Source organism: Lotus japonicus, chromosome 1 (genome assembly GCF_012489685.1).
Source record: "Lotus japonicus ecotype B-129 chromosome 1, LjGifu_v1.2".
Taxonomy (NCBI): Eukaryota; Viridiplantae; Streptophyta; class Magnoliopsida; order Fabales; family Fabaceae; genus Lotus; species Lotus japonicus.
The window spans coordinates 75,841,014-75,897,436 of NC_080041.1; the positions used below are offsets into that span (position 1 = coordinate 75,841,014).

General features: G+C 35.8%; 4 protein-coding genes across 5 annotated transcripts; 2 read left to right on the top strand and 2 right to left on the bottom strand.

Moving 5' to 3' along the window:
* Positions 1 to 22,831: 22,831 nt before the first annotated feature.
* Positions 22,832 to 24,265, top strand: LOC130711654 (uncharacterized). Its single transcript, XM_057561362.1, has 2 exons — positions 22,832 to 23,598; positions 23,826 to 24,265. Exons 1-2 carry the CDS (start codon positions 23,523 to 23,525, stop codon positions 23,990 to 23,992), a joined length of 243 nt encoding a protein of 80 aa, XP_057417345.1. The 5' UTR covers positions 22,832 to 23,522; the 3' UTR covers positions 23,993 to 24,265.
* An 11,062-nt stretch (positions 24,266 to 35,327) lies between these two features.
* Positions 35,328 to 35,981, top strand: LOC130732049 (uncharacterized). The gene is made up of 2 exons (XM_057584175.1): positions 35,328 to 35,530; positions 35,650 to 35,981. Exons 1-2 carry the CDS (start codon positions 35,449 to 35,451, stop codon positions 35,829 to 35,831), a joined length of 264 nt encoding a protein of 87 aa, XP_057440158.1. The 5' UTR covers positions 35,328 to 35,448; the 3' UTR covers positions 35,832 to 35,981.
* Positions 35,982 to 46,983: 11,002 nt separating this feature from the next.
* LOC130732051 (BEACH domain-containing protein C2-like) lies at positions 46,984 to 50,143 on the bottom strand. The gene is made up of 9 exons (XM_057584176.1): positions 49,952 to 50,143; positions 49,728 to 49,833; positions 49,105 to 49,173; positions 48,923 to 49,009; positions 48,719 to 48,835; positions 48,238 to 48,387; positions 47,940 to 48,024; positions 47,716 to 47,836; positions 46,984 to 47,175 (listed from the first exon to the last, which is right to left on the bottom strand). Exons 3-9 carry the CDS (start codon positions 49,150 to 49,152, stop codon positions 47,169 to 47,171), a joined length of 615 nt encoding a protein of 204 aa, XP_057440159.1. The 5' UTR covers positions 49,153 to 49,173; positions 49,728 to 49,833; positions 49,952 to 50,143; the 3' UTR covers positions 46,984 to 47,168.
* A 1,279-nt stretch (positions 50,144 to 51,422) lies between these two features.
* LOC130711707 (ethylene-responsive transcription factor ERF110-like) lies at positions 51,423 to 53,967 on the bottom strand. Of its 2 annotated transcripts, none has more exons than XM_057561433.1 (2): positions 53,090 to 53,967; positions 51,423 to 52,330 (listed from the first exon to the last, which is right to left on the bottom strand). In XM_057561433.1, the coding sequence occupies exons 1-2, from the start codon at positions 53,376 to 53,378 to the stop codon at positions 51,636 to 51,638; spliced, it is 984 nt and encodes a 327-aa protein (XP_057417416.1). In that variant the 5' UTR covers positions 53,379 to 53,967; the 3' UTR covers positions 51,423 to 51,635. The 2 variants fall into 2 exon arrangements, with proteins under 2 accessions (XP_057417416.1, XP_057417409.1); XM_057561426.1 differs by having other exon boundaries at positions 51,423 to 52,348.
* Positions 53,968 to 56,423: the final 2,456 nt, after the last annotated feature.

A 56,423-nucleotide genomic window follows, 5' to 3' on the forward strand; every position in this document is an offset into this window, starting at 1 on the left:
CAGCCCAAACTCGTGATTTTTGCCTATAAATAGGATTTTAGTCATTTTCTTTTGGGATCTTTTGATAGCTATTCCATTTTTACATAAGTTTAGAAGGAAAGGAACATCTAGGAGAGTGAGAGAAGGCTTCCAAGCTTGTAATTCAGGTTCTTAGCCATGCTTGGCTAATCTCTCTTCTTTTACTTTGGTTTTCTTGTAAGACTTTTCCTTTTAAGTTATAATCTTAAGTTCTTTCCCACATGTTCTTCTTCTTTCCTTGAATCCCATATCCATGCTTTATGTTTCAAGTTAGAACATGTGCTAGCTTTATGCTTCTCTATAATAGAACGAAAGTTTGTTATAGATTAGGGACTTGTTATGGGATTACCTCTTCTATACTTGCTACTAGGAATAGAGGAAGGGTTGGGGTTTGTTGGCCTGAACTTTATAATCTTTATGCTTCAAACAAATGTTTAAGTACACAAGGAATTGGGCTTATCTTTTGGTTTGAAAGAATTATCTATGCGAGGCATCGATAGGTAGTTGCTTAGGCTATAACATCAAGGAGAGATTCATGAGAACATGTGCTTAGAATGATGTGCTTGAATTGATTAGTTGAGCAAGAACCCAAAGTAAATCACTCTTTCTTTTCCTTCTCTATTTCATTTCTGAATTTATATTTTCTTTTTCCTTATTACTACTTCGTCATATGTTTGCCTCAATAAAACAAACCTTCAAACTCAAAGCTTGAACCGAATCTATTCACTCACAATCCCTGTGGTTTTAAAACCGGGTGGATTCGTACACTTGCGGATTTACCAACAGCGGTGAGTGATCTAGGGAGTTTAGGCCTTCCCCGAGAAGCCCAACTGGCCCACTAAGGACGATTATGAGCGCTAGGAAAAACCCCAAGCCTATAAATAGGGGGCGGTTACCAATTGTAAGGGGCTCTTAGCTCATTTGAGAAATAACAAACTTGAAATTCAGTTACATTCTCTCTCTAAGCGGTTACACTCTCTCTCTCACTAAATTCTCACATTGCAATCCCTTCACTCTAGGTACCATACCTCACCTCTATGTTCTTGGATAGAACACAAAATAAGATAGACGATGCATTCAGTGTTCTGAACTTAACATAGTTGTTGTACCTTTTCCTTCTAGGCTTTTTCTTCTCCTTGTTCCTCTTCCAACTGTCCCGGTTTCGGGTCTGATCGGTAGATTCTTTCTTCTTTTCGGGGGCTTTTAGCTGATTCATCCGGTTTGGGCCTTAAATTCTTCACATCCTCCATGTTTGTGTACTTCTCCGATCTGGCCTGAAACTCCTCTAGTGTTTTAACTTTCTTCCCGTCTAGGGAAGTGAGGAAAGGTCCCGGTTTAAGGGCAGCTCGTACTAGTACTAGTCAGACTTGAGGGATGAGGCATGGAATGTCTCCAACCTCTTTGTTAAAGCGATTGAGGAACGCCTTCAGAGATTCTTTTTGCCTTGCTTTACTAGGGTCAGGGTCTCTTCTGACTTTGGAATGGTTTTTACCGAGGAGAATTGTGCGTTGAAGACGACCATGACCTCGTCCCAGCTGCGGAGTGAGTCGTGGGGTAAGTTATGGAACCAGTTTATCGGTCATTTTCCCCAGATTCAGCGGAAAGCATCGACAAAATATCGGGTCACATTCCCCCCGCATACTGCATAGCCCCGATGAAGAAGTTAAGGTGTTCTTTTGGATCGGTGTGTCCTTCGTAGAGCTTCATCTTGGGCCTGAACCAGAACGGAGGGAAGGGCACAACACTGTCTCTGGCGCGAGCGGGCCGCTCATTGGTGGGGGGAGCACAACGAGAGTTGTGTTTATCCTTGTCTGTTCACGCGTCGGGGAGGGACTCTTTCGGCGTGTGTGTTCTCGAGTCGGGAGAGAGACTTCTTCGGCGATAGGTGCTCCTTTGGGGGGAAAGATGACGCCGGCGGTGGGTGGGTTGGTTGACTGCTTGTTATGCGGAAGGCTCTCGTAGGCGGGGTTATTGGTAGTACGTCGGAGTCCGGTGATCCCTGTATGTTTCCCTCTCTTTCGATCGTTGGGATTGTGTATCGATCGCTCCTCGCGTTGTTCCAGTTGACGAAGGCGTTCTCAGAGGAAAAGAATGTTGGCCTGAGTGGTGTGGGCCTAGTCCTATTGTTCCTGCCCTTCCTCTGCGGCATGGTCTGGCTCCATGGCCCTTATTCGCTCTTCCAAGCGATATAGGGCCTCGTTGGCGGCTCGAGGAGTAAGAATGTGTTGCTCAGGAGATCGGTTACGTGGCAGAGTTGGAGGAGTCGCTCCCAGAGGTTAGAGGAGGTCTGTTGCTGGGGGTGGCTCTTGTCAATGGTCTCGAGATGGCCTTCCAGAGTGTTGATTCGTCGGAAAGGCTGGCGGGTCTCTACCATGGTGGATTATTCGCCGGCGGTTGAAGACACGTGGTGCTGGGAAAAGTTCTAACGGTCCTCACAGATGGCACCAATTGATCGGGGGAGATCCGACCAAGCCTACCTGTGAACACCCAATTTGTCCTACATTTAATAAAATTAATTTAATATAACTTATATAATATAAAGTGTAAAAAAACAGTACTCAAAATTATAATAATAATAGTTAATTAAAATTTTCAAAATTTTGAATAATTATTATTTAATAAATACGAAAATAAATAATAAATATCAAAAATAAATTAGATTATTCTAGATAAGTTTTTCTTCCTCTCCAAGAATAATGATTCCCAAGAATATTCTAGGAGTGGTGAGCAAAAAATTCTAGACATGCAGCTATAAATAGAGAGGGGGTTTTTGTGGTAGGGGCATGTTCAGAGAGAGTCAGAAACAAAGTGATCATGTTTTGGGTTGTAGTGCCATCTTCGAATTACAACTCTAAAACACAAGAATGTGAGTGTGAGAGTGGGTTTGTAGTAGCAAGATCATCAGGTGGTGATTGAAAAGGTTTGACTCTTAACATGTTATTATCAATACAAGTTATTGATAAAGTTGTCTGTTTAATATGCACTATGATTTCTCTTTGAATTGATATGAAATTATGAATATATATGCTTGTCCTAATTTTAAAAATTCGAGATTTAGATATCACAAATTATGGTCTCCCTTTTATTTCTATCGTGAATTTGACATGATTAAAAGATCTTGTACTATGAATATTAATTTTTGCCATGTTTGGATGCTGCCCTCTTCCATTCCCAAACCTCTTTGTCGCTGGCTCTTATTTTCGTTTTTTCCATTTTCTCCTTTCTTCTCTGTCGGTTCTCATTATTCCTCAGAATACGTTTTTATTTTATTCCCAACCTGGGATTTGTTTCTTAGAAAGAATGATATGATGATTATTACTATCGTGAATTTGACATGATTAAAAGATCTTGTACTATGAATATTAATTTTTGCCATGTTTGGATGCTGCCGTCTTCCATTCCCAAACCTCTTTGTCGCTGGCTCTTATTTTCGTTTTTTCCATTTTCTCCTTTCTTCTCTGTCGGTTCTCATTATTCCTCAGAATACGTTTTTATTTTATTCCCAACCTGGGATTTGTTTCTTAGAAAGAATGATATGATGATTATTACTTAAAATAATATGTTTCTTTCAAATATGTATATATACATATTCCGTGAAAAAGAGAAGTTTTCTTTCAAATATGTACCAAAACTTTCTTTGAAAAAGCGTAGTTTTGTTCATTAATATGCTCCTCATAGGCGAGGGACGTAAGTAAGGGAGTTGGGCTTAGGATAGAGCGGTCCAACAGGCCCATTTATGTTGTGTGTGAAAAAGCCCACCAAACCTTGATAAATAGTGGGCCATCATTGTAAGAGATTTTTTTGCTCATTTTACCATTAAACAAGCTTCTAAGCACATTCCGAGATTCTCTCATTTTCTCTCCCGCTTTGGGTGTTACCCCTCCTTTTAGTGTTCGATTCTAGAATCACGTGCCACGAGGAGCCTCGTCGGAGCTCCGTCCTCTGGTAAGGACTAATACCAAAATGCATGAAAGTTCAGGGAGATATCGCTTAATATTTTACGGGGAGAGACTAAATTCGAAACTCGCTACAAAGACAAGTACCAATTTGACCATTAATCCTATAATAATTTATAATTTTAAATATAAAGTACTTTGGAAAAAATAATATTTTTAATAATATTTTTTAAATTTAATTATATTTTATTCTTTCATAACATTCTTTATCAGTTTAATTATTTCTAATTATAATTTTATATTTTTAGGCGTTGCTGGCTAACATTCCAAGACCGAAAAGGCATGCCCACTTGGATGCGTGGAGATGGAACTTATCACTAGATGGGTGCTATTCTACAGCCTCTGCTTATGCTTGGCTAAACTCTCATTTTAGAAATTCAGTTGCTCATCCTTTGTGGTGTTGTTTGTGGAAGATTAATGTATCATAAAAGTACCAATTCCTGGTCTGGCAGGTGTGGAATGGGGTTGTTCCTTCCAATGCACGTCGTTTTTATTGCAATATTGCGACTAGGTCAGCTTGTACATGTTGTTCCCATCCTTTACAGGACATCCTTCATTGTATGAGGGATTGTCCTCACTCCAAAGAGGTATGGCTCCAATCTGGTTGTGTTTTCTTTCCTAAGTTATTCACTCTCAATATTTCCTCGTTTCAGTTAATTTTAAAACATAGGATCATTTATAAAAATATAAAAAAATATTAATAGAATAATCTTAAAAAAACTAAAAATATTATGTATTTTTTAATTAAAGGAAAAGTTATATATTTTTCACTATTTATATCATATCATATCATTATCTCGTCCACCTCAAACACATGAGAGCATAAGAGTCTACCCCACTCTTATACTATCATGTCTTTATCCAACTTTTTATCTTATCCCGCTTTTATCTATATTGATCACTAAACGAACTTTATATGTATCTCTTGTATATTTAGGTTGTAATATTTTTACATATATAGTATTAAGTTATTAGTCTATATCCAATAAAACGATGTCCTATGGCTGACCAAAAGAACTGATTTCACGCCATTATTGGATTATTATTTGGGTTCATGTTGATCACATAAAGCTATTATATGTTTCAAGTATGTTTATATTATAGGCACGTTTAAATATGATATCAATATTTACATTCTCAAAATTAGGGAGTTATGATATGAATGAGGAAGAAAGTAAAAGATGAGTTTTACTAACTTCCGTTAGAAGTCTCACACTGACTAGAGATATAGCATAGATATTCTTTATAAAGGGTAGAGCATCTCCCAACTCTTGAGCTAGTTTTGGGTTGAGTTAGACCCCTCTAATTTTACTATGGTATCAGAGTCTATCCTATACATTTTTGTGGGTAGAGACTTTCCATATTTGGGACACCCTGTAGATGTCCAATCATATAACTCATGCTCCAGATGTCCAGCCCTTGGTGTGAGGGGGTGCGTTAGAACTCTCATATTTGCTAGAGATATGACATAGATAGCTTTCATAAAGGGTAGAACAACTCTCAACTCTCGAGATACCTTTTGGATTGAGTTAGACCTCCTGAATTCTAATAACTTCATTGATTCAACAATGTGAGCTTTAATGTATAAAGGGATAGATATACATTTAGGGCTCGTTTGGTGGCCAGGACATGATAGGATATGACAGAATAATAATCATATCTTGTTGTTATTTGTTGTTTGTTGCGCCAACAGGATAGGATAACACTATCCTGTCTCCTATCATATCCTGTCAACCATGTGTAAAAGTTATCCTGAGGTGGAGGTAGGATAGAACAGGAATATGATACCAGTTATATATTTTCTTTCAGTATCCTAACTCCAAATTAATTTATTTTAATATTATATAATTTATAATTTATAATAATATTAATTAATAAATATATAAATATTAATTTAACTAAAATAAAAAATAAAAAAATTATTATTCATAAATAGTAAAATAGACTACTCACTTATAGATATTGATTTATTAATAATAATAGACTAATTTAGTATTTTCTTCTCCTATTATTTAAAAATTATTTATCTACTTATATAATAATTTAAATATAAAGTATTTTTGAAATAATAATATTTTTAATTTATTTAATTTTTATTGTTTATCACGTGTCACAACTAAGTGAAAACCATTGATTACAAATATTGATTTTTTAATAGTAATAGATTAATTTTCTATTTTCATCTCCTATTGTTAAAAACTACTTATCTACTTATATAATAATTTATAGTTTAAATATAAAGTACTTTTGAAATAATAATATTTTTAATTTAGTTAACTTTTATTGTTAATTATCACGTGTCACAACTAAGTGAAAACCAATTGGTTAACTACTTAATTTTATTTAAAATATAGGTTATTTTCAAAACAATAAAATAGGTTAATTAATAAAATTTAAATTAATTTTATTTATTTTAAAATATATACTCATTCATAAAATAGGCTAATTAATCGAATGATCAATTTTAAATGTATTTTTTATTAAATATAAATCTGATACATTTTTCCTTATCATATCTTGTCTTTATTATGTGCACCTCAAACACAGGATATGATAAGAGTCTATCCTGCTCTTATCCTATCCTGTTGCTATCATGTTCACATATCATATCCTATCCTGACCACCAAACAGGCCCTTAGCATTCATACTAGTACTTTAGTGGTTACGTTTTAAATTATTGGTGACTCTTGCTTGGTCTTCTAGCGTTCGCTTTGTTAACATGTTTCTTTCTCATATATTTGATATTCTCTCTGTTTCTTATTAATTGTTCACTTAAAAGGAAAAAATTGTTTAATTTATATCTGTCTCAGAATTTTAAGAGAGGGTTAATTGATATTTTTTCAAGTAATGCCTTATGAAAACAACAAATGAGGAAGGATAAAATACATTCTAAATGGTAAAATATGAGAACTAATAATATTTTTTAGAAACTGAACAAAATTAATTGCACTCAATAATAAATTAGTGAGGTAGGAGAAGTCCTTATAATAACTATCAATAACAGTGAATATGGTAATATATCTTAATAACTATCATCATAAACTTACTGAGCTAGGAGAGAACTCCTTATAATAAACAACCCAATCAATAATCTCAAATCGGAAGAAGACTTTCCTTATAAATTACTATCCGTTGACGATTTACTTGTCCTTTTGCATCAATCTCCTTGATAACCTGGGTACTTAAATCAAACAAGGCAAGCTCACCATCTTCTTTTCCAAAGAATATATCGCCATTCTTCCCAACTCCAATGGGAAGCCCAATTTCTGGCAAAGGTCCAACAATGAAAATTTTAGTCCATGATTCCATCACACCGACTTCACCCAAAATTGATATGTGAAAATAAGACGATTAATTCTTCAAATGTTGAGATCACAGCAATGGATTCATTTAGTATGACCAAGCGTTTTTGTACCCATCTAGCTACCACCCATATCTAAGGGCAAGGGTGTTGTGAAGTAAACCTCAGTGCTCAAGTCGAATGATGCTAAATATGCTTCATCACCAAATTCTTCTGTATAACCCAACCAGTAACACACTCCATTCATGTACATATCATAACCTGCGGGACTATCAATATGAATAGGCATACCAGCATCAAGTTTCCTCCAAGAGTTAGTTCTTAGACTATATATCTCCCAAAACGCTTCCGGGCTTCTTGGCACATCATCATCATCCTCATTGCCTTCAAAGTCAGTTAGATATTGAAGAAAACGTACATGTCGAATCACCTTATAGTCATCTCTGCAATGGGATCCCAAACATAGCAAAAGGGAGAATAGGAAAATTGATTCCAATATTCATTCATTATTAAAATTGATAATAGAAAGATACAATGAGTTTGCTATATATAGCAGAATTGCCTAACTAACTATTAACTATCTACAATGTGTTCCTCATACTATCCCTACTCACTAAATGTGATCCTTGTATTTTAATATCCTCCCGCAAGCTGGAAGTAGTATTTAGTAGTACATCCAGCTTGAAAATAGAACTAAACAAAAAAATGTAATGATGAAAATCAAATTGAGTATATAAGCAGTAGCAATCTTCATAGTTCGCAGCTCGCAAGTCTCAATCCATATCATGTACTCATAAACTAGCAGCCTTCTCTTATCCTCTAAACAGAACCCCCATTCAGCATAACAAACATAATGCTTGATCCATCTTGAACCTTGGTTCCAGAGAGGAAAAATTGATTATGGGAAGTTACCATCAGTGGTTCACTCTCATCATTAAGAAACTCTGCAATATTAATACACTGCTGCAGTAGTTGCTGAACTATTTGCTTTATTGCTTCCAAGTACTGATCATGCAAATACTCAAGTAAACACTTGATGAACAATGTGGCAGCAGCAACAGCAAGAAAGTAACCAGTTAGAAGGCTGGAACCTTCTTCACCATCAACAAAAACAAGTGGAATTGAGTTGCCAAACCATAAGAAAACATGAGCAATCACTGCATCAAAAGGCCCTGCCCCAGAAGATCTCTGCCTCCAGATAAGAGCATTTAGCACAAAGAATACTTCAGAGGAAATAGCAAGAAATATGGATGTTGTCTTGAGAGCGATTTCCTTCCATTTTATTCCCTTGAACATCTTATAAAGACATAATGAAAAATATCCAGCACAGAATTCAGCTATCATCAATTCAATCTCCATCTCAGCAGTGTTAGCAATGGAGTAAAATGAATCAGTTCTGAAATAAGGAGACATAGGCACTTCTAATGAAAACTTGACATCTTCAACACATAAAAACTTATCTCCTACATTCACAATCAACAATCTCAAGAGCCCAAGTTCTTCTCTGCAACTGTTACAACAGACAAGCACCAATACAACCTGATATATACTCAAATTTGAAGCACCACCTATTTGTTTATCAAATGACTCAAACTGAACTTGCTCCACACTGCTTAATGAGCATCTATCAATCATTGGTGCATTTACACAAACACCTTGTGTGCAGCTCCTGAATCCACCAGGATCAAGTAAAATTGACTTAAAAGAATCTCCTATCATTGTGTCATTTTCACAAACAGCTTGTGAACAATCCCTAAATCCTCCAGGATCAAATGAAAGTTTCTTAGGGAGATTTACTATCTCAGAGTAATTTCCACAAACACTTGGTGTGCAAATCCAAAGACCATCAATCTTAAGCAATAGGTTCAAATCATTCTTCCAACCAAAAGAAAAATTCCTTAATCCTAGCCAATACAATTGAGATTCTTTGATTGAAAGAAGGATTTGAATTACCTCTGTGATAGAATTCTTCATGTGACTCGAATCTGCTCCAAGATTGATCACACCCTCACTGAAATCTCCAAAAACATAAGCATTGGTGGCTGGTTTCCACGCCGGTAATTGAACATCCCGATCGGCAAAGAACGAAAGATGCAAAACAAAGGAAGATGCTACGGCAGGATCGGTGGTTGGCGAATCTGAAGCAATGGCTTCGAAACACAAGGGAGGCGAAATCTCAGAAACTTCTGGAGAAGACAAATCAAACACAGCTTCTTCCATGACAGAAATTGATGAAGGCGAAGCTTCAAGAATTTCTTCTGGCATGGCGACGGCAACAGGCTGAACAACGATGGCAAAAGTCTGAAGCGCAGGACAAGAATCAGTGTGCAAATGCGACGGTGATAAATCCAGCGTCGATGCAGAAATTGAAGAAGGAATCAAGAAACCCTTGCTGAAAGTGCCAAAAACGAACGGATCAATCGCCGGTTTCCACGCCGGAATCTTAATTTCTCGATCGGCGAAGAAAGAAACAGGAAAATGATCAAGAATCTTCTCAGAAATCGTTTCATCCATGGCAGCATCAAAACACGCAGGGGAAGGAGGAACTGGAGGATGCAAGATAGAATCCTCATCTTCAACCTTCACGAATGATTCTTGCACCAGTAGAGAATCAGAACCCACCATCGAATCAGGGAACGATGAAGGAGAAGATGAAACTGCAGCAATGTCTCCAATATCAGCGATCAAATCAGAGAAATCGAAGGAAGATAATCTCGCAGTGGTGCTGCGGCGGCAGCGCTTGAAGCCACGTCGAGCAGGTCGGAGGAAGCGCTCGTAACTCGGCGACGGCGGCAGCGGAAGAGGCGGTGAGCTCCAATGGAGCTCTGATACCATGTTAGAAATCACATGGATTTCTTCAATGGGATCCCAAACATAGCAAAAGGGAGAATAGGAAAATTGATTCCAATATTCATTCATTATTAAAATTGATAATAGAAAAATACAATGAGTTTGCTATATATAGCAGAATTGCCTAACTAACTATTAACTATCTACAATGTGTTCCTCATACTATCCCTACTCACTAAATGTGATCCTTGTATTTTAATAATCTCTAGCATGGTCATAACCAGATCCATGAGGAGTAATCACAATGTCCATATAAGGTATATACTCTATAGGGCTACGAGGAATGATCTTGAATTCCCCAGTAGCTGGGTTCCACAACAAACCTGGTCTTTTTCTGTATTGATAGAGATAGAGAGTGCCATGAATACCAGAACCCAAAATTTTAATATTTGTGGCCTCACCTTGAAATGGAGGTGGCCAATCCAATTTGACTTTATTCTCAAAATTTTCACCAAAAAGCAAATACATCGCGTAGTGATAACAGAGCATGGGATCCGTTGTCTGCAGTAAGAGGAGAGATGTATCATCATAGTAAGAGTGATGCTTGGATAAGAAACTGCTACGGTACTTGCTCATGAAATGAGGGTTTTCAAATAAAAGAGCCAAAGATTTGTGCACGCCGATGAATCTCTTTAAGAGATTTAAGTGGCAGCTTCGACAAAATCGAGAACACAACCTCATATGGTATATCCTTCGTCAAAGGAGCCATGGAGTTAACTTCACGAGAGAAAAAATTGTAGAAAGAGCAAAGGATGAATGAATACAATCCACAACAACTATAGTGAGTGAGGAATGAAGGAGATTACGAGAGGGTGTGAACCAATTATAAAAGAATGCATTTTTTCTATATTTTGAGATGTTTATTTATTAATAGATTTTTAGATTTCTTTAATATATTTTTATTTTATTTTATTTAAAAAATAAAATATGATATAATATAATAAAATATAATATAATATAAATATAATATATTTTTTCTCCTTAATATGAAAAATATTTCTTTGGTCAAATCAAAATATATATAATATTATATTTTATTATATATTATATTTTTTATTATATATATATAATATATATTATATTATATTTTTATTTTTATCATATATTATTAATTTTATTATATATATATATTTAGATTTGACCAACAGTAAAATAAAATTAGATACATAATAAGTCAAAGCCTACATTCAAGGTCCACGGTCACACTTTTTATCTATATTTTCATATAAATATATATATATATATATATATATATATAACTTATACTATTTACATATTTGAATAGAAATTAAAATAAAACTATTATTATAAGAGGTCATATTAGTCCCTTTGTTTGTAAAAACGTTTGATTTTGGTCCCTCAGTCAAAAAACCGCCAGTAACTGTATTATAAACCGTCAGTAACTGTAAAAAAAAAAAAAACTGCAACTAATCGTCATTTTTTTGCTAAGGGACCAAAAGCAAACACTTTTACAAACACAGGGGCTAATATGACATTTAACCCTTATAAGAATGATAGCTCAAATGGTAAGAATTATGAGACATATGAGTTAGGTATGGAAGGTCCAGAGATCAATCCCTAACCGATACAATTTAGTTTTCCGATGTAAAAAAAAAGCATAAATTAAAAATTCCAAAAACTATTTAAATACTTAACCCGGTGAAATGATTCAATTAAGTATCATTTCTTTTCACCAAAAAAAAGTGAGAATATTGAAATTTGAATTGTAATTTTAGAGTCGTGTTTGGAATTTTGGGATCTAAGACGAAAATGTTAAAGTGGCAGTCTTTTACAATAATCTTAAAGAAGCATAATATATCATATAAATTATAAATTGTTAATATTAATCTTCTAGCGGACTTAACCCCTCCTTCTAACCAAAAAAATATTAATCTTCTAGCTTTTTGAGTTACAAAATCAATTTCTGAGTTTTATAATCAAGTAATTCTATCATTTCGCTTTCAATAGTTAAAATAGCTAAATCTTTCAATTTATCTTGTAATATTGTTGTGATTTAAGTAATTTTCATTTTGAGAAACTTTTATACGCAGTAACAACCGTTACAGTGATTATCAATAAAATTCTATAGACAATAAAAATCTAAAGTTTATTTCATATAACTCAATACTTCTACCAGAGGGTTAATTAATTTCTTTTGTTAACACTTCTCTTATAATACTTTTAATTCTGATTTATCATTATTTCATTATCTCTCTTAAGTCTCATAATATATATTATATATATATGTACTAATTTTTTTTTAAACCTAAGGCAAATTACCTATATGACCTTTTCTAATATACAGCCCCGCCTTCCCCTCTATAAATATAGTTCACTCTACACTTAAAATTTCACTCACAACCGGTACATGCATCAACGTTTCTTATCCAAAAAAGCAATAATGAAAACTCTCATTTGCTATTTTACGTTTCTTATGCTAGTTGTCACCACCTGAGCTTATTATCAGTTTTTTTTTTTATACGCAAAGAATATATTGATTAAGCACAAGGGGTGCTAACCCATATACATAGAGAGAAATAAAAAAGAGAGAAAAGAAAGTAGGAAGCTAGTGTAAAGTTCCCACAAAAGTTGACTAGCCAAACCCCACCCTACAATTAAACAAAGTCTGGGTACTATAAGTAATCAAATTAGCAAAGTTCCCCCCACTACATGACTATACTAGCCAATAATTGCTGCAATGTTGAATCTGGACCTGACATACTCCTTAACACACCTGGCTCACAACAGACATTGGAATTAAACTAGCACAGCAACCTCTCACGGCCCTTGCATGACAGCAGCTCCCCAATTTACCCACACAGCTAAGGAAAAGCATGTCGGCACCACAAATTAGTAGAAACATTGAACTAGACAGCAGCACCATACACTTGACAGCAGCTCCCCATTCATAACAGCAGCACCACCAACAAGATATCTGTCCCCAAGACACTACAGGGAGTGAACACAAGCATCTAGGCAATTTTTCCATTCAAATAACGAGAACCCCACCCCCTTCATCTTATGCCGGATCCAATTCCAAGAGCGAAACTGGATTAGATCTAACAAATAATCCTTATCAAACACTGCATCTCTAAAAATTATATCATTCCTATGGATCCAAACCGACCATACCACAGCCAACCACACAACAATCTCACTCATTCTTTGATTTCTATTCCAGCCATGAATAGCGAAATGAGTTAGATGATCGCACGGTGAATCATAAAGGTTGAGAGTGCCACCCATCCACCTATTGCAAAGAGCCCAAACCTCACGAACCTTTGGACAAGACGACATTAAATGAGCAGCCGTCTCCAACTCCACATGGCAGAAAGCACAACGAGCATCATCAAGAACTTGAAGCACCCCTCTGCGAAGCAATTGTTGTCTAGTTTGAATTCTATCCAACAACAAACGCCATCCAAACGCCTTGACATTAGATGGCACCGGAGCTGCCCACAACAATTGCATAGCTTGATCAGGTTCTTCTTCCCCATAATCCTGCAAAAAAGAGTAAGCGATATTAGTCGTATAAGGCCCCCCTTGATTTGGGGACCACAACCACTTATCACTCTGGTTTTCTGTCAAGCTCACACCTCTCACTGCCTCACACATATTTAGGACCCATCCCTGCTCTCTAACACTCAAACCTCGCCTCCATAGAAAATTCCAAGACCACACCCCCTCCCACCCAAACCCCCACCTCCTTGATAGTAGCATACTTTTGCCGAGACAGATTAAAGAGCCTATGGAAACGATCCTGAAGCTTACCACTTCCCGACCAGTCCTCCGACCAAAACCGAGTGGCATCCCCATTTTTAACAATTTTAGACAGCCCCAATTCAAACCAGTTCCCCCCAAAACCATTGAGACACGTTGTTTAAACATCTCTCCACCAAGGAGACTCTGCTGTCCTCCCTTTGCTTGCAAGCTTAGCTTTAACAACTCGACACCAGAAACTCTGAGGCTCCGATAGATAACGCCACTTCCACTTCCCAAGCAAAGCATTGTTAAACTTAATCAAGTCCTTGAGCCCAAGACCCCCCACCTCCTTAGATTTGCAAACCCGCTTCCAACTTACCCAAGCTATCTTCTGGCCATCCCCCAAACCACCCCATAGAAAATCACGCATTATTCTCCTGCACTCCTTCTCAACACCCACTGGCATTTTGAAGAAAGAGAGAAAGAACAACGGAAGTGCAGACAAGACACTCTGAATCAAGCAAACTCACCCACCAAACGAAATGTGACGGCGACGCCAAGGATTAAGTTTTGCTCGCATTTTCTGAAGGATCGGAGACCAAGTAGAAGACAAATTAGCTCTGCTGCCCACCGGGATACCCAAATAAACAAAAGGAATGGTCATAACCTTACAATGCAACAAAGAGGCCAATCTACTAGTTGTTTTGTCATCCACAGCAATTGTCGCCAACTTACTGATGACCCGAGGTTTATTCTATGTTTATCGAGTCCTTCTTGTTTCTTTCTTTTCCTTTTTGAGTCCTTTATTGAGTTTTAAGTCAAGTTGAGTCCCTTTTTATTTCATAATTGCATCTGCATTAGTTTAGGTGTTTTTAATCAATTTATTTAGTCTTTATATTAGTTTTGTTAGAGAGTAATTCCTATGGTCAGTTTTGAGCTGAAGTCCTTTGAATTCATGAGTGTTGATTGCACATTGGGGGTTTTATTTGCTGAATTGAATGAAAGGATGATGAATTATCATGATTAATGACATGTTCCAATGAGTTACATTGTTGTTTTGATGGTTTCTTGAGATTCTTTTCAGGTTTGATAGGTTTTTGATGGCTAATGATGATGGTTGAAAGCTAAGTTAAGAGCCATGATGATAGGAGAAGTGGGAGTTACAAAATTGAAGAAAAATCAGATGAGCCACGCATGTGCGCCATGTATCCCACGCACATGCGTGGAGCTACTGTTGGAAAACCGGATGCCCACGCATGTGCGCCGTCTGATCCACGCACATGCGTGGTGGCAAAATCTGATGCTGCGAATTGTGCGATTTTGAGCGTTTTGCCCACGCATGTGCGTGGAGGAGGCCACACACATGCGTGGATTACCGCTGGAAACTCTATAAATAGGGATTTTGTTATTTCTTTTAGGTATCTTGTAACTTTTTGAACAAAACTTAGAGGTTTAGGTTCTTGGAGCTTGTGGGAGGCTTCTTGGCCCTCTTCTTTCAGGTTTTTATTCCTTTAGTTTGCATTATGAATTCCCTAGCCATGCTTGGCTAGTTTCTCTTTGTACTTTGGGTGAAGTGAACCTTAGCTTTGATTATGTTTTGAACTTCTGAGTTTCTTATATGAATAAAGTTTCCTTTCCATGTTTCTTTTCTCTGAATCAATATTCTCTTGAGTGCACACAAGTGTTTTGCTTTCTTCTTACACAACGGAAGTTGGTGAGGATTAAGGGACTTGGGATTAGATTGATTTGTTTGCTATCACTTAGGAATAAGGGTAGAAACTTATTGTGTTGGCCTGAACTTATAAACTTCATTCTTCAATTGAATTGACTAGGCACTAAGGAATTAGGTTTGGCAAATGAAATTGAATGTTTTACTTGATTAAGGAATTAACAAGTAGAGGTAGAGGCTACATCACCATGGATAAGGATTCTAAACTTCATATAAGAACTTGATTTGAGAAACATAATTGGACTAAGTTGAGCTTTGCCCAGGGTACTTCTTTTCTGAATTATAATTCTAGCTTTTATTCACAAGTGTTTTTCACACAACCAAACTTCAAACATACATTGCTTTTCCTTTTACAATTCTAAACATTAAAAGTCTTTGAACAATTTGATAAACAACTATCTCTGTGGTTCGACAATCTTTTGTATTACTTCGATCAATCCGTACACTTGCGGAATTGCTATCACTTACTTTTGTGGAAATTAATCTTCAACCCTGACACTAATTCAAAACATCTCAAGACGCATTTCACCACCCTGACATTCTGAATAGAGGCCTCCCCAAAGAAGATAGTATCATCTGCAAACTGAAGAATAGGCACCTCCACTTGCTCTCCTACAAGGTAACCTTTAAATTTACCCAAGCGCACTGCTTGCTTAAGAAGACCATTCAGTCCCTCAGCCACAATCAGAAAGAGAAATGGTGCAAGTGGATCTCCTTGTCTCAAACCCTCGTCATGCTAAACTCTGGTGTAGGGCTCCCATTAAGTAGGACAGAAACTGAGGCAGAATCAAGACAACTCTTCACCCACTTAATCCATTTTGGGCTGAACTGCATTCTCTCCATCATATAAGTGAGGAAGTCCCATTCTACCGAGTCATATGCCTTCTCATAATCGACTTTAAACACCAAAGTTGGTTTTTTTTTTCTGCTTAGCCTCATGGATAACCTCATTGGCAATCACAACACTATCCAGCATGTTCCGCCCTCCGAGGAATACAAATTGACTCTCATCTATTATCTTCCCCATGACCTGCCTAATCCTGTTTGCAAGAAGCTTAGACAATACTTTGTAAATGCAGCCAATCAAGGAGATAGGCCTGAAGTCATTCCATTGTTGCGGACAATCAACCTTTGGCACTAGAGCAATGAATGAAGCGTTACACCCCTTCGGCCAAGTACCGCTACGCCAAAAATCAAGCAACACCTGTACAAAATCAGATTCAAACAAGTGCCAGAACTTCTGGATGAACTTGAAGTTAAACCCATCCGGGCCAGGACTTTTGTCCCCACCACAGTCCCATACAGCCTCTTTAATCTCCGCTTTGTCAAAAACCGTTGTCAATAAGGCATTATCCACTGAGTTCAGCACTCTAAACGGTACACCGTCCAGAGTTGGGCAAGCTCTTTGCCTACTTGAAAATTTAGCTTCAAAGAACTGTTTAGCTTCCACCTTCACCCTTGTTGGGTCCTCTTCCCAACTGTCATCTATCATAATACCCACAATAGAGTTAGTCTTCCGCCTCCAATTAATAGAAGAGTGAAAGAATTTAGAATTTTGATCCCCTTCCTTAACCCACTTTGAGCGAGCTTTCTGACAAAGCAGAGACTCATGATGCTTCAACACCCCACAAAAATCAGAGATTAACTGCTGTCTAGCACCAAGTTCTTCTGTACTCAGGCCCATATCTTCTTCCTTTTTATCTAGCTCGCTGATTTTACAAACCACATCATTCCTCTTAGTCCTCAAATCCCCAAACACCTCGAAATTCCACTTTTTCAATTCAAGTCTCAGCTTCTTCAATTTTTCCTTCAAGACAAGCACAGATGACCACCCCTGCACCTGCAAGTTAGACCACACATTTTCTACAAACAGGGGGAGTCTAGCATCCTCCAACCAGCAATTCAGAACTCGAAATGGTTTTGGACCCCAATCCTGAAAGACCCGCCTCAAAAGTATTGGACAATGATCTGAGATATCACGATTGAGCACCAACTGAGAACAATTAGGCCATCTCTCCATCCATGCATCTGAAACCAGGAACCTATCAAGACGGCTTCTCGCTTGGCCATTTGGCCTTGACCACGTGAATCTTCTGCCATGCAGCGGAATGTCCACCATCTCCATATCCATAATGAACCTGTTGAACTCCTCCATCTCCCTGGCATAAAACACAGAACCTGATAGCACACCCACCCGCTCCTCTACATACCGGACTGCATTGAAATCCCCAGCAAGACACCAACAAGAAATCAAACACCTTGCTTTCCAATCTAGAAGTTCTGCCCATAATTGTCTCTTATCTGCCATCACACATGGTGAGTACACATTCACAATTACACACTCTTGACCACCCCATGAGCCTATCAATCCAATAAAACTTGAACCTTCCACGCATTGAACTAAATTGAAAGCCATAGCATTCCACACACATAACAGACCTCCTCCTCCATTTGTTGCTGCAATTGCTTTCCACTCACAGTTATAGTCACCCCACACTTGAGAGCAAAGCCGTTGGTCAACAACAGATAATTTGGTCTCTTGAAGAAAAACCATATCAACTTTTTCCCTTGCTAACATCTCTCTTATAACTCTCCTCTTACCACTATTTCCCAACCCCCTCAGCTTCTTATCAGTATTTGACATTCGCTCAACAATGGCCACCAGGTGTGTGCCGTTACCGTTCTTGTGTCAGTTCAAAGATTAAAAGATATTTTACTATACATGGACTGTGGCCGTCAAACTTCACAGGGAGCCAGCCGGAAAATTGTGATCCAACCCAACCGTTTAATGAACAACTGGTGAGTTTAGTTTAAATAATAGCCTTAATTATCTATATTCTTTTATTTAAATTTTAATAACATTAATTATCACTTTATTTTTTTTCTCAGATTACTAGTTTGAACCCTAATCTTCAAAAGTATTGGCCAAGTTTATTGGTGGGTGACATACAGTTCTGGCGAGAAGAGTGGCAAAAACATGGAACGTGCTCACTAAACACCTTCTCGCAACTTCAATATTTTAGCAGGGCATTAATTCTTTATAATAAAATAAATATTATTAGTACCCTTATAGCCGGACATATTACACCTGATAAATCTAAGACATATAGTCAAAGCTCCATTGTTAGTGCCTTACAAGCAAGAATTGGTCGTGGGATTAATCCTGAGCTTCATTGTCATAAGTTCTTGACAGGCTACTTAAAGGAAATTAGATTGTGTTTTGATGTCAGGGGAGGCAATTTCATTTCTTGTCCGCCCACTCCTGGTGCAAACTGTAAAAATGATGTTAAAATACTACCATAGTCTATTGTACTATAAATTAAATAAAATAAAATTAGAGATTTTGATTGAGATTTTAGTGTTAGATTATCAAGTGTGTTAATTAATATTTATGCGCGCTCGTGTTAATTTTGTTACAACAACATTTAAAGATGTAGAACATACCATGAAATGTAGCTCAATGGGAAGAAAGGCATGTAAGATTCCGAACTACAAAATCAACCACAAATAGTATTTTTTTTTTAATTCAATCTATACCAAAAACATCTTAATTCTACCATCCGGTGAATTAACTGTTCCCTCCTAAAAATCAAGCACAACATGGTTAATGACAAATTTATCCATGCGATACACAAAACAGATCAAGAGTTTAGAGCTAGATGATGTTTGTTAATAATCTTAATTGTGTTGATTTTGTTATAAATATATCTACAAATGTAAAAAATGGCTCAGTATTAATGATGAAAAGCATGTAACGTTTGAATCTATAAAATCAATAGAATTGTTCTTATATCAAACATGACCTTCCCAAGAACTTATTTTATGGCCATTGCGTGAAGATCATAACTAAAAGCTGATTTTGGACCATTAGTCTTACATATAGCATATTTTCTTATATACATATATATACGAGGTTTGTTAATTAAGTTATTCCCATGGACATTTCATTTGTTCGTAGATCCGGCAACACTGCCGCTGATCTACTTTCTAGTTTGGGGGCCTCTTCTTTTTTAATTTAGATAAAGGAGGAACCACCTGATCTTGATGCTTTTGTTTGTTCTAATGCTTTAGCGTCTACGTCTGCATGTTTTAATAGAATCGTTTTACTTTTAAAAAAAAAGCTACTCACACTAGATTTTATGAATAAGCTAGTTAATAAGGAACACTTTTTCTTTTAGACTAAAACTGTTCTCACTTTTTAAAAAAAATATAGTATTTAAAATGTGGGTTTCCGGTAATTTTTAATACCCAAAATTTCATTAATTTTAAAATTCAAAATTTTCTTTTACCACATTTATCACTTTCTTTATTTTTCTCTCTCTTCAACTTCTATCCTTTTGTTTCTCCCTTTCTTCCAGCTTTGTCTTTCTCTGCTACAAAATCACCATGAACAACGTGCCACCAATCTGGTTTCGTGAATATTTTACCCACCAATCATGCAGGAAATCAAACCCCAAGCCCAAATAATGAAAACACGAAAAAGAAAAAAAAAAAAAGAGAGCGGTAAAGCAACAGGAAACAAGTTGCGGCAAAAATCCTAGTTGACGGAAAAAAAAAATGGGAATGATTCATTATTTTCCAGGATCAAAGGTTGTTCTCCCTCTCTCGTGTTTTTTAGAGCAACCCATTTTAATATTTTAATGACTAAGAAGAAATAGAAGCTTGAAACACAGATGGACGAAATTAAATTATGAGGGAGAAATTAATTTTTTTAATTTAAAATTTTAAAAGTGAATTACATAAATAGCCTTCTTTTAAAGTTGGTTTTTTTTTTGGTCGAAAAAGTTGGGTTTAAGAAGAGGAACCTCGGTCTTTTTTGTCTAAAAGAAAAGGTCTTGGTTCCAAACAAAACCATGTCCATTAGAAAATCTTGACGGGCTCCAGTCCAGTTGTTTTTGGTTTGATTAAGGGACGTGAACCTGTGGGCTGGGCCCTAGCTACTCCAAATAGCTATTGCTCAATTAAGTTAATTGGGGATTTTCCTTCGCTTTCTTAGATTTTCTTGGGTTAGGTAACCACAAGGGGTAGCACAAGTGGTGAATGTGCATTTCCTTAAGGGATTTCACCTAGGCTTCTGGCCCGGGTTCGATCCCCTCTGATGTCATAAATAAAAACCTTTGTGGTCAAGGACATCACTATCGTATCCCGAGCCAGATTAGTCACGTGAGGCTCTTTTCCCCCGTGTGGAGTCTGGTGGCCGAAGGAGAAAAAAAAAAAACATAAGTCTTAGGTTTGTGTGCTGACCACTATTATGTATTATAAATTAAGGGTAGTCTATTTTTCTCCATATGATCCACGATTTTGCAATAACTCCTAAAGAGAATGGAAATGATATTCTTGCACACCATTCTTGAGAATGTGTTGGAATATGTATTTTTCTTCTTTAAGTTTGGTAAGTTAGGTGCCTTGCATAACTTGCTTAACTTTTATTAAAAATAACCAGAGATATAAACCCATGATATCGGTGAGGATTTAAAATTACTAATATAACTTCACAAATAATTTATCTGATTTACAAGGGGTCTTTTACTATCTTCAAGTTTTAAATAACCACATCCTAAATGCATGGATCATGTTAAATAATCACATCCTAATGTCAAATAAAGTATATGGTTGGACATTGTTGGTTTAGCAATTCGTCCCTTACGTAAATGATTGAGAGTTCGATTCTCAACTCTTGTCAATAAATAAAACTCTACCGCTTAGCAGTGATAGATCCAGAAATCTGATGTAGTAAGGGCAATATTTACATATAAATTTGTAACAAAAAAAATTAACACATACTATTAGAAGTGATGACATTTTTTTACCAAATGAGACACAAGTGAGAGCATTTTTTACCAAATGGATCATGAAAAACCACATACTTTTACTACTCAAATGAGAGCATTTGACAATGTGGGACACAAGTGAGGGCATTTAGCATTGTGGGATATAAGTGGGGGCATTTTTTATCAAAGAGACCATAAAATACCACATACTTTTACTACTCAAATTTTTTTCTAATATGTTTTTCCAAAATTAAGTGAGGGCACTTGCCCTCATAGCATTACACTTGCATCCGTCGTTGCCGCTTAGTACGTTGCTAGTGAGTTCTCTTTTAATTTGTGAACCACTTTTCTATGACCCGTTTCTTGGCAATTCCTTGGGTAACATGCAGATTTTTTCTTCATTAAATGATTTACTCCGGCTAACCATTCTTTTTTCATCAGTGTTTTGTCTTCAATACTTGGCATCAATGAGAAAGATAAATTGATGTCTATTTTGTAGGCAACTAAGGGACAAAGCAGCCCCACAATTGGATAGATCAGATCTCCTTCCCACATGGTTTTTCTTACATTGTTAATGAAAGCCATACTTGAAAATGATAGAAGCCCCATCAATGTCGATTATTTATTTTGGTTCATTAATGTGTGGTTTCCTTTCTTGTCAAGTAAAAAACTATGCATGAATTAAGGGTAATGATTTTGCAAAAAGACAGACTAATTAATAAAATAGATTGCAAATCTTCCAAATTGGCTTATCATCTATTTATATGGTGTGTGCAAGAATGCATATCTGCCATTCTATGCATGTGTTAGGAGAAGTTCCATGTGCTTGGGTGAGAGTTCTGCTATGTCAGGGTAAATTATATATGCCTAAGATTAGGTTTTAACTTGAATCATTGAATGCATTATGCATGCCAAAATGCAAAATGGAAAATCAAGACGTTTTATAATATTGCATATATATAGATGCACTTTCACTTGTCAATTATATATATATATATATATTTTTTTTTGGATAAGCAAATTCTATATTTATATATAGTACATATAATTTTACATGTATGTGAAATTTAAATTACACAGTTTCTAATGTTTGTTTGAAGAGGTGCAATTCTACAAGTGTTAATAATTTAATCCATCCCTTTCTAGTCTCTTAAGTACCAATGTGGGAGAAGAGGGAAATAACAGATTCCCTTCTTCCACATCATGGAAGATTTATTTTGGAATTTAAATGCAGATTACTGGTTAATGTTTGGTCGAATCAATGAATATCTTGAGATGCTTCCTAGCAATTTTTATTTACATAGTGGCACGCACAACAATAGAATGTATTTTTATATTTAGATACCAAATGAAAGAAAGATGTGTTTTCATAATCTGCCTCAGCATCTCAGTATACATATGTAGAAAAAATTGAATTTAAACATACCCTTGAAAGATTGGAAAGGGAACAGATTTTGACTTCAAATCTCTTTTCATTATTATATACAAGGCTTTAAAAGTCTCTTGTTAGTAGGGTATTCCAAAAATAAGAAAAAGGGATGGAATCTCCGGACACTCCCCTCCTAAATATCCTACTTTCTTTGTATTTTCTTCCCTTTTTTGGAGTTCTACATGTATTTTAATGGAAGACAATCATATTTAAACTGAAAACATTTTGGGAGGGATTAGCTTTCACAGTTGTAATTTTTCCATACATAAGACTATAACTTGAGACTTTATTTAGGGAGAATCAAACTTGTAACACTAGAACCAACCACTTGTTGGTTTCTTCCTCTTCTTTAGTTACTTCTTTTATTTTATTTACTTTTTTTTAGACACTGGTCCTAAGGCACCATATCTTGGGTTGCAAATCTATGTTAATTCACAATGGTTGAGTGCAAAATGTTTGGGGACAAAAGATGCCAACTAAATCAACATTGATGAATCCATTTCTTCTATTAACTTGGATCCTGTATTCCAAGCAAAGTGTGGTCATTTTCAGCTCAGGCAGGACAGAACAGAGGAGACATTGATTTGAACCTAAATTGTCACAAATTGTTTTTCTTGTCCTGGAAATTAAAGTCCACCCATGCCTTGTATCCCATTGGAAACTACTACTTCTCTCCCTACCTATAAAAAAGAGGGCACCTAGAACATATCTTGAGCAGCTTCAAGGTTTCATATTAATAGTTTTACCATAATTAAATTCAAGTAACATGGCTATGTCACCTAGTAAACACCTTCTTCTGGTTGCTTTTCTCTTGCTTTGCTTCATCTCTATTACAGCAAGAGGTAAGCACACTTTCTTGTATATATGTAGGAGTTGAATATATTTTATACATGTGTGTATAATCTTTCCATCATTTTCTTTTTTCTAACTTCATTATACCATCTGTTTTGCTCAGAAAATTAATTTTGACACCAGAAGCTTCTCTTCGGAATTAATTTTGACTTTAGAATTAATTCAAAAGAATTTCCAAACATGCACTAAATAATCTTTGGTGTGTGCTTCCTTGCAGCCAGAAATTTGCGAGAAGCGAAGGATGGATCAGCTTCAGCTGTAGTATCCGCTGAGAAGGGGCATGGTAATATGTTTAAGCCAAACAAAGAAGGGGACCAAGATACTCATGACTTGGTGACAATGGACTACACTCCTGCAAGCAAAAATCCTCCAATACACAATTAAATCCCCAAAGTTTTTCTTGATTTTCATTTTTGGTTGAAAAAGCACCATCCTCAGTGCTTGTTCTGCAATTCTATATAGATTTTCAATGTATATATAGATGCCGTTAGAACTTTGAGGGCAGGAGGTTCCACACTGAAATCGCCAACTTGTGTTGAGTGCTCACTAGTTGCTGATGCGTAATCACATTTATAGAAGTTAGAAGTTAGAACTAATGTATAAAAAGTTTAAGCTACATGTGAAGGTGGAATAGATATATCCAGAAGAGTTTTCGAAGTTAAGATACTTAAAATTGTTTTGCAGAAGTGCCAGACACACACAAAAAATGCTTAAATTAATATGTTCATCCTGTATCTCCTATCCTTATACAAACATCTAGTATTTCTTTGGTTAAATATCTTTATAGCCCCATAAAATTAAATAAGGGGTGAATTGACTATGGTCCCTTCAAAAACAATTCATAGGTTTTAGTTCCCAACATCATTAAAATAGGTGAAGTATCTCTGTCGTACTTTTTGTGGTAGTTTTTGTGTAATAGTGACCATTTTTAAGTGGCATAAATTTTATTTTTTTATTTTAGTGGGAGTTTAAACCACCACAAAATGAACCCAAGGATTAATTTCACCCGTCTCATTACTGTTTAGGACTAAAAGCTAAAAAATATTTTTGGAGGAATTAAACTCAATTCACTCATACTTTATAAGGACTAAAAATATATTTACCCTTATTTTTTATTCATTTGTTTCATGTGGAGTACATCTCAAGTAACATAAGTTTTTCTTGAACGTATGTGACATAAAAAAGACAACAAAGTTTGTGGCATGATTAGTAGTTGCTAGTGGGAATGAAGTAAATAAGGGAGATAGAAGGAGAAATGAGAACACTCAACAATTTAAGAAACAAATTAACTTGATTTGATTTCTTGACTAGGACATGGGTATGGTAGATTGCTGAGCTAAAGACATTGAAGAGTGAGTAAGTGTAATTTATTGTAAAAGTAATCTAGAAATGAATCCCAGTTATTGAATTCAAAAGACAAAATACAAGCAGTGATTTCTAGAGATTAATGGACTCAAGGTTACGATGTTAATTAATCATGATTCCCTAAATTCTATTCTAGCTATTGAAATTCTGTGATTGTCAATTCTACTTCTCAAATCGCTAATCAGTTTGGTTATGAAAATTAACCATTCTTTCCTATACTTACTATCTATTTGGTTATGTGCAAGTGTTAGCATGAAGTGCGGAAAAGGTGGTTAATAAATTAACCTAATTGAAAATATAGAAATCATAGTTTGGTCATATAGGTTTTTTATGTTCAATTATCTCTTAGATCTGTTAATTAACATGCAATAATCATATAATGCTAATCAACGAATAAAATACTACAAGCGATCAGTTCGAAATATAGAGTTTAAGTAGGGAGATAATCCAAGCAAAGAGAAAACACTTCAACTACATAAAAATGAGGTTCACAACATCAATTAAATTGTAACCTCAAGAAATATGTTTTTTTCGCTCGTCATAAACATGAAAAACACAATCCTAATAACAACAACGACCAACATCCAAAATAACAGGAAAGGGATAAACCAATAATAGAGTCTTCAAGTAGTCTCTTCTTGCTCTCTTCTTTTCTCTGGTTACTCTTCTTCTCTCGGCTGTTTTAGTTCTTGATGAGTTAATTTTACCTTTGCTTTTTTCTTGCAAAGGCCGTTTCTGTATTTTCTTTCATTCTCAATAATCTTCTTTATTCAGTAGCTTGCAAAGCATTCATAAGCTCGACAAATGATATCTCAGGAAAAAAAAAATTATTTTTCTCGAGAGAGAAGGGATATCTTTTACTCAAACCTCTCTAAAAGATAAACCTAGACTTTCTCCAGCACACGTTAATCAGTAAGAACCTCTGATAACTATCTAATTAGGGTCACAATCTTTGAAAGCCATTCTGAAAACTCCTTCACAAATTCATATTCTTTCATTTTGATTGCACCAAATCTCTTCTCAAATTTAAAACATGCATCATTGTTGCTCTTTCGCTATCTTGGAACTCTTCCTTTACAGGGCTTCACATAGGTTGGGTTGGATGGATTTTCAGACTAATCAGGACCCGGACCGATCAAAACTGTTTAGGTTGGGTTGGGTTGGATTTCATGAATTTTCACCTACAAACCCGAACCAACCCAATCTGACAATCTTCAGGTTGGTTTGGATTGATTGATTGATTGGATCGCTATATTAAAATAAAAATAAATATGAAATATTGAAAATATTAATAAATAAGTACTTCAAGTCTCTAACATGCAATTACATCATAAGTTCATAACTATCGTTGACACACATCTATACAACAACACATAACTAAACTAGTACTTCAAGTCTTTAAATATGACAAGTAGTTACAAATAAATTAGTCTCAAAGTCTCCTAAAAATCACTCAAATAGTAGGACTCCAAGTCTCCATAAATTATGTACCCCACTAGTAGGTTAGGTAAAAATTAAAATTATTAAAAATGTATATTAAATAATATATTATTATTATATGATTGGATTTCGGGTTGGGTTTGATGGATTATTATGGAATTCGATATCCGATCCAAAGATGATTGGATCGTAATAAAATTCATCTAATGGACTCGTTTGTCCAATTCAATCTGCATTTTTACCATTGAATCGGATTGGGTTGGATGGATTCATTGGATTGACTCAACCCATGTGCACCCCTTTAACTTGTCCTTGCAAGCCTCTTTTACGGTCTCAAGAATCAAGCTCTTGTTAAAAGGTTGTCATGCACTTAAGCATATATGACAAGTGCTATGTCATCCTTAGCCAATTCTTTATTGTAGAATCCTATTTGAGCCATTGTTGGGTTATTTGGTAAAGGGGCTGATTGTTGTCACTTTCTACCACTTGCCATAAACTGAGTTCTTAAATAAGATCTTATTTGCATTCCATAAATCATAGTTTTCTCCTGAACATATTAGAATTAAGGAGGTCTAACTCAATTCAAAAGTTAGTTCAAGAGTTGAGGATTGCTCTACCCTTTATAAGCACTTGATTTGTCATATGTGTAGCCAATGTGGGACTCTAACACACCCTCACACACACGGTTGGACATCTGGAGCGTAGAATTAACATCAACGGGGGCCCAAATATGGGAGGTCTCCACGACAAATAGATGTAGGACAGACTCTGATACCATATTAGAATTAGGGAGACCTAACTCGACCCAAAAGTTAGTTCAAGAGTTGATGGTTGTTCTACCCTTTATAAGCACTTGATTGATCATAACTCTAGCCAATGTGAGACTCTAACAATAAGAGGTGAGACCAAGGTTATCAGACTCGTGATTCTAAGCAAACTCGTTTTGGGTAGGTAGACTCGACTCGTAGACTCGAGTCTACCAGAAATTAAAAATTACTAAATATAACTCTGTCACATGAAGAACAAATACAAAAAAATTTATAAGAGCATCCAAGATGCATTTAATCAAATAAACTCAAAATCCAACTTCATAATGAAGCAATTAAGCAAAGTTTTTTGAATTTCTTGTACGATAGAAGCACTAGCAGCAGTGTTTTGTGAATTTTCAACCCCCTGACATTCATGCAATCATTGTCTCATACCAGAAAAAATAAATAGAAGGTAAGGATCCTTAACAGAAGCAAATGAAACGAGGAGATGAAAAAAAAAATAAAAGCAAAAGTAACTATACTAAATTACTCATAGCAGAAGCGAAAGAAGGAGAAGAAGCAAACGAACAGGGAGATGAAAAACAATAGAAGCAAAAGAAGGAGAAGAAGCAAACGAAGGTGAGATACAAATGGAGGGATTGGAAGTTGGAAGCTTACCAAAAACAAACGAACAAGGGAGGTGCGATGGACTCCGGCGGCGGCGCGACGAACTTGTACGGCGGAAGCATGCGGCGGTGCGACGACGGAAGCAGCCTAGAGGCACAACAGGTCGAGAGAGAGAGAGAGTCGAGAGGCAGGAATGGAGGCACAGCAGTAACAAGTTCGCGACATTGGGTTTTAAAAAATTAGGGATTTTAATTTTTTTTAAAAGTGACTCGTTGATTCGGTCATTGACTCGCGAGTCCACCGAGTCTACCGAGTTTGAGTGAGTCTGAGCCAGAACGAGTGTGCTGTCGAGCCAAGGCTTTTTCCACACCTAGACTCGCGAGTATACTCGCTGACTCGGTAGACTCGCGATACTGATAACATTGGGTGAGACTATGAATTACTATTGAATGTCACTCGATTTATGGCTTTTGGGTTTGAGGGCCACACCTTTTTTTCCCTCTCTCACACTCCCCTTAAAATCAAATGAGCTCTTCATAATTGAGCTAGCAACAAAATAATAGCAACATTCTATTTCATTCATTGAAAGACATTTATGCAAAATACATGGAGTGAAAGCTTTTCTGCTATATTTGATAGCATAATTGTTTATAAATAAAAAAGAAAAGTTAAACCTCTTAAACAATATCTAATTATATACTGCATTTCATAATTTCTTCTGAATAGTCTTAGTACTCATTTGAGTTCAAATTATAGAGTATTTTTTGAAATTTACAGTGCATTTTCTAGTAAATAAATTTGTTTAATAAGCTCGTATCCAAACGCGCTCTAAGCCTACTGTTAGAACAATAACGCGTACACAGATCAGAGTAGAGAGAAACACACGAAAGCTTTGATCACGCAGTTCAGCTAAATTGCTTATATCTGCAACTATAGAGCAACTATAATTTCGTTTATTGATTCATTCTGAATACAATAATTATGGTTTCAATGATATAAGCATATGATCCAGATTACAATAACACCCCTAAATCGTACCACGGAGGGTTTTGCCCCCCGCACCCCACACCCACCGCTCCCCGGCCCCGCCCCTTGCCCAGTTGATATTGCCTATGAGCCATATATACTCAACACCTACATAATCCAAAGAAAAACTCAATACTATCATATATAGGCTATAGGTTAGCCACATGGTTACTTCTTCATTTTCTGGATCATTACTGCTCTCTCATGGCTTTTATTAGCAAAGTCATGTTCGGTTCATGCTCAATTAGTAAGCGACATGGCAGGCCTACCAAGTTGGTAATCACCAGACTCGTCCCATGTGATACATACGAACACTGTCCATTGTCCTACTCTTACAAAGAAGGAAAAACATTGCCCACTGTCTCATCAGAAAACGATCATAGTCACACCAATGTTGGGCTTTCTGCCTTCCACTCATTAATTTCTTGCATCTTCCATCATTAATTAATGGCTTAATCCAGTTTTTGGTCCCCATCCTTTGTCATAAATATGGCTTTAGTCCCTCGCCGGAGCAAAGGTGGGGCTAGGTCCCCAGTTTTTGGCAAAATAGTTGGCTTGGGTCCTTCCGGCCGGTTGGGTCAACGCCGGAGCTCCGCCAGCTGACGTGGCACCGGCCACGTCAATTAATGAGCCCAGCTGGATTTTTTTTTTCTTTTTTTCATTAAATTTAAATAAAATTAAAACTTACTAATTAACTAATCAAAAGTGGCAGGGACTTATTCCAATTGAGTTTTTCTTTTTTTAATTCATGATGCTCATCTTCCAATTCCAGAAAACCCAATGAATGTTCATCTTCTCCAAAGAAAATTCATTATCATTTTGATAATCTTTCCCACAAAACCCAGTAATCATCAACCCACCCCCACCCCAAACTCATGAACCCCAACCCCTCTCCCTCCCTCTCGTCAACCCACCCTCTCATCTCAGTGAAATCTGGGTTTTTGCAAACTCGAGTGAGGGAAATGGAAAGGGACTGAGCCGATCAATTCCAAATCTAGATTTGGATTTGTTGGTCTCCGAGGTTTCGGATCTGGTGGTGGTTCAACGAAAGCCTTGAACAAAAGGTGTGTTCTTTGAGTTGATTGTTTCTGGGTCCAATTTCATTTGTGGGTTAACATGAAGCAATTTTTCAGTTGGATTTTATGGCAGAAATCACTTGTTCTTTGTGAAATGGAGGGAAAGACGAGATGGGTGTTGGTTGGTTTCGTTTGTGGTGTGGAAAAGGAGCTAAGTTGATTGGAGGTTTCATTGGGTGTCGTGGATTTGGCTGGGGAGATGAATACAACGAGAGAGGGAAAAAGATGGAGATTAGAGAGTGGTTGTAGCAAGAACGAAAACGGGTTTGAGATTTGGCTGGGGAAAGGTAGTGTTGTTCTGCCTACAAGGAAATGGTCTTGTCTTCTGGGTATTTCAATTTTCTGGCCTGCTCACTGAACAATCGATTTCTTCTTTTCTTCTTTTTGTCTCTTACACTGAGATTTCCTTGTCTTGTGGCCTTTTTTAATTTAACCACAGCAATGTTGTTGTACAAATTCACTGTTTCTTGCCTTATTTTGCTATACGGATTTCTATACTTTTTTACTTTCATTACCATTTTTGAATTTTGTTTGCTTGCTGAAGCAATGGTGAAAAGGGCTGGTTGCAGGAAATGCGATATATGTTTTGATGAGACCTAGTTGCACGCCTTGCACTGCAACAAGTTCTTCTGCAAATGGATATTTTGTGGGTTTGAGAATTTTTCTTGAGTTTAGGATTCTTTCTGAGTTGGGTTTGATTGATGATGGGGAAAGGATTTTGTGATTTTGGGTTAAATGTTTTTAATTTATGGGCAGAAGAACAAGAAGAAGATGATGATGAACATGAAGAGGAAGAACAAAGGAGATGATTAAAAAAAAATTATTTAATAAGTTAATTAGTAAGTTTTAATTTTATTTAAATTTAATGAAAAAAAGAAAAAAAATCCAGCTGGGCTCATTAATTGACGTGGCACCGGCCACGTCAGCCGGCGGAACTCCGGCGTTGACCCAACCGGCCGGAAGGACCCAAGCCAACTATTTTACTAAAAACTGGGGACCTAGCTCCACCTTTGCTCTGGTGAGGGACTAAAGCCATATTTATGACAAATGATGGGGACCAAAAACTGGATTAAGCCTTAATTAATCAAATCTCCAACTATTCATATATGCGCGCAATCTAACTCGAGGGGAAGAAAACAAGCATAACAAACAAAACCAGCATTATCCATGAGTGACAAAGCAATAGTGGTACCTTAAAGTAAATCAAAACTTGGCAGCAAGCACCTTCAATACCAAAACAATTGAACATCTAGCTATTATAGTTGTCAGATAATGCATGAATTTGGAAACTTTATTTGTTAACCACCTACTCCCACAGTGAAATATACATATGTAAGAATATATATTCAAAGCTTCTTCTCTATTTATGTGTGATTTTAATCATTATTTGAGCGATTACTCATGATTAATCATGATATTTGAGATGTACCTCAGGCCAATATATTGCAAGGCACGGTGGAGCAAGAGGCGGAGAGCACAATGGTTCAGCAAATGTCTACGGTAGAGAGATACTTACAAATCACATTTCAACGCTCTAGTCAATCAGAGTACTTAAGAAGAATTTTCTAGGCATAGGAGGAAAATGAATGAGCATTAATGAGTAATGCTTAAGTAAATAGACAATCAAACTTATATTTATAGAGCTTGATAAGAACATTGATGGAGTGTTTAACCTTAGTTTAACTATTACAAATAGCTTCTGAGGTTGATTGCTATGCTTAAATGATCTTCAGATTATTAACCTTATCAGCATTACCTTTCTCGAACTAACTATTGTTGGACGGGTTAAGGCTTCATTTTGGTCGCTCTGGCTAACTAATCACGACGTTCACTTGCTGTGATACGTCTCAGCTGTCTAGAACAATATTAAGACATTGTGGTCATTTGGGCCGCCAGAAGAAATCAAATCTCCTCAAGGGTCATTAATTATAGAAAGATTGATTGACAAATAACAGATGTATTATTATAAACCGTCCAATTGATCAATTAAAGAGGGGTGAAATTGTTGCTAAATCAAAGGCAAAAAATGTTGGCAGGTGGTAGCATAACACCATTCACTAAATCTTTTCACATTGGAAAATGCTGGGATTGTCAAGGTGGAAGCAGGTTTCAGGCCTGACATATGGCCCCTCCCCAACATTTCTTGCTTGAAGGTGTTATCATGTCTGCACTTAACATTTTATACATTTTCTCTCAAATTTTAGCAAGCCATCGCCATGAATCATGGATGTCATTATCTAATGGCCAAGATGTGAGTGGCATTTTCAACTGTTATTGGTTAATGAATGTAACTTGAAAGTTGCAAAGACTTGTATAAGTGAGTTTGAGAAATTAGATACTCTGCATCAATACTAACACCGGTTGATTTCATGTAGTATATGTTTCATTCTTCTTTAATAAGATCTCGAGTTTGAGTCTTATGAATGAAAAAATCTACTGAAAGAGCTAGTCCACCATGACGTGGATGTTCCCGCTCAAGCAAGATTGTCCCTGATGAATGATGATAAGTTGATAACCTTAAATTACACAAAAGAAAAAGGCTTAAATAAGTTTTTCGTCCCTAACCTTTCCATAATACCTGGTTTTCGTCCCTCGCCGGAGCAAAGGTGGGGTTTAGTCCCTAACCTTTGCCAAAACGTTTGGTTTTGGTCCCTCCGGAGCTCTGGGTCAACGCCGGAGCTCCGGTGGCCCATGTGGCATGGCCACGTCACTTTAATGAGTCTAGCTGGAATTTATTTTTATTTAAAATATAAAAAAAAACACATAATTAAAACCCTTTTTTCTAAATTAAATCCTAAATTAAATCTTCATCTTATCATCTTCAACATCATATCATCCTCAACCCTAGAAAACAAAATCCCAAACCCAGAAAGGCAGAAACACATTTAGCTTTTCAAATCCCAGAGGCATAAACCCAGGAAACAAAAACCCCACACCTCCATGGATTGATTCAAGTTTGGTTGATTCAACTTTGTTGTTTCCCACACAACTACAAAACAAAACCAAACCCACACCCCCTTTCTCGATCCTTTTTGGGTTTGGGTCATAGATGGAGAGGGGAAAGGGTCATAGATGCACAACAAGGAGAACGATTGGTGTGAACTTGGTTGCAGAGGTCGTGTGACGGTGGAGTAGAGCGGTGCTTCGTGGCTCCAACTTGATGATTCGCCGGATCCAATACATGTCTTCCTCCACCGTCCTTTTCTTCGTTCTCCCTCTATCGATCCTTTTTCACTTAGCTTCTTCGATGGGGCAGCAATTAAGCTGCAGAAGACGGGGATCTGTTGCAGTTTGCTCAAAGGCACCCGCGTGTGCATTTTTTTCTTTTTCTTTTCCTCTTTGCCTTACTGGACATCATGTGCGTGTTTGTGTTTTGTTTGGGTTGCTGCCATCTTGGTTTGTGGGATTGGATTCTAGGCAATGTGAATATTCAAAGGGAATGGGTTTGATTTTGACAGGGAAAGGTAACAACAGAAGTAATGAAGATGGAGGTGGTTTGGATCTGCAAAGATTGTTATGCTTACGAATTTCCCTTTTTAATGTTTTTATTTAATTAAGTTATGAAATTATAAAAATTATAATTTAAATGAAAAATAAAAATAAATTCCAGCTGGGCTCATTAAAGTGACGTGGCCATGCCACATGGGCCACCGGAGCTCCGGCGTTGACCCAGAGCTCCGGAGGGACCAAAACCAAACCTTTTGGCAAAGGTTAGGGACTAAACCCCACCTTTGCTCCGGCGAGGGACGAAAACCAGGTATTATGGAAAGGTTAGGGACGAAAAACTTATTTAATCCAAAGAAAAATAATACTCTGCATCAATAGCTATTATATATCTGAACTACTCTTACGCACAACACTTTAATCCTTTTTGCACATCATCCATAGATTATAAGTGCTGTTGGATATGCTTATATGTTGGCAAAGATAAAGAAGGAATTAATAATGTTTTGGATTAATTTATTTATACGTAAAAGAAGCCAAAGACAAAGACAGGGTCTTACATGGGAGTCTCTCCCATGTGACACAACGGGTTGAGAAGAAAAAATTGGTAAGTCTTTGCTCTTAAGTTAGGGACAAACGTTATCACCAACCTAATATGCATGGAACAGTTGGGGAACAATATTAATATTAGATGTATGAAGCATATGACTTTGAAAGGAAAACGGAAGCCCCAAATACATGTATGTATACCTTATAGGTTGACATTCATGTGAAGATCATGTTTTTATTTTCTCGTTTGAATCTTTAATCAAAAGCATGTATAGTGGTCCATTTCACACAAGGTCGGCATAAAAGGAGGCACTAGAGCATTGCCTTTAGGTCCTCTCCCTTACATGTCTCAATGTTATTTAAATTTGTGTCTATATAGATGTGATTTAACATGAGCTGTGCTTCATGGCAAAATGCATTTTTCACACGAATTAAATGAAGGCACATTTTTTAATTTTAGGGATATGAAAAGTTCATGCTAGAAGGTTACATTTATCTGGTTATGTCACTATCCATAATAAGCAGGCAATTAACAAGGTGTGATTTTTACTTTTCCACTTCAACATTGTTGGAGTTGACTAACCCTATAGATGAATAACATCATCCTAAATTGACCAATACTATTCATACATAGAGATAAACCCTATATACGTTAGAAGCGCTGAGAATACATTATAAATGATCACGCTGGATAGACATTACAATTTATGGCTAGCAGCTTTGATCCCTACAAATTGCGAAGTTGAAAAATACATATAAACATGATTCTAGCTAGTTGTTTCAGATAGTCAAGCCCAAGATCATTTTTGTATGTTTTTTTAACTTCATTATTTGTATGTTTAGCAACGTGAGTGTCCAACAATCATTTTTGCTTAATCAATGTCATCCACCCTTAAGGAAGTCAATCACTCTAAAAATGAAGGGAAGCATGATTGAAGCAATGATGAAGGGGTTCTAAAAATGAATAATTAGGTACTTTCTTTATTATGTAATTAACGTTTCAACCATAATACGTAAATCACTAAATAGTAATGGATATCCACATATACTTATTTTTGTGACGGGTTTTTATGGAACTAAATGAAAACACTTTGGGGAAAAATACATACTCACTTTTTGTGCTTAAAGGTTGAGTTTGAGAAGCATTTTTTGACCTACCTTGATTCTTAAGTTCACTATTTGAATAGATAATCTGTAAGATAAGTAAATTGGAAATTACAAAACCTTACACCTAAATTTTCTCTTAATCAGTAGATTTATTATCTTATTATCACTTTCTCTGTTGAGAAATAAACCATCATCTCTTATAAAATGGGTCCGTAGGGGCCTGATATCAATGATGTTGACTCTCCTCATAGACTATTTGGCTCATATAAAAGTTACCAATGTCAATGTGGTCTATGGATACGTACACATTAATAATACAAGTGCCACATGACAGTTTAACTAGCTTTGCTAAAAGCAGCCAATCTGCGGCGTCTATATATAGAAGTTGAATGATCACATGCCTAGTACTCTCAAATAAAGAACGATTTATAGAAAAGCAAATTCTACTTGTTTTAAGATGGCAGTTCTACAAAACAAAAGCACTCTACTTGTTCTTTTGTTCCTCCTCTGCTTCTTCTCCTTCCATATCCAAGCTAGAGGTACTTTTTTTATGCCAAAAACATCCATATATAGAACATTGATTTCAGAATATTCATATGATTTTCTTGTTTATTTCACAGTTTTTTATTTGTTCTAACACTTCTTTTTGCATATGCAGCACGGTTATTGAAAGAAAAAAGCAACCAACAAACTATTGCGGAGGTTAGCACAACTCAACATAATAAGGAAGCGCATGTTGACCAATTTAAGCCAAAGGAAGAGGAGGAGGTTAACGGTGGCGCTGAAGTGTTCTCAATGGATTATTCTCCTGCCTCAAGGAAACCACCCATTCACAATTAATTAGTTTGCAATTTTGTGTATAATAAACTTCATATATACTTTAGGAAAATTAGAATGATATTCAAGAGCATGTTATTCTATTTTATTACAGCGTTATTAATATTATGTAGATCTAGAATGCAAGGTAACCATTTTTTGGCTAAAATGAAACTGTCTCAACAACATTAATGATATTATTTTCATATTGCTTTATTTCTTAAGTTAAAGATCATTATTTTGATATTCTCTTAAAAGGTTAATGGTAATAGATTAGTAAGTGGTTTTTATTGTATTAATCACATTCAAATAACTTCCATACTATTTCATCGCCCACCGATCAACACACTAAGCGGTAGAGGAGTGATCAATGAGTTTTTTCATCCACAAGAAATGAAAAAGCCCAAAACATTTGCTTAAAGGATAAAATATTAAATCACTAAATCAAAACACTTGGTTAGATTGATAAGTGAATTTAATTACTCCCTCCGTTTCTAATTATAAGACCTAATACAAAAAATTGCGCTTATTAAGAAAACATTAAATGTGTCTAATTAGTGTGTTGGTTTTTTAAAAATGCATACATTCTTCCATATTTACCCTTTGTTATTTTCTCTCACTAATAAATGGTAGGTGGTAATTAAAACTTTGGAATTGAAAACACACCATTAATGTAAGGGTTATATATGGAAGAATAGAATATTTTTTGCTAGATTATTGTTAAAGGTCTTATATTTAGGAACTAGAAAATTTTAAAACTAGGTCTTATAATTAGGAACGGAGGGAGTAGTATACTTTGTAAGTATATTGCTTTATTTCTTAAGTTAAAGATCATTATTTTCCTTTAAAAAATATCATTATTTTGATATTCTCTTAAAAGGTTAAGGGTAATAGATTAGTAAGTGGGCTTGGCTTGGTATAGTGGGAATGGGCTGTGGGTTGCTATTTGTATTCCTCCTTGGAAATTCCACTTGCCTTTAGAAATTGAGTACTTTTTTTCCTCTTTAAGTTTTTCCAAGAGGGTTTTTCCTAGTGAGGTTTTAATGAGGCTTGGTTTCTAAAGTCTTTTTCCTTGGAGTTGGGGTGTTGTTTTGGGTAGCAGTAGGCTCTATGTCTTTTGTATTTATTCTTTCGTTTCTCTTATCCTCTTCCTTTTTGTATTGGGTTTGCTTGTACTTCTCTTCAATATAATTCTTATTGCTTATAAAAGAAAAAAACTTTGTAAGTATCAGGGGCGGACCCATGTGTAGTAGCCACACCATATTTTTTAGTTTTTTTTAATATCGTATATAGCGGCGGTTCTGGATCCGCCGCTAAAATTTTTGTGTTAATGTATGGCGACGGTCGAAAGCGCCGCCATAGCTTAATAAGTAAAAAATCAAAATTCACGCTTAACATCAAATTAGAACGCGGTTTTTCTTTCTTTCTTTCTTCCATTGCTGATTTTCTGCATTCATCAACTAAAAACCCTTTTCCCCAAAAATTGAAAACTCACCAATCTTCACCTTCCTAAATTTCTCATCGCATGGAGAACCCTGATCACCGCACCAATCAACCACAATTCAAGAGGAAATTCAATTGATTCATTGTCTCTCAGGTAAATCAACTTCGTAATTCACTTTACTACGCTACACACAATTCATGTTGGATGAACTTTTCCCATTTCTATTTTTTTTTATTTTCAATTTTCAAAGTTTTTTGGGTTTATGAACTTGTTGCACGCGTTGAGTTGGATCGATTTTTGGGTGAGAATTTTTGCTTGTGAACTCAGCAGATCTGAGTTCTTTGATAGAACCATGTTGTGTTTGGAGCTACCTTCGTTTGTTTTTGCTCATGAGTTTTCCTGTTTTGATTGTTGATTCGTGCCTACAAATTTTGGAAGGTTAAATTAGCAGCATTGTAATGTTTTCTCCCAAAAAAACAAAATTTGTCATTTTTACTGCACAAATGAGTCTTAACTTTTCATGGTTGAATAAATTTTGTGCTTTTCATGTGAGATTATAGCTATACTTATTGCTTGCTACCTAATATAATTTCTACCTTGTCTTTTAATCTATAATTTCTTTTATGTTTAGTCACACCGATATATAATGTCTGGATCCGCCCCTAGTAAGTATATACACAGTAGTATATACCTATTAAACTCTAAAATATTTATTGTTTCTTCTTAATTAAAAGCATCAAGCCCGGATAAAATTATTCATTTAATAGAAATTACTAATGTTTTTAAACTTGGACCCATCATGAATCTGATGAAGATATTGGTTCACAGTTTAATAGTTTAACTATGGCCCGTATGTGATTTAACCAATAATAATTGAATATATCCTTTTAATAGTCTATATGATATTAAATGAATTTTTTTCATATTAAGAAATTAAGTAAAAAAAATTCCATTTGTAACCAAAAACAATTAAGTAAAATTTAAGTTGGGATAAAATTGTAATATTGTATATTTTAGGCTAAAAAGCACTTTTAACCCCTGATGTTTCAAGTTTGTGCAAATTTTACCCCTACTCTATTTTTATCAATAATTCTACCCTCAATGTTTCACAAATGTGCACTGTCTGCCCCTCCGTCAGTTTGACGTTAAAAAATTAACGGAAGAGGTTTAGTTGGCACTAGCAATGTCACATCAGCATCTACGTGGCGTGACACATCACTAATTATAATCAGAACTTGAAAAAAGAGGTGACGGGATTCAAACTCAAGTTGGAAAAACAAACCCTTTACGAGTTGAAGTACATACATAATTGTTATATTTTGCAACACAATTTTATTTATATTATAACTTTTGTTCTTCCTTCATGCCACGTAGATCCTGAGGTGGCATTGCTAGTGCCAATAAAGCTCATTTCGTTAATTTTTTAACGTACGTCAAAGTGACGGAGGGGCAGACAGTGCACATTTATCAAACATTGAAGGTAGAAACGTTGACAAAAATAGATTAGGGGTAAAACTTGCACAAACTTAAAACATCAGGGGCCAAAAGTGTTTTTTAGCCTATATTTTATATATAAGATAACAATAAATAATAAAAAGATGAATAATTCGTCATGTATGTGAATATTCTCTCTTTATTTTGTATTGACTAAGGTATCCTCACAGCCGACAGCCATAAGACTAACCATTCGCCCCATGGTCAGCGCACTAAGCGGTTCAATAACACCATATTTTTTCAGTTTTCACCCGATTTCACCGGTTGCATAAAAAAAAAGACCTATTCGGTTTTACCTTTCAAACAAATTGATGACTTAACCACTTACTGGTTCAATTGATCCAACCAGGCACTCTGGATTTTTAAACAATGGAAATCACCAATTGATAGTTCTCGTTCCGAATGCTTGTTTAATTCACAAGATAGATTTTAAATTTAAAAAAAAAAAACATAGATCTATACACTTTTTTGTTGGTGTCCAATTATAACATGACTTTGGGCTGAAATAATCCTTATGAGAGTTTATTTTACATTAATAAAATATTAATTACACTATTTCTCAAGTTGTGTTAAAAAAAAAAATTAGAACGACCTTTGTTTCTTTTTTAGTTGGAAGATGCTTGTAATTCAAATCCAAAATGGGTAGCTAAACGACACTTACCTCAAATAATAGAAAGGCTTAATTGCAACTTTGGTTTCTGACATTTACCAATTCCACGATTTTAGTCCCCCACCTAATTTAATTACATGAATGGTCCCTGACTTTACTGGCTGTCTGCAACGTTGGTCCTGCCGTTTATTTGTTAACAGAGGAGGCTTACGTAGATGTCCAATTGGAGAGAGAAAGAAGGACTGAAGAGAGAGGGAAGCATGTGAGTTGCACGTGAGACATGCAACAGTCATTTTCTACCCTCTTCCTCCTGTAAAAACAGAGCACCGTGAGGAAGATGTTTCGAAGCTTGAGATTGAGCGAAAAGGTAAGAGATAAAGAATGAACGAGTCCATGGAGGCGAGGAAGAAGGTTGAATCAGTTGCTGGTCTCTTTCTCTCTCCAATTCGACTTCCACATCAGTTAAGTGACCATCCACGTAAACCTCCTCCATTAACAAATAAACGGTAAGACCAACGTTGCAGACGGACAGCAAAGTCAGGGACCATCCGTGTAATTAAATTAGGTGGGGAACTAAAATCGTAGAATTGGTAAACGTCAGGGACCAAAGTTGCAATTAAGCCTAATAGAAAATAACAAATCCCACAGAGACAGAGTGATATTGCAATGTTACAACTAGGACCTTGTAGATTTATGTACGAGCCTAATTAGTTCTTGCACAGTAGTTAACAGTTGACATGTTAGCCAGTTAGCTACTACTGATATTCTGTTAGTTTCTGAGATTTAGCTATATCTCTTGTATCTCGGCTGTACAGTGAATCAGAATGAACAACTCTCCATTTCAATTCTCTTATATCTTAGTTTAACAGATGCTATCAGAGCATCTAAGGACTTGTAATTTAATTTTTCAGAGTTAAGACTTTATCTACTTTTCTTGCAAATGGTACAAAAAATCTGATATGGTCCATTATTCATAAGCCGATTCCTTGCACACAGGCTGTAACAGCAATGATCCAACAAGCTATGCAGTATATTGATTAGACACCAGATCCTGAAACTCGTGTAGAACTTATCAAAACCTTCAACAATGTATCTGCTGGAAATCTATGATGTTTTCACTCTCTATTCTTTTATTATCTTGCAATAGTCAATCTTATATGATGTATGTTTGATATGTTATATCATTTCATAGATTCATGTTTAGATTGAGAGAGCTATATTGATCAAGAGACTGAGAAAATTGCATTAGTTCTGGAACAAGTACAAGGCCTTCTACTCTTTCCTTCAGTGATGACAATGACTATGTATATGCCATTAACTCTCTGTTTTAAGTTACAATTAGTTGCTGATTTGAGAATCTCTTAATGGAAATTGTGCAGGTTCGTTCATTCCTAGATCATCAAGATTATGTCTGCGCAAATACTCTCAAGAAAGATTAGTGCGGTAGTATTTGTGGCTGATGCCTCAAAGGAAAAGATAAAGCCTAAAGAAGGTGATATTAATGTTGTTACAAAAGGTCCTGCAGATATACCATCTCAGCTGGAGTTGAAGCGAATCGATTAATTAAGAACTAATGATTCGGTAATTGATTCCCTACTTCCTGTTGTCTTCTTAAAATCTGTGTTGTCTTATGGTGGTTTATGTTTATCCTTGAAGGTATTATTATCATAAAATTGGTTATCTTGAAATTTTTCATTGCTACAAGGAATATGAGATTCCATCCAAAATTCATGTCAGTATGGGGGCCATTATTTCTTTCTCTGTATTTGATTTATGTTATTGACTGATTGTTCCTTTTTTCTGAATATTTCACATAATTGTAGATTGGGAGGATAATATGTTGGTCCTTGGTTCCGTCAGCACATGATTCAATGCAGTCAAGCCTTCTCAATTCTTCCTTGGACGATACAAATATATCTGAGATTTCAAACTTTTAATATGTCTTCATTATTTTGTTCTTGCATGCATTCTGCTAATTCAGATGTTTGGATTATGCTTTCCTTGTCATTTGATGCCCAGTTAAAATCTTTGGGTGAAAAAGTAGCAAAAGATATGAAGGACAGAGTTATTGAACATATAACTATCTCACATTGTTATATTTCATTCACCACCTCCCTTTCCTTGAGTTATACTCCACATATAACTATCTCACATTGTTATATTTCATTCACGCTTCTGGATTTAGGATTTTAGGATTTGAGCATTGATGTGGAGTATTTGCTATCTTTTCTGAATATTTTAGCTGTATCAAAATACTATGTGCAAGGACTATAGTCTATATTGAAGAGATTTGTGGAGCTTTTATGTCAGTATTAAGGTTTGTAATGCTAGTTAATTATGATTGTGTAGTTTAATTGTTGTAAATAATTGTTTTAAGTGTGTTTAGGCATGCCTCCTGGTGTCTGTCACTAGGCATGTAGTGCTTCAAATAAATAGCCAAGTTCTTTAGTTATAGACAGACAGTAGGAAAGAAATGGAAGGCCATGTCAGGATGCTGCGCTTTAGTTCATTTGCCACCTCAAACTGGTCATTTTTTTCTACTTCAATGAGCTACATGTGAATATAGATTTTGCTAATGGTTCAAAATGTTTAATCTATATTATGATTAATGATTAAATTTATTTATTTTTTTGAAAAATGATTAAATTATTCAATTCGTGAAGATTTTTCTATAAAAAGTAGAATTTTTGAGAGTTTTAAGTAGAATAATAATGATATAATGACTTAATTTGCAACAGTTTAAAAGTTGAGGGAGCAAATATAGTCAAAAAAAAATTATTGGGGACTAAAATCAATCATAGTCATTATAACTAAAAGTGCAGTTAAGCCGAGAAGTAACTCATACATAAAACATGTGTCAATTTTTGAATGGAATGAGTAGGCATTACACGACTATTAGATATTGGGAATTGATTTTGGTGTCATGATGACCCGAGGTTTATTCTATCTTTGTCGAGTCATTCTTGTTTTTTTTTTTCCTTATTGAGTCATTTATTGAGTTTTTGAGTCAAGTTTAGTCCATTTTTAATTTATATTTGCATCTGCATTAGTTTAAGAGTGTTTTTAATTTATTTAGTTGATCTTTTTATTAGCTTTTATTAGTTTTAGTTTAAGGTTCATCCCTATGGTCAGGTTGGAGCTGGAATTTTGTGAGAATTTGAGTTTTGATGGTCTCTTGGGGGTTTTATTTGCTGAATTGAATGATGGATTGATGAGTTAAGATGATTAATGAGATGTTTCCATGAGTTACATTGTTGTTTTGATGGCTTCTTGAGATTCTTTTCAGGTTTGATAGGTTTTTATGGAAAATGATGATAATTGACAGCCAAGTAATGAGCCATGATGATAGATGAAGAAGGAGTTACAAAATTAAAGAAAAATCAGATGAGCCACGCATGTGCGCCATGTATCCCACGCACATGCGTGGAGCTACTGTTGGAAAAACCTGATGTCCACGCATGTGCGCTGCCTGATCCACGCACATGCGTGGAGGCAAAACCTGATGCTGCGAATTGTGCGATTTTGAGCGTTTAGCCCACGCACGTGCGTGGAGGAGGCCACGCACATGCGTGGATTACCGCTGGAAACTCTATAAATAGGAATTTTGTTATTTCTTTTAGGTATCTTGTACTTTTTGGAACAAAACTTAGAGTTTTAGTTCCTTGGAGCTTGTGGGAGGCTTCTTGACACTCTTATTTCAGGTTTTTGTTCTTTTAATTTGCATGATGAATTCTCTAGCCATTCTTGGCTAGTTTTCTTTGTACTTTGGGTAAAGTGAACCTTAGCTTTGATTATGTTTTGAACTTCCGAGTTTCTTATATGAATAAAGTTTCCTTTATATGTATATTCTCTCTGTTTCAATACTCTCTTGAATGCCTGCAAGTGTTTGGCTTTCTTCTTGCACAACGGTAGTTAGTGAAGATTAAGGGACTTAGGATTAGATGATTTGTTTGCTATCACTTAGGTATATGGGTAGAAACTTATTGTGTTGGCCTGAACTTATAAACTTCATTCTTCAATTGAATTGACTAGGCACTAAGGCATTAGGTTTGGCAAATGAAATTGAATGATTTACTTGATTAAGGTATTGACAAGTAGAGGTAGAGGTTATAACATCATGGATAAGGATTCTAAATTTCATATAAGAACTTGGTTTTGAGAAACATAATTGGACTAAGTGGAGCTTTGCCCAGGGTACTTCTTTTTCTGAATTATAATTCTAGCTTTCGATTACAAGTGTTTTTACACACAACAAAACTTCAAACATATATTGCTTTTTCCTTTTACAATTCTGAACACTAAAGTATTTGAACAATTTGATAAACAACTATCTCTGAGTTTCTTATATGAATAAAGTTTCATTTATATGTATCTTCTCTCTGTTTCAATACTCTCTTGAATGCATGCAAGTGTTTGGCTTTCTTCTTGCACAACGATAGTTGGTGAGGATTAAGGGACTTAGGATTAGATTGATTTGTTTACTACCACTTAGGTATAAGGGTGAAAACTTATTGTGTTGGCCTGAACATAAAACAATAATTCTTCAATTGAATTGACTAGGTACTAAGGTATTAGGCTTAGCAACCTGAGATTGAATGATTTGCTTGATTAAGGTATTAACAAGTGTGAAGGTAAAGGCTACATCACCATAGAAAGGATTCTAAACTTCATATAAGGACTTGGTTGTAAGAAACATAATTGGACTAAGTGAAACTTTACCCAAGGTACTTCTTTTTCTGAATTATAATTCTTGCTCTTCATCACAAGTGTGTTAAACAGAACAAAAATTCAAACTTATATTGTTTTCTTTTTGCAATTCTGAACATTAAATTCCTTGATCAATTTGATAAACAACTATTCCTGTGGTTCGATATCTTTTTATTACTTCGATCAATCCGTACACTTGCGGAATTGCTATCATGTCACCCCTTTAATTTTTATGTTATCCCTCTTTTTTTTTTCCTAAAATACCCTAATATCAAAACATCCTACCACCCCCTTCGATTTTTTTTGGTGAACTATTGTTTTACCGCACATTAAATGTGCGAAATGTAATTTGTATACCACAAGTTAATGTGCAGAACGCATTTTAGGTACCACAAGTTTGTTTTCAAAATGCATTTTCAGATTTGTGAAAATATTTCCACACTTATAAGTGCGGAATGTATTCATGTTTCCACACTTTAAGTGTGGAATATATTAATGTCTCCACACTTACAAAGTGCAGAATGTGTCATTTTTTTATGTCTTCCATCATTCCTTAAGTTTCCTGTAGAATCTGGCCAATTTTCTTTGTACAAAATAAATTGATTGATTTTTTGATCAAAAGTACATAGTGTATCTTTCCTTCAAGGCTTTCCAACTTCTAGCTAATTGAACTTGCTCTCGCATTAGAGGTAAAAAAACACTATTCTCTCTCCTTATCGTGTGAGTTATAAGTGCGAAATGTATTCATATTTTCACTTATAAGTGTAAAATATATTTATGTCTTTACACTAACAACGTGCGGAATGCATTTTCAGACTTGTAAAAATACTTTTCTAAGTGCGAAATATATTTATGTTTTCACGCTTACAAAGTGCGGAATCACTCTCCTTATATAAAGTGGAGGATGAAAATTTCACGAAAGTATTTTTAGAATGGAGGTGACATGAAAATGGATCAGGGTGCTATTAAAACTAGCATCCTTATTTTTCCCAAACTTGGAGAGACCGCTTGATGTTGTTGAGAAGAGTTGTCTGCAATTTGCAAATGCATAAAGCTGCCTAGAATTAGAAGGTTTAAGTCTTTAAGAAAGTCAATATCTCCGATAGAAGTTGTGGCTTTATGGGTACGACTTTTGTCCTTTTCTTACTCTGACCTTAATTAAAGCTTAATAATATTAGTGGAATTACTGGAATATATAAAAAAAAAATGTGAATTTCTAATAGAAAATTATTTTAAAAGGTCAAAGCTTTGACTTTGCCTTCGCAATTACTCATCAATGACGTACCATTTCTGCAAAATATATTTATTATTTAAAACACGATTGAGTCAATGGTTTTATGTAGAAGATATTGTTACTTGGACGATTGGTTATTACTTGAACAACGTTATAATTGCTTTAGGTATTTTGCACGCCACTGAGCTCTTACGTGGGAGCATGTAGTTCAGTACTGTGCACTGCCTCTTTTCTTGCTGGTTTGAATAGGACGTGTAAAGGGCAAAAGGAGGTTCTAAAGTTAATTTTTGGTTCCCACGAAATGAAGAATTGCATTGAAACAATACTTGTTGTTTCATTGTTTTCTTAGTACTCATCTTCACTTGTGTTATGCCTTGAATGATTAACGTTGTGAGTCTTCTCGGCAGATTGAGACATTATTTAGGGATTAAAGATTTTATTGGGAGTTGAAGTGTAAATTAAATAAGAAGTCTAATATTAGATGATTAGAAGAGCGTAGTATTTTATAAATGTGACGACTCATAGCCCAATGTCTCAAGGTTTTGAGTAAAATGTATAGTGTTCAATTTCCAGAATTTTATGTTTATCGCAGCTCAACAGTTCTATTAGAGCCGATGGTTAGTGCAAATATGATGACGACTCATTCTAACAACGGTGGCTAGGCGGCAGTGGCGGAACAGTAGAGTCTGTTAGTCAAAATTTAAATACTATGAAAGTATTACATCAAAAAAGAGTGGGTAGGAGTTGAACACAGTACCTCCAGAGGAATGCAAAACGGCAGAACCACTGGGACACGGTCAAAGATATACAGTACGATTTATGCAACATCATTGTTATATAACGTTTCAGTTCAATACAAAGTTATTTAGGTGTCTTTGATTTTATAAGATTTTTCTAAAACTTTGAGGGAGCCAAGGCTCCTCCCTATCATCACCAAGCTTCGCCTCTGCTAGTCGGCGTGTTTCGTTTCTGAAAAGTCAGTGGTGGTACAAGCACTTGAGAAGGAGATTATTGAAAATTAAAGTGTGAGTAAGAATCTCAAATTAGATGATTATAAGAGTTTTGAGTACTTTATAATTGAGATGACTCATAACCCAATGCCTTAAGATTTTTTTTGCTCTTGTTAGCCTGATACTCCCCGAAGTCTTGTGTCTCTTGCAGCCAAATAGTGGTATCAGAGAGCTGATGGTTGGTGTGACCATGATGATCGGCTTCCTTGTGTCGAATGTCACTACAAAAAAAAAGGCATTTTGCGGCGCTTTTGGAAGCATTTTGCGGCGGTTTAAACCGCCGCAAAATGTATAATGAGGCGTTTCCTTGAGCGCCGCAGTTACGAGCGTCGGGGGCCGTTCTGCGGCGCTTATATCCAAGCGTTGGAATAACCGCCGCAGAATATAGCGGCGGTTAAAAGCGCCGCAGAGCCTGTAATTCATTCTGCCTCTGTTTTGCGGGGGTTTCTAACCGCCGCAAAGTTCTACAGTGAGTTTTCAAATATTTTCCATTTAATTACATCGAACTGCGGAAAATAGTTTTTCAATTTTTTTTAAAAGTCAAATTATATATTCAATCAATAAATAAAATGAAGCTTATAATCTTTATAAACAGTAGCAAAGAAATCAATCAAAAGTCACTTTGGCAATAGGCAAGTGTGTTCTGAATATGTGCTAAAAGCTTGAAATCTATAGAAGCAATAGGTTTTGAAATACTTATCACTGTGATCAGTATTAAGAATGTGTTATGCCGCCATTACAATCCATTCTTCAAGATCTTGAAGAATGTGTTATGCCGCCAATAAACAGAAATGATGCGACACACAAAGACTATGTGAAAAGAGAGAATAACTGACCAGGATCACATTGGCTATAGAAATCTTTAACATCTGCAACAGCATGACCAAGCAGAAAAAGTTCATCAGTGTGGAAAAGCTTTCAAAAACTTCATATATATAAACTTATAAGAATGCAAGTTCACAAGATACTCAAACACTAAAAATTTGCACAGCTAAGCTACACACAAATTCTATGAATGCAGGTACACACTGACAGTTCAGATTTTCATTTTCATTATGAAAACCTAAGTTGGTAATGGTATAAAGCTTTCCCTTACTCACATGGAAAGAATGAAACAGATTACATAGTTCATAAATCCAAGGAATACACAATAAGCCAATATCATGTTCATAGACCCTTCATGCATAGAATGGTCATTAAAATAAAGTAACATGCATACAGTGTTAGGGAACATTGCTTGCTAGTGAAGAAAAATGAAATGAAATGATTAAATATAATGGCAATGAATCACTCTTGAAAATATTGTGTACAAGTGAAAATAAACAAGAGGGAGCTTTGAAGTAGGTGCACGACTTTACTGCAAACAGCAAAAGTAGGACGAGAAACTGAAAACTCTTAAAAAGACCTACCCAAATATGAGGTCAATCCATTCATGTAAATGAGCAGATACATACTCACTCTCCAGAACCATCCTATGCGTATGCACAAAATCAACTAGATTCTCAGCTCGAGCTAGAAGTCTTACAGAATCTGGTATCAAAGAAGTAACTCACAAACAGAGCTATAATATGGATGTGAATATACCATGATATCTTCTGAAAGAAACTAATGAAGAAAATTTTAATGACTATACCAAGCTTTCCTCCCAACTGCGTTGTACCAAAATCAATTGAATTTTCATTTGTGAGGACCTCGGGGAGGTAAAATAGCTTAGGAACCTAATAAGTGGAGATTAAAAAACAGGGGGAAAGTTATTAAGATAAAATTTCAATTATAGTAGGATATGCAATTAGTATATATAAGTACTAGAAACATTGAACCACATGAAGACAACTAAAACTTATCAATAATATAGTGCAGAATCTACTAAGAGTACGCAAGTGAACCAATACCAATCAATCATTTTGCTTTAAAAGTGAATAAATATATACCAATTCCTTTACATCACTCATATCCTCAAGAACTCCATTCCAAGTACCAGAAATATCAGAAAACATCTGATCTGCATGATCAAATTTTCCGCCTTGTAATTTGATTGCAAGGGTGGTGAAAGGTTCAACTCTAACAAGGTAATATAAGACCTGTAAAAGAAGATAATAACTATTAACTAGTGCAAAATCAGCAACTAAATTGCAACCATATCAGATGACAGCATTTAAAATCACATCATCATGGTGACCTATTTTTATGATCTCAAGCAACAAGTGCAAAATTGAATCCAAAAGCTGAAAAGAAACATTGATACTAACAGCAAGAAATGAAATAAAAATGCAAGCCAATCTTATTTTATAGTTAAGCATCAAGAGTCCTATGCAGTACTTGCTTGAATTCTAACAAGCTACTACATAACAAAAAATGAACCAAGATATTTCTTATAAAAAAAAGCACGAGGAAAAGGGGGGGGGGACCTACTGTTCCTGCACTTGAGTAGTGTGATCCATAATGGAATTTGGGGATAACTGGATCATCAAAGCTAGCATATCTCTCTTGAAATTTTTTCATACGATCTAGGTTCAGTGCACCAACAGGCTGAATCATATCAAAAGCATTGATTATTAAACAAAACAAAAAACAAAAACTTTTTCCTTTGAACTGACTAAAGCAACATTCATGAACCTTTGAAAGATCTCGATAAGAAGAAGGATTTGAAAGATCCAAACTCTCTGAACTGTAATCAGAAAGAATCCAGGGGAAAACAGGATACTGCCAAAAAGAAATAATAATGATGAAATAAATAACATGAAGATATGATTGAAGAGATCAATGATAGAAAGCAATACACTAAGAAAAAAGACAACCTGCGTTATATCATTATAACTAGGCCCAGCCAGTGTATTGAGTTGCATTATATACTCAAAATTACTGATCTGCACAACAGCATCCAAAGATTAGGAATAGAGGTAGTTCGGTGCCAAGTGAAATAGATTTATGTTTAAGTTTCCTTTTAACAACTCATAGTCTTGAACATGTTAGTACTTTACAACATGTTGTTTTGCATGCATTGAGTTCAATATATATTTACAACTCCCAATCAGTCCTCATATGTAAAATGGGATAAAGCTATACTCTCAATACCAAAAGCCACACAGAGTTCATACTAATAAACTGAATTTATCTGCCATAAGAGATTATACATAGGTTTCACAGATCCAGACACCCTTTATGCAAAATCTCATTCAATCCCAATGTCAATTTTTTGACAGGATAAAGCTAAAAAATCCTATTGAAATTTGGATGCATTGCATATCAAATGACAACTTGAAAATAGGAAAAATTGCCAATCAAAGGATCAAACAGTTTCAAGTCTCAAGCTATTAAGACAACAACAGGATTACATCACACAATAAAGTAAAACGAAATCCAAAATCAAAATCATCTTCAATTCGAACGAATGAAAGAAATCGAAGCAGAGAGGGTTCACCTTGTTTGGGTCCTAAGCAGAGCGTACACAGTGGAAGAAATCGAAGAAACCAAACCCAGGAAACCACTCGATTTTGCCAAAACAAGAGAAATTCGAGCCCTAATTCCTAACCAAAACAAACAGATCCAAATCACAAACCTGAAATCGTGAAAAATCGAAGAAACCAAACCATCAAATCGCAGTGGAAGAAATCAAAGAAACCAACCCCAGGGCGAGGTGCTTACCTTCAATTCATGAGGTGAGGTGGGAATCGCGATCTGAAAGGTTCAAGCCATGGAGTTCGCCATCGCTGAGAGAGGTTCAAGCCATGGAGTTCGCCATCGCTGAGAAGTAGTGAAGGAATCGCGATCTGGCTCAATGTTCAACGTGAAGTGAGGTAGAGGAGAGTGAAAAACGCGATCTGGAAACGCGATATGAGTTGAGGGGTTTAGTTTTAGGTTTTCTAATTTAATTTAATTTAATTTAATCATTCTGCGGCGCCTGGTTGAACCGCCCCTGAAATAACCGCTGCAAATGTCAAGATAACCGCCACTAATCGAAAGAAACCGCCGCAAAGTGTACGAAACTGCAGCGGCTTGCCTAACCGCCTGAAAAAACACCTCAAGTTTATATTTTGCGGCGGTTTATGCGTAACCGCCGCAGAATATCCGTCGCAAGATGCCAGTTTTGTTGTAGTGTGTATACTTAGCAATGATGGAGAGATGGTGTGCCCTTTTGATGGAGGTTTGCGTTAGAGATGGACTCACACTTGAGGGGGAGATTGTTGGAAATTCAAGTATGAGTAAGAAGTCTCACATTTGATGATTATGAGAGTATTTTAGTGAGAGGACTTATACACACATTGCCTTAAGGCTTCGAGTGAAAGATGTGGTGTCTAACTCACTTGTGATTTGTTTTTGTTAGTCCAATGTGATAATCTCCGGAGTTTTATTTCTCTTACAACCCTACAACAAATTTCAATCCAATTAATTGATGCTTAGGTTTGTGGTTGGATTCCTATTGCATTTCTGTTAACTAGGATTGGAAAGTCAAATTTCAATTTCTAAAAGAGAAAGAAAAGTGAGGGTTGATTTTCTGTTATGTGAAGATTGGCGTGAAATCAAATACACCATACATAGTCAGGCATGGCTTAATAGATTCGAATTGTAGTCAAACTCTGAATCTTTGAAGTCGACTTCATTGTTTGCACCTTCATTTTATTATTTATATACTAGTATACATGAGTGTTTTGAGGAGGAATTTGGACAATCTCTCATCTAGGAGTTTGAATAAGGATTCTTAAATGATAATGCACCGAATGTATGTTTGAATTACAACTTGTGATAAGGACTTTGGGTATTAAAAAGAAGAAAGGGATTACCAGAGGAAAACGTCGTTTCAGGTCAGAAATTCAATTAATAATCTATATAACCGTTTGTGGTTACAAATGTCAAAGGCATTATTCTCTTGCCATGTAACTAACATGCCCACTGATTTAATGGTAAGGACTTTAACTTCCAACGAATTTTTGAAGTTAAAAATGGGAAAATAGGTTATAGCTAGTATAGCTAAGTTTTATACCCCGCTTTAGAAATCCTTATACAATTGAAGTTAAATCCAAAATTCAAAAAAAAAAAAAAACATACTTGAACGGAGTAATTTCTGAGTAACATAATTGATCGACAGAAAAAAAAAAAAAAGACTGACATAAATGTGTTGTTACATGTGGTTCCAAACCTAAATTTTCTAGCATAAAAAATGAGAATTTAGCAAATACAATTTACTTATCTTGAGACATCATCATCATCAAAAATCATGTGTATCAAGAATGGATTGATAAGCAAGATGGGGATATAATGGTGTTATGAAAAGAAGAAGAAAAAATGTTATAAAAGAAGAGAATTACAAAACAAAATTGATAGAATTGTATCAGCCGGAGGAAGAAGAGCTATGACCAGAAGCTGACCATGGCTGCTGCAACTGGTTAGAATACAAAGAAGAAAATGAAGTAGCCTGCGTAGAAGCCACAGAGGAACCAAAAGCAGAAGAGGCAGAGGAAGAAGAAGAAGAAGAAGCCCGCGGTGGCGGCGGTGAAGACGAAGATTGAAGATGAGAAGCCCTTGTTGATGTTGTTGTCATAATATTCTGATTCTGATTATCATACAGACTCCTTTGTGGGAAGAAATACAAGTTGCTTAAAGGCTGAGAATGTGGAAGAGCTTCCGTATGAACAATCGGATCAGTTGACGTGGGAATTGACACGACGGTGTTGCCGCCCCATTGGGTCGCCGGAAGTTGTTGCCGGAGAGTGACATTTTCAGGGAAGTTGAGTTTGGCCTTGTTGCCTCTGAAACGCAGGGCAGCTTCGTCGTAGGCTCTGGCGGCGGCCTCGGCGGTTTCGAATGTTCCAAGCCACACCCTGGTTGCTTTGAATGGGTCTCTTATCTCTGCAGCCCATTTTCCCCATGGTCTCTGTCTCACTCCTCTGTATTTTCTTCTTCCTTGGTCCTCTCTGGTCACGTTCTCTGTTGGTGTTGCTCTGTATTCGTATACAGCGTTTCCTATTTCCCCTGTTACTCTTGTTGTATTGCTGCTACTGCTCCTGTTGCTTGAGCTTTCTGTAACTGTGAATTCCATAGCATCTAACATCAGACAAAATAAAATTAACTTACTATATGCTATGTGGTAGTTAATAATGTGGTACTCCTTCTAATAAAAAAAATAGTAACATGCTAGCTTTTTCTTTAATGTGGATGAGTCATGAGAGTCATCCTATGGAGGATCTTAGATCACATTAGGTGAATAAGTTATGATCGGAATAAGCTCTGATCGAGTCTATTTATCAAATTGAACCTTCAACTAAATGTATAAAAAGTTCAACTATTTATCAATAATGTTTATTTATTGATAGTAACATTTTAGCTATGTACTTCATTTTCAACATCAAATAATATAATATGTTTAGTACATTTTGGGAATTCTTCTACTTAAAATTAATGGGAAGAAATTTCATGAAGTTGCTTGTTGACTACCAAAAAAAATAAGTTAATCTTTGCTATCAAAAGATAATGCACAACGAATTAATGTAGTGATTCAATAGTCTGCTCTTAAGTAAATAGTTGGGTTCAATTTATAACTATTGTGAGTGGAGAAAATTCATTGGTCATCTCCTACAGTTTAGTGTTTTTACACATAGGTCGCATGAAACCTTGGTTAAGAAAAAAATTGATGGACTATTAGACCCACCTTGAATGGTTGTGATGTAATTTATGACACAATGCAATCAATGAAAAAAGAAATTACCGTTGCTGTTTCATAATATATTTCAATCATAAAGCAATTCCCAGAATGAAAAGTTAAAGAGATTTGGGTTTAGTGCTTACATGTTGATGCTGGCAAAGCCGGGGAAGAAGCACCATGTGAGAATTCAATGAAGGATGATCTATCATCTTCCCTACTCCTCTTGAGAGAAGAACTAGCAACATAATCAGATGAAGAAGGTAAAGAGGGTGCAGCTGAAGAATAAGAAGGCAAGTTTTGTCTAACACTTCCTCCTCCAAAATCATGAGGAATCGTGTAATCACCGCTTGGAACATCTCCAGAGACAACATGGGTCAAAGCTGAAACCATGGCAGACATCTCCCTCTCCCTGTTCAAACCCGGGAACATCATCTGCGTTGACAATGCAGAAGGGATTTGTGCCTCTTCTTTGTGGCGGTCAACCTTGTCTGTAGAATTCGCCACCTTTAACAAAATGTAAATGCAATCAATTCAAAGCTGGTTCAATTAGCTCTTCTCTGCTTTTTGCTGCATGCAAATAAGTACCCTTCAAGAAGCATCTCCAATAACCTCATAAATTGTTCATATATATATGCTAAAGATGGAAAGGTTCAAATGGATTGTTCGCAGCCGCCATTGAAGAGTCAGTCGGTGAATAAATGAAGAAGTGGAGAACTTCTTTTGCACGAAACAAAGTAGCTAGTAACAATAATAATTAATATTTGAATTATAAGCGGTTTGAAAAATTCGTTTTCGCTAGTTTCTTTTTCCTTAGATTCTGAATTCTATTTTGTTGTGTAGGATAAAGGTGTAAAGTAGATGAATATGAGAATTGATACCAACAATTTGGGGAAGCAAAAGTTAAAAAAGAAATAATGTGGTGTGAAAGCAGGGTTGCCGGCGCTGGTGATGTGTGTGGAGAGAACATCCTTGGCGGTTGGCAACTTGTGAGAGCTAGTCGGCCATGAGAATTGGTGTAGGTAGGAACCGACATGAAAACCAAACAATAAAGGTTTCTAAACGTGTTTGTAATTGTGATCTCTTCACTTAGTCAAATAGGTGATCATCACATCCGAATAATATTTTAAGAGGATTTCAACTTTTTAATAATTACAATTTATTTAATTTATCACTTGGTCATATTTAAGATTCCTAATGTCTCATTTTTTTATCTTGAATCCTTAAAAGAATCAATTAAATTGTTCTAAATGTTATTTTCCTGGGTCTTTCAAAAAAAATATGTTATTTTCCTGTGAAGTCACCAGCTACAAAATTCATCGAAAAACAAAACTATCATAAATTTAAATATATATATATATATACACACATATATACACATATATATATATATAATCTAACTCTCACATCATTTAAAAGTTTTAAAATTTTCTCCAAGTTTTGAAATTGCTAGTCTCACAATAATGGGTCCCTCTAATGTGTATAACTTCAAAACTGATTTAACATTGAACAATTTATTTCAAGATGTGATTATATGTTGAAGAAAAAAAGTGACATGTTGCAACTGAAAAGCACAGTCACGATGGTGATGGGATGAAGAGGGCCGGGTGACTGAAAGTGGGGAGATGAAGCATGTAACAACCTTCACCTTCGCTAAAATTACCATCAACTTTATGGGTGTGAATGGCAAAGTGAGACTAGTGGGAGATGGCTTTGTGGTGGCGAAGCAAGGAGGTCCTGGTTGTTTGTGATGGTTCAGTAGCAGGGCCGGCCTTGGGCCTGTGCAAGCAGGCCCGCAGCCCAGGGCCTCCAAAAAGAAGGGGCACAAAAAAAAATTGTGAGATATATTTTCAAAATATATAAATTATTAATGTTCGAAAATATTCTAATATAGTGGGCTAGTTCAATGGAAAAGCACTATGCTCTGGAACCTGTGTGGTACAGGATCAAATCCTACTGGCGCTAATTTTTTAGCCATTAATTCGAATTTAAATTCAAAATTTATGCAAAAAATCGTGTCCCTGGGATACGAACCCATGAAACGCGAGCTGCATGGCCAAGAGATGCGTTGCCAAGCGAACCAACGCATTGCTAGTTAATAACTCCGGACATTAATTATATATACCGGTTTTTTAAGAGCTTAATTAGCATTGGAATGTGGAAGGTTTCCTTAGGTTCTTCTACCTAATTTACTAGATAAGTGGATATTAATTGGTGAACCAATTAACTCTAAAAATGCTTAATGGGTTAGCATTGATAGCAATTGAGAATAATATGTTGGAGAATATACAATATGAAACTTGATTGAAAATTTTGCTTCAAAAAATGCTAGGAGAGAGGCTTTTTTTAAGTAGTTAAATTTTTTTTTGGATTATATTGACTAGAATATAACATTTTGTTCCACATATTTTTTAAGTTGTTGATGCTATTTATAATTTAAATAGATAATGTTCTTTAAAAAAAATTTATCGGGGGTCCATTTTTATTATTTGCTCAGGGCCTCCAAAATGTCGGGACCGGCCCTGGTACATGGCTTGGATTCGAGCTTCGATGTGGGTATTTGGGGCATGGAGCAAGATTGAGGGTTTCTTGTGGGGTAAGACAAGAATCGAGGTGTCTGATGTTTTGTTTGGTGTTCGAATGGGAATAAGTTATGTGAGTGTTTACTTGGCGCATCTCCATGGGTGGGTGATGAATTATGGATGAGTGGTGGACTGAGACGAATGGGCCAAACACATAAAGAAGGGAAAAGGAAGATATAGAGGAGGGTATTAGAGGCTATGGAGGTGAAGAGGAAGCGAAGCTCCATGAGTTAGTGTGGCTTATGGATGCTCTATCTTTGGCGGCGGCAATAGAGAAGAAATATGATGCCCCAAAAAGTAATGACATAATGGCAACGAAGAATTATATGCACAATTAGGGTTGATGGTGGTCCACGGTGGAAGAGTTAGTCGATGGCGACGAAAAAGATTGGTAGGAGGGAGATAGATGTAAATGGAGATAATGTATATAAGAATACGATTAGCCTAAGATTAAATTTTGCTGTCAAATCTGCCTCAATAGGTTTTTCAGCCTTGCTTAGTCTTTTTCTGTTTAGTTTTCTTTTCCGGGTGTATATAAGAATATGATTAGCATTTCTTTGTGAGCAAGTATGTTCTGTTTATTTTTGGAGCATTATGATATTGCTCTTTTACACTATGAAGTTTATCATCTATTTAACATGATGTAAGTGTCATTTGGTTACCTATATAACTTTAGGACGCATTTAGGTAAACAGCTTAATTAAGTGTCTATGACAATAAGTGCTAAATGCTTATACATAAGTTAGTTTGAAAAACTTATTGAAATAAGTTAAAATTAGGTCATATGTTTTTTTATAGACAAATATTAGTTGTTAATTGTTTGTAAAATAGTTCATTCGCCAGGGTTTGAACCCTGACCTTTCACCCTGCAAATTTATTCATTTCCCTTAACTCACCA

Bases quoted from the DNA above. Each gene is read 5' to 3' on its own strand.
- LOC130711654 (XM_057561362.1), top strand. From the start codon at position 23,523: ATGGCTATGTCACCTAGTAAACACCTTCTTCTGGTTGCTTTTCTCTTG. The intron at 23,599-23,825 runs GTAAGCACACTT...GCTTCCTTGCAG, and splicing joins CATCTCTATTACAGCAAGAG to CCAGAAATTTGCGAGAAGCG.
- LOC130711707 (XM_057561426.1), bottom strand. From the start codon at position 53,378: ATGATGTTCCCGGGTTTGAACAGGGAGAGGGAGATGTCTGCCATGGTT. The intron at 52,349-53,089 runs GTAAGCACTAAA...GTCTGATGTTAG, and splicing joins GGCTTTGCCAGCATCAACAT to ATGCTATGGAATTCACAGTT.
- LOC130732051 (XM_057584176.1), bottom strand. From the start codon at position 49,152: ATGCAACTCAATACACTGGCTGGGCCTAGTTATAATGATATAACGCAG. The intron at 49,010-49,104 runs GTTGTCTTTTTT...TCTTTTTGGCAG, and splicing joins GTTATAATGATATAACGCAG to TATCCTGTTTTCCCCTGGAT. The intron at 48,025-48,237 runs GTATATATTTAT...TCCACTTATTAG, and splicing joins TGAGTGATGTAAAGGAATTG to GTTCCTAAGCTATTTTACCT.
- LOC130732049 (XM_057584175.1), top strand. From the start codon at position 35,449: ATGGCAGTTCTACAAAACAAAAGCACTCTACTTGTTCTTTTGTTCCTC. The intron at 35,531-35,649 runs GTACTTTTTTTA...TTGCATATGCAG, and splicing joins CTTCCATATCCAAGCTAGAG to CACGGTTATTGAAAGAAAAA.